At 44.8% G+C, this 72089-nt stretch overlaps 3 protein-coding genes across 3 annotated transcripts; 2 read left to right on the forward strand and 1 right to left on the reverse strand.

Annotated features, from left to right (window-relative positions):
• The first annotated feature begins 35668 nt into the window (after window positions 1-35668).
• LOC109735962 (cytochrome P450 CYP72A616) lies at window positions 35669-39537 on the forward strand. The gene is made up of 5 exons (XM_020295163.4): window positions 35669-36128; window positions 37834-38054; window positions 38135-38379; window positions 38489-38861; window positions 38939-39537. Exons 1-5 carry the CDS (start codon window positions 35825-35827, stop codon window positions 39365-39367), a joined length of 1572 nt encoding a protein of 523 aa, XP_020150752.1. The 5' UTR covers window positions 35669-35824; the 3' UTR covers window positions 39368-39537.
• Window positions 39538-41322: 1785 nt separating this feature from the next.
• Window positions 41323-44380, reverse strand: LOC109735971 (putrescine hydroxycinnamoyltransferase 1-like). The gene has a single exon (XM_073498344.1). It carries the CDS (start codon window positions 42787-42789, stop codon window positions 41440-41442), a length of 1350 nt encoding a protein of 449 aa, XP_073354445.1. The 5' UTR covers window positions 42790-44380; the 3' UTR covers window positions 41323-41439.
• A 2198-nt stretch (window positions 44381-46578) lies between these two features.
• LOC109735969 (putative serpin-Z8) lies at window positions 46579-48006 on the forward strand. The gene has a single exon (XM_073499423.1). The coding sequence runs from the start codon at window positions 46579-46581 to the stop codon at window positions 48004-48006; it is 1428 nt and encodes a 475-aa protein (XP_073355524.1).
• Window positions 48007-72089: the final 24083 nt, after the last annotated feature.

The following is a 72089-nucleotide window of genomic DNA, read 5'->3' on the forward strand; positions in this document are numbered from 1 at the left end:
TTCTGCCGTGGTCGGACATTGAGCCGTGCTCAACTGCACACCTTGCAATACAGGCAAGAACCCCTTCTTGGACTGATCCATATTGAACTTCTTCAATATCTTGTCAAGGTATGTACTCTGTGAAAGACCAATGAGGCGTCTCGATCTATCTCTATAGATCTTGATGCCTAATATATAAGCAGCTTCTCCAAGGTCCTTCATTGAAAAACACTTATTCAAATAGGCCTTTATACTTTCCAAGAATTCTATATCATTTCCCATCAATAGTATGTCATCCACATATAATATGAGAAATGCTACAGAGCTCCCACTCACTTTCTTGTAAACACAGGCTTCTCCATAAGTCTGTGTAAACCCAAACGCTTTGATCGTCTCATCAAAGCGAATGTTCCAACTCCGAGATGCTTGCACCAGCCCATAGATTGAGCGCTGGAGCTTGCATACTCTGTTAGCATTCTTAGGATCGACAAAACCTTCCGGCTGCATCATATACAACTCTTCCTTAAGGAAGCCGTTAAGGAATGCCGTTTTGACGTCCATCTGCCATATCTCATAATCATAGTATGCGGCAATTGCTAACATGATTCGGACGGACTTCAGCTTCGCTACGGGTGAGAAAGTCTCATCGTAGTCAACGCCTTGAACTTGTCGATAACCCTTAGCGACAAGTCGAGCTTTGTAGATGGTCACATTACCATCCGCGTCCGTCTTCTTCTTAAAGATCCATTTGTTTTCTATGGCTCGCCGCTCATCGGGCAAGTCAGTCAAAGTCCATACTTTGTTTTCATACATGGATTCTATCTCGGATTTCATGGCTTCTAGCCATTTGTCGGAATCCGGGCCCGCCATCGCTTCTTCATAGTTCGAAGGTTCACCGTTGTCTAACAACATGATTTCCAGGACAGGGTTGCCGTACCACTCTGGTGCGGAACGTGTCCTTGTGGACCTACGAAGTTCAGTAACTTGATCTGAAGCTTCATGATCATCATCATTAACTTCCTCTCCAGTCGGTGTAGGCACCACAGGAACATTTTCCCGCGCTGCGCTACTTTCCGGTTCGGAAGGGGTGACTATCACCTCATCAAGTTCCACTTTCCTCCCACTCAATTCTTTCGAGAGAAACTCCTTCTCCAGAAAGGACCCGTTCTTGGCAACGAAGATCTTGCCTTCGGATCTGAGGTAGAAGGTATACCCAATAGTTTCCTTAGGGTATCCTATGAAGACGCATTTTTCCGACTTGGGTTCGAGCTTTTCAGGTTGTAGTTTCTTGACATAAGCATCGCATCCCCAAACTTTTAGAAACGACAGCTTAGGTTTCTTCCCAAACCATAATTCATACGGTGTCGTCTCAACGGATTTCGACGGAGCCCTATTTAAAGTGAATGCGGCAGTCTCTAAAGCATAACCCCAACATGAGAGCGGTAAATCGGTAAGAGACATCATAGATCGCACCATATCCAATAGAGTGCGATTACGACGTTCGGACACACCATTTCTCTGAGGTGTTCCAGGCGGCGTGAGTTGTGAAACTATTCCACATTTCCTTAAGTGTGCACCAAACTCGTGACTTAAATATTCTCCACCACGATCTGATCGTAAGAATTTTATTTTTCTGTCACATTGATTCTCAACTTCACTCTGAAATTCCTTGAACTTTTCAAAGGTTTCAGACTTGTGTTTCATTAGGTAAACATACCCATATCTACTTAAGTCATCAGTGAGAGTGAGAACATAACGATATCCTCCGCGAGCCTCAACACTCATTGGACCACACACATCGGTATGTATGATTTCCAATAAGTTGGTTGCTCGCTCCATTGTTCCGAAGAACGGAGTCTTGGTCATCTTACCCATGAGGCATGGTTCGCACGTGTCAAATGATTCGTAATCGAGAGACTCCAAAAGTCCATCTGCATGGAGCTTCTTCATGCGCTTGACACCAATGTGACCAAGGCGGCAGTGCCACAAGTATGTGGGACTATCGTTATCAACTTTACATCTTTTGGTATTCACACTATGAACATGTGTAACATCACGTTCGAGATCCATCAAAAATAAACCATTGACCAGCGGGGCATGACCATAAAACATATCTCTCAAATAAATAGAACAACCATTATTCTCGGATTTAAATGAGTAGCCATCTTGAATTAAACGAGATCCAGATACAATGTTCATGCTCAAAGCTGGCACTAAATAACAATTATTGAGGTTTAAAACTAATCCCGTGGGTAGATGCAGAGGTAGCGTGCCGACGGCGATCACATCGACCTTGGAACCATTCCCGACGCGCATCGTCACCTCGTCCTTCGCCAGTCTCCGTTTATTCCGTAGTTCCTGTTTTGAGTTACAAATATGAGCAACCGCACCGGTATCAAATACCCAGGAGCTACTACGAGTACTGGTAAGGTACACATCAATTACATGTATATCACATATACCTTTGGTGTTGCCGGCCTTCTTCTTGTCCGCTAAGTATTTGGGGCAGTTCCGCTTCCAGTGACCACTTCCCTTGCAATAAAAGCACTCAGTTTCAGGCTTGGGTCCATTCTTTGACTTCTTCCCGATAACTGGTTTACCGGGCGCGGCAACTCCCTTTCCGTCCTTCTTGAAGTTCTTCCTACCCCTGCCCTTCTTGAACTTAGTGGTTTTATTCACCATCAACACTTGATGTTCTTTTCTGATCTCCCCTTCCGCTGATTTCAGCATTGAATATACCTCAGGAATGGTCTTTTCCATCCCCTGCATATTGTAGTTCATCACAAAGCTCTTGTAGCTTGGTGGAAGCGACTGGAGGATTCTGTCAATGACCGCGTCATCCGGGAGATTAACTCCCAGCTGAGACAAGCGGTTGTGCAACCCAGACATTCTGAGTATTTGCTCACTAACAGAACTGTTCTCCTCCATTTTACAGCTGAAAAACTTGTCGGAGACATCATATCTCTTGACCCGGGCATGAGCTTGGAAAACTAGTTTCAGCTCCTCGAACATCTCATATGCTCCATGTTTCTCAAAACGCTTTTGGAGACCCGGTTCTAGGCTGTAAAGCATGCCGCACTGAACGAGGGAGTAATCATCAGCACGCTGCTGCCAAGCGTTCATAACGTCTTGGTTTTGTGGGATTGGTGCTTCACCTAGCGGTGCTTCTAGGACATAATCTTTCTTGGCTACTATGAGGATGATCCTCAGGTTTCGGACCCAGTCCGTATAGTTGCTGCCATCATCTTTCAGCTTGGTTTTCTCTAGGAACGCGTTGAAATTGAGGACAACGTTGGCCATTTGATCTACAATACATAGTGTAAAGATTTTTAGACTAAGTTCATCTAATAAAATTATTTAATGAACTCCCACTCAGATAGACATCCCTCTCGTCATCTAAGTGAAACATGATCCGAGTTAACTAGGCCGTGTCCGATCATCACGTGAGACGGACTAGTCAAGATCGGTGAACATCTCCATGTTGATCGTATCTTCTATACGACTCATGCTCGACCTTTCGGTCCTCCGTGTTCCGAGGCCATGTCTGTACATGCTAGGCTCGTCAAGTCAACCTAAGTGTATTGCGTGTGTTCCGAGGCCATGTCTGTACATGCTAGGCTCGTCAACACCCGTTGTATTCGAACGTTAGAATCTATCACACCCGATCATCACGTGGTGCTTCAAAACAACGAACCTTCGCAACGGTGCACAGTTAGGGTGAACACTTTCTTGAAATTATTAAAAGGGATCATCTTACTTACTACCGTCGTTCTAAGCAAATAAGATGCAAAAACATGATAAACATCACATGCAATCAAATAGTGACATGATATGGCCAATATCATTATGCTCCTTTGATCTCCATCTTCGGGGCACCATGATCATCTTCGTCACCGGCATGACACCATGATCTCCACCATTGTGTCTTCATGAAGTCGTCACGCCAACGATTACTTCTACTTCTATGGCTAACGCGTTTAGCAACAAAGTAAAGTAATTTACATGGCGTTATTCAATGACACGCAGGTCATGCAAAATAATAAAGACAACTCCTATGGCTCCTGCCGGTTGTCATACTCATCGACATGCAAGTCGTGATTCCTATTACAAGAATATGATCAATCTCATACATCACATATATCATTCATCACATCTTCTGGCCATATCACATCACATAGCACTTGCTGCAAAAACAAGTTAGACGTCCTCTAATTGTTGTTGCAAGTTTTTACGTGGTTAGTAGGTTTCTAGCAAGAACGTTTCTTACCTACGTATGACCACAACGTGATTTGCCAATTTCTATTTACCCTTCATAAGGACCCTTTTCATCGAATCCGTTCCGACTAAAGTAGGAGAGACAGACACCCGCTAGCCACCTTATGCAACTAGTGCATGTTAGTCGGTGGAACCTGTCTCACGTAAGCGTACGTGTAAGGTCGGTCCGGGCCGCTTCATCCCACAATGCCGCCGAAACAAGATAAGACTAGTAGCGGCAAGAAGAATTGGCAAACTCAACGACCACAACTGCTTTGTGTTCTACTCGTGCATAGTACCTACGCATAGGCCTGGCTCATGATGCCACTGTTGGGAACCGTAGCATAATTTTAAAATTTTCCTACTCTCACCAAGATGCATCCATGGAGTGTACTAGCAACGAGGGGAAAGGAGTGCATCTACATACCCTTGTAGATTGCGAGCGGAAGCGTTCCAATGAACGTGGATGACGGAGTCGTACTCGCCGTGATCCAAATCATCGATGACCGAGTGCCGAACGGACGGCACCTCCGCGTTCAACACACGTACGGTGCAGCGACGTCTCCTCCTTCTTGATCCAGCAAGGGGGAAGGAGAGGTTGATGGAGATCCAGCAGCACGACGGCGTGGTGGTGGATGTAGCGGGTCTCCGGCAGGGCTTCGCCGAGCTTCTGCGAGAGAGAGAGAGAGAGGTGTTGCAGGGGAGGAGGGAGGCGCCCAAGGCTGTAGTTTGCTGCCCTCCCTCCCCCCCTTTATATAGGCCCCCCTGGGGGGGCGCCGGCCCTGGAGATGAGATCCAGGGGGGCGGCGGCCAAAGGGGGGGAAGGGGTTGCCTTGCCCCCCAAGGCAAGGGGGAACTCCCCCACCCTAGGGTTCCCAACCCTAGGCGCATGGGGGGAGGCCCAAGGGGGGCGCCCCAGCCCACTAAGGGCTGGTTGCCTTCCACTTTCAGCCCACGGGGCCCTCCGGGATAGGTGGCCCCACCCGGTGGACCCCTGGGACCCTTCCGGTGGTCCCGGTACAATACCGGTAACCCCCGAAACTTTCCCGGTGGCCGAAACTTGACTTCCTATATATAATTCTTCACCTCCGGACCATTCCGGAACCTCTCGTGACGTCCGAGATCTCATCCGGGACTCCGAACAACTTTCGGATTTCCGCATACACATATCTCTACAACCCTAGCGTCACCGAACCTTAAGTGTGTAGACCCTACGGGTTCGGGAGACATGCAGACATGACCGAGACGCCTCTCCGGTCAATAACCAACAGCGGGATCTGGATACCCATGTTGGCTCCCACATGCTCCACGATGATCTCATCGGATGAACCACGGTGTCGAGGATTCAATCAATCCCGTATGCAATTCCCTTTGTCAATCGGTATGTTACTTGCCCGAGATTCGATCGTCGGTATCCCAATACCTTGTTCAATCTCGTTACCGGCAAGTCTCTTTACTCGTACCGCAATGCATGATCCCGTGACTAACGCCTTAGTCACATTGAGCTCATTATGATGATGCATTACCGAGTGGGCCCAGAGATACCTCTCCGTCACACGGAGTGACAAATCCCAGTCTCGATCCGTGCCAACCCAACAGACACTTTCGGAGATACCCGTAGTGCACCTTTATAGTCACCCAGTTACGTTGTGACGTTTGGCACACCCAAAGCACTCCTACGGTATCCGGGAGTTGCACGATCTCATGGTCTAAGGAAAAGATACTTGACATTGGAAAAGCTCTAGCAAACGAAAATACACGATCTTTTATGCTATGCTTAGGATTGGGTCCTGTCCATCACATCATTCTCCTAATGATGTGATCCCGTTATCAATGACATCCAATGTCCATAGTCAGGAAACCATGACTATCTGTTGATCAACGAGCTAGTCAACTAGAGGCTTACTAGGGACACGTTGTGGTCTATGTATTCACACATGTATTACGATTTCCGGACAATACAATTATAGCATGAATAATAGACAATTACCATGAACAAAGAAATATAATAATAACCATTTATTATTGCCTCTAGGGCATATTTCCAACAGTCTCCCACTTGCACTAGAGTCAATAATCTAGTTACATTGTGATGAATCGAACACCCATTGCGTCCTGGTGTTGATCATGTTTTGCCCTAGGGAGAGGTTTAGTCAACGGATCTGCTACATTCAGGTCCGTATGTACTTTACAAATATCTATGTCTCCATTTTGAACACTTTCACGAATGGAGTTGAAGCGACGCTTGATATGCCTGGTCTTCCTGTGAAACCTGGGCTCCTTCGCAAGGGCAATAGCTCCAGTGTTGTCACAGAAGAGAGTCACCGGGCCCGTCGCATTGGGAATCACCCCTAGGTCGGTAATGAACTCCTTCATCCAGACTGCTTCCTGTGCTGCCTCCGAGGCTGCCATGTACTCCGCTTCACATGTAGATCCCGCCACGACGCTTTGCTTGCAACTGCACCAGCTTACTGCTCCTCCATTCAAAATATACACATATCCGGTCTGTGACTTCGAGTCATCCAGATCTGTGTCGAAGCTAGCGTCGACGTAACCCTTTACGACGAGCTCTTCGTCACCTCCATAAACGAGAAACATATCCTTAGTCCTTTTCAGGTACTTCAGGATATTCTTGACCGCTGTCCAGTGTTCCATGCCGGGATTACTTTGGTACCTTCCTACCAAACTTACGGCAAGGTTTACATCAGGTCTGGTACACAGCATGGCATACATAATAGACCCTATGGCCGAGGCATAGGGGATGACACTCATCTTTTCTCTATCTTCTGCCGTGGTCGGACATTGAGCCGTGCTCAACTGCACACCTTGCAATACAGGCAAGAACCCCTTCTTGGACTGATCCATATTGAACTTCTTCAATATCTTGTCAAGGTATGTACTCTGTGAAAGACCAATGAGGCGTCTCGATCTATCTCTATAGATCTTGATGCCTAATATATAAGCAGCTTCTCCAAGGTCCTTCATTGAAAAACACTTATTCAAATAGGCCTTTATACTTTCCAAGAATTCTATATCATTTCCCATCAATAGTATGTCATCCACATATAATATGAGAAATGCTACAGAGCTCCCACTCACTTTCTTGTAAACACAGGCTTCTCCATAAGTCTGTGTAAACCCAAACGCTTTGATCATCTCATCAAAGCGAATGTTCCAACTCCGAGATGCTTGCACCAGCCCATAGATTGAGCGCTGGAGCTTGCATACTCTGTTAGCATTCTTAGGATCGACAAAACCTTCCGGCTGCATCATATACAACTCTTCCTTAAGGAAGCCGTTAAGGAATGCCGTTTTGACGTCCATCTGCCATATCTCATAATCATAGTATGCGGCAATTGCTAACATGATTCGGACGGACTTCAGCTTCGCTACGGGTGAGAAAGTCTCATCGTAGTCAACGCCTTGAACTTGTCGATAACCCTTAGCGACAAGTCGAGCTTTGTAGATGGTCACATTACCATCCGCGTCCGTCTTCTTCTTAAAGATCCATTTGTTTTCTATGGCTCGCCGCTCATCGGGCAAGTCAGTCAAAGTCCATACTTTGTTTTCATACATGGATTCTATCTCGGATTTCATGGCTTCTAGCCATTTGTCGGAATCCGGGCCCGCCATCGCTTCTTCATAGTTCGAAGGTTCACCGTTGTCTAACAACATGATTTCCAGGACAGGGTTGCCGTACCACTCTGGTGCGGAACGTGTCCTTGTGGACCTACGAAGTTCAGTAACTTGATCTGAAGCTTCATGATCATCATCATTAACTTCCTCTCCAGTCGGTGTAGGCACCACAGGAACATTTTCCCGCGCTGCGCTACTTTCCGGTTCGGAAGGGGTGACTATCACCTCATCAAGTTCCACTTTCCTCCCACTCAATTCTTTCGAGAGAAACTCCTTCTCCAGAAAGGACCCGTTCTTGGCAACGAAGATCTTGCCTTCGGATCTGAGGTAGAAGGTATACCCAATAGTTTCCTTAGGGTATCCTATGAAGACGCATTTTTCCGACTTGGGTTCGAGCTTTTCAGGTTGTAGTTTCTTGACATAAGCATCGCATCCCCAAACTTTTAGAAACGACAGCTTAGGTTTCTTCCCAAACCATAATTCATACGGTGTCGTCTCAACGGATTTCGACGGAGCCCTATTTAAAGTGAATGCGGCAGTCTCTAAAGCATAACCCCAACATGAGAGCGGTAAATCGGTAAGAGACATCATAGATCGCACCATATCCAATAGAGTGAGATTACGACGTTCGGACACACCATTTCTCTGAGGTGTTCCAGGCGGCGTGAGTTGTGAAACTATTCCACATTTCCTTAAGTGTGCACCAAACTCGTGACTTAAATATTCTCCGCCACGATCTGATCGTAAGAATTTTATTTTTCTGTCACGTTGATTCTCAACTTCACTCTGAAATTCCTTGAACTTTTCAAAGGTTTCAGACTTGTGTTTCATTAGGTAAACATACCCATATCTACTTAAGTCATCAGTGAGAGTGAGAACATAACGATATCCTCCGCGAGCCTCAACACTCATTGGACCACACACATCGGTATGTATGATTTCCAATAAGTTGGTTGCTCGCTCCATTGTTCCGAAGAACGGAGTCTTGGTCATCTTACCCATGAGGCATGGTTCGCACGTGTCAAATGATTCGTAATCGAGAGACTCCAAAAGTCCATCTGCATGGAGCTTCTTCATGCGCTTGACACCAATGTGACCAAGGCGGCAGTGCCACAAGTATGTGGGACTATCGTTATCAACTTTACATCTTTTGGTATTCACACTATCAACATGTGTAACATCACGTTCGAGATCCATAAAAAATAAACCATTGACCAGCGGGGCATGACCATAAAACATATCTCTCAAATAAATAGAACAACCATTATTCTCGGATTTAAATGAGTAGCCATCTTGAATTAAACGAGATCCAGATACAATGTTCATGCTCAAAGCTGGCACTAAATAACAATTATTGAGGTTTAAAACTAATCCCGTGGGTAGATGCAGAGGTAGCGTGCCGACGGCGATCACATCGACCTTGGAACCATTCCCGACGCGCATCGTCACCTCGTCCTTCGCCAGTCTCCGTTTATTCCGTAGTTCCTGTTTTGAGTTACAAATATGAGCAACCGCACCGGTATCAAATACCCAGGAGCTACTACGAGTACTGGTAAGGTACACATCAATTACATGTATATCACATATACCTTTGGTGTTGCCGGCCTTCTTCTTGTCCGCTAAGTATTTGGGGCAGTTCCGCTTCCAGTGACCAGTTCCCTTGCAATAAAAGCACTCAGTTTCAGGCTTGGGTCCATTCTTTGACTTCTTCCCGGTAACTGGTTTACCGGGCGCGGCAACTCCCTTTCCGTCCTTCTTGAAGTTCTTCCTACCCTTGCCCTTCTTGAACTTAGTGGTTTTATTCACCATCTACGGGCATCTTTGTAGAGAGTAGGCCAATAAAAACCGGATTGCAATACCTTATGTGCAGTTCTATCTCCAGCGTGGTGTCCTCCATAAGCTTCGGAGTGACACTTGCGTAGGATCTGTTCCTGTTCATGCTCAGGTATACAACGTCTAATAACACCATCTACCGCTTCTTTATAAAGGTGTGGGTTATCCCAGAAGTAATGTCTCAAATCATAGAAAATCTTTTTCTTTTGCTGGTATGTGAAACTAGGTGGTATAAATTTAGCAACAATATAATTAGCATAATCAGCATACCATGGAGCAGTACGAGAAGCATTAATGACATTTAATTGTTCATCAGAAAAGTTATCATCAATAGGTAGTGGGTCATCAAGAACATTCTCTAACCTAGACAAATTGTCTGCAACGGGGTTCTCAGCTCCCTTACTGTCAATAATATGCAAATAAAATTCTTGTAGCAAGAGAACCCATCTAATAAGCCTAGGTTTAGCATCTTTCTTTTCCATAAGATATTTAATAGCAGCATGATCAGTGTGAACAGTTACATTAGAGTCTACAATATAAGGTCTGAACTTATCACAAGCAAATACAACTGCTAAAAATTCTTTTTCAGTAGTAGCATAATTTCTCTGGGCACTGTCTAGAGTTTTACTAGCATATTGGATAACATTTAATTTCTTATCAACTCTTTGTCCTAGAACAGCACCTACAGCATAATCACTAGCATCACACATAATTTCAAAGGGTAGATTCCAATCAGGCGGCTGAACAATAGGTGCAGAAATTAATGCTTTCTTAAGTATTTCAAATGCTTCTACACAATCATCATCAAAGACAAAAGGAATATCTTTTTGTAAGAGATTAGTCAGAGGCCTAGAAATTTTTGAGAAGTCCTTAATGAACCTCCTATAAAAACCGGCATGACCAAGGAAACTTCTTTTACCTTTAATGTCCTTGGGACACGACATCTTTTCAATAGCATCAACTTTAGCTTTGTCAACTTCAATACCCTTTTCAGAAATTTTATGCCCCAATACAATACCTTCATTAACCATAAAGTGGCACTTCTCCCAATTCAAGACAAGATTAGTTTCTTCACATCTCTGCAAAACTCGATCAAGGTTGCTCAAGCAATCATCAAAAGAAGTTCCATATACGGAGAAATCATCCATGAAAACCTCAACAATCTTTTCACAAAAATCAGAGAATATAGCCATCATGCATCTTTGAAAGGTAGCAGGTGCATTACATAAACCAAAAGGCATACATCTATAAGCAAAGGTACCGAAAGGACAAGTAAAAGTGGTCTTTTCTTGATCCTCTTGCTGAAGGAAATATGCCCTAGAGGCAATAATAAAGTTATTATTTATTTCCTCATATCATGATAAATGTTTATTATTCATGCTAGAATTGTATTAACTAGAAACATAATACATGTGTGAATACATAGACAAACATAGTGTCACTAGTATGCCTCTACTTGACTAGCTCGTTGATCAAAGATGGTTGAGTTTCCTAGCCATAGACATGAGTTGTCATTTGATTAACGGGATCACATCATTAGGAGAATGATGTGATTGACTTGACCATTCCGTTAGCTTAGCACTTGATCGTTTAGTATGTTGCTATTGCTTTCTTCATGACTTATACATGTTCCTATGACTATGAGATTATGCAACTTCCGTTTACCGGAGGAACACTTTGTGTGCTACCAAACGTCACAACGTAACTGGGTGATTATAAAGATGCTCTACAGGTGTCTCCGAAGGTACTTGTTGAGTTGGCGTATTTCGAGATTAGGATTTGTCACTCCGATTATCGAAGAGGTATCTCTGGGCCCTCTCGGTAATGCACATCACTATAAGCCTTGCAAGCAATGTGACTAATGAGTTAGTTGCGGGATGATGCATTACGTAACGAGTAAAGAGACTTGCCGGTAATGAGATTGAACTAGGTATTGAGATACCGACGATCGAATCTCGGGCAAGTAACATACCGATGACAAAGGGAACAACGTATATTGTTATGCGGTTTGACCGATAAAGATCTTCGTAGAATATGTGGAAGCCAATATGAGCATCCAGGTTCCGCTATTGGTTATTGACCGGAGACGTGTCTTGGTCATGTCTACATAGTTCTCGAACCCGTAGGGTCCGCACGCTTAAAGTTCAGTGACGATTGGTATTATGAGTTTTTGTGTTTTGATGTACCGAAGGTAGTTCGGAGTCCCGGATATGATCACGGACATGACGAGGAGTCTCGAAATGGTCGAGACGTAAAGATCGATATATTGGACGACTATGTTCGGACACTGGAAGTGTTTCGGGAGGTTTCGGACATTTACCGGAGTACCGGGGGGTTACCGGAACCCCCCGGCGAGTATATTGGGCCCAATGGGCCTTAGTGGAGAAGAGGAGGGGTGGCCAGGGCAGGCTGCGCGCCCCCTCCCCCTCTAGTCCGAATTGGACAAGGAGGGGTGGCGGCCCCCCTTTCCTTCCCCTCTCTCTCCTCCTTCCCCCTTCTCCTACTCCTACTAGGAAAGGAGGAGTCCTACTCCCGATGGGAGTAGGACTTCCCCCTTGGCGCGCCCTCCTTGGCCGGCCGCCTCTCCCCCCTTGCTCCTTTATATACGGGGGCAGGGGGCACCTCTAGACACACAGGTTGATCTGTTGATCTCTCCCAGCCGTGTGTGATGCCCCCCTCCACCATAATCCACCTCAGTCATATCGTAGCGGTGCTTAGGCGAAGCCCGGCATCGGTAGCAACATCATCACCGTCATCACGCCGTCGTGCTGACGGAACTCTCCCGTGAAGCTCTGCTGGATCGGAGTTCGCGGGACGTCATCGAGCTGAACGTGTGCTGAACTCGGAGGTGCCGTACGTTCGGTACTTGGATCGGTCGGATCGTGAAGACGTACGACTACATCAACCGCGTTGTGCTAACGCTTCCGCTTTCAGTCTACGAGGGTACGTGGACAACACTCTCCCCTCTCGTTGCTATGCATCACCATGATCTTGCGTGTGCGTAGGATTTTTTTTGAAATTACTACGTTCCCCAACAGTGGCATCCGAGCCAGGTTTATGCGTAGATGTTATATGCACGAGTAGAACACAAGTGAGTTGTGGACGATACAAGTCATACTGCTTACCAACATGTCATACTTTGGTTCGACGGTATTGTTGGATGAAGCGGCCCGTACCAACATTACGCGTACACTTACGCGAGGCTGGTTCTACCGATGTGCTTTGCACACAGGTGGCTGGCGGGTGTCTGTTTCTCCAACTTTAGTTGAACCGAGTGTGGCTACGCCCGGTCCTTGTGAAGATTAAAACAACACTAACTTGACGAAATATCGTTGTGGTTTTGATGCGTAGGTAAGAACGGTTCTTGCTCAGCCCGTAGCAGCCACGTAAAACTTGCAACAACAAAGTAGAGGGCGTCTAACTTGTTTTTGCAGGGCATGTTGTGATGTGATATGGTCAAGGCATGATGCTATATTTTGTTGTATGAGATGATCATGTTTTGTAACCGAGTTATCGGCAACCGGTAGGAGCCATATGGTTGTCGCTTTATTGTATGCAATGCAATCGCCCTGTAATTGCTTTACTTTATCACTAAGCGGTAGCGGTAGTCGTAGAAGCAATAGGTGGTGAGACGACAACGATGCTACGATGGAGATCAAGGTGTCGCGCCGGTGACGATGGTGATCATGACGGTGCTTCGGAGATGGAGATCACAAGCACAAGATGATAATGGCCATATCATATCACTTATATTGATTGCATGTAATGTTTATCCTTTATGCATCTTATTCTGCTTTGATTGACGGTAGCATTATAAGATGATCTCTCACTAAATTTCAAGGTAATAGTGTTCTCCCTGAGTATGCACCGTTGCCAAAGTTCGTCATGCCGAGACACCACGTGATGATCGGGTGTGATAAGCTCAACGTTCATCTACAACGGGTGCAAGCCAGTTTTGCACACGCAGAATACTCGGGTTAAACTTGACGAGCCTAGCATATGCAGATATGGCCTCGGAACACTGAGACCGAAAGGTCGAGCGTGAATCATATAGTAGATATGATCAACATAGTGATGTTCACCATTGAAAACTACTCCATTTCACGTGATGATCTGTTATGGTTTAGTTGATTTGGATCACGTGATCACTTAGATGATTAGAGAGATGTCTATCTAAGTGGGAGTTCTTAAGTAATATGATTAATTGAACTTAAATTTATCATGAACTTAGTACCTGATAGTATTTTTCTTGTCTATGTTGTTGTAGATAGATGACCCGTGTTGTTGTTCCGTTGAATTTTAATGCGTTCCTTGAGAAAGCAAAGTTGAAAGATGATGATAGCAATTACACGGACTGGGTCCGTAACTTGAGGATTATCCTCATTGCTGCACAGAAGAATTACGTCCTGGAAGCACCGCTGGGTGCCAGGCCTGCTGCAGATGCAACTGACGACGTTAAGAACGTTTGGCAGAGCAAAGCTGATGACTACTCGATAGTTCAGGGTGCCATGCTTTACGGCTTAGAACCGGGACTTCAACGACGTTTTGAACGTCATGGAGCATATGAGATGTTCCGGGAGTTGAAGTTAATATTTCAAGCAAATGCCTGGATTGAGAGATATGAAGTCTCCAATAAGTTCTATAGCTGCAAGATGGAGGAGAATAGTTCTGTCAGTGAACATATACTCAAAATGTCTGGGTATAACAATCACTTGATTTAACTGGGAGTTAATCTTCCGGATGATAGTGTCATTGACAGAATTCTTCAATCACTGCCACCAAGCTACAAGAGCTTCGTGATGAACTATAATATGCAAGGGATGGATAAGATAATTCCCGAGCTCTTCGCGATGCTAAAAGCTGCGGAGGTAGAAATCAAGAAGGAGCATCAAGTGTTGATGGTCAACAAGACCACCAGTTTCAAGAAAAAGGGTAAAGGGAAGAAGAAGGGGAACTTCAAGAAGAACGGCAAACAAGTTGCTGCTCAAGAGAAGAAACCCAAGTCTGTACCTAAGCTTGAGACTGAGTGTTTCTACTGCAAACAGACTGGTCACTGGAAGTGGAACTGCCCCAAGTATTTGGCGGATAAGAAGGATGGCAAGGTGAACAAAGGTATATGTGATATACATGTTATTGATGTGTACCTTACTAGAGCTCGCAGTAGCACCTGGGTATTTCATACTGGTTCTGTTGCTAATATTTGCAACTCGAAACAGGGACTACGGATTAAGCGAAGACTGGCTAAGGACGAGGTGACGATGCGCGTGGGAAATGGTTCCAAAGTCGATGTGATCGCCATCGGCACGCTACCTCTACATCTACCTTCGGGATTAGTTTTACACCTGAATAATTGTTATTTGGTGCCAGCGTTAAGCATGAACATTATATCTGGATCTTGTTTGATGCGAGACGGTTATTCATTTAAATCTGAGAAGAATGGTTGTTCTATTTATATGAGTAATATCTTTTATGATCATGCACCATTGAAGAGTGGTCTATTTGTGTTAAATCTCGATAGTAGTGATACACATATTCATAATGTTGAAGCCAAAAGATGCAGAGTTGATAATGAGTGGCACTGCCGTTTGGGTCATATTGGTGTAAAGCGCATGAAGAAACTCCATATTGATGGACTTTTGGAATCACTTGGTACTTGCGAACCATGTCTCATGGGCAAGATGACTAAAACTCCGTTGTCCGGAACAATGGAGCAAGCAATAGATTTGTTGGAAATCATACATACTGATGTATGTGGTCCGATGAATATTGAGGCTCGCGGCGGGTATCGTTATTTTCTCACCTTCACAGATGATTTGAGCAGATATGGGTATATCTACTTAATGAAACATAAGTCTGAAACATTTGAAAAGTTCAAAGAATTTCAGAGTGAAGTGGAAAAATCATTGTAACTAGAAAATAAAGTTTCTACGATCTGATCGTGGAGGAGAATATTTGAGTTACGAGTTTGGTCTACATTTGAAACAATGCAGAATAGTTTCGCAACTCACGCCACCCGGAACACCACAGTGTAATAGTGTGTCCAAACGTCGTAATCGTACTTTACTAGATACGGTGCGATCTATGATGTCTCTTACTGATTTACCGCTATCGTTTTGGGGTTATGCTTTAGAGACGGCTGCATTCACGTTAAATAGGGCACCATCAAAGTTGTCGTTTCTTAAAGTTTGGGGCTGCGATGCTTATATGAAAAAGCTTCAACCTGATAAGCTCGAACCCAAATCGGAGAAATGTGTCTTCATAGGATACCCAAAGGAAACTGTTGGGTACACCTTCTATCATAGATCCGAAGGTAAGACATATTCGTTGCTAAGAATGGACCCTTTCTATAGAAGGAGTTTCTCCCGAAAGAAGTGAGTGGGAGGAAAGTAGAACTTGATGAGGTAACTGTACCTGCTCCCTTATTGGAAAGTAGTTCATCACAGAAATATGTTTCTGTGACTCCTACACCAATTAGTGAGGAAGCTAATGATGATGATCATATTCAAATCAAGTTACTACCGAACCTCATAGGTCAACCAGAGTAAGATCCGCACCAGAGTGGTACGGTAATCCTATTCAGGAGGTCATGTTACTTGACCAAGGCGAACCTACGAACTATGAAGAAGCGATGGTGAGCCCAGATTCCGCAAAATGGCTAGAGGCCATGAAATCTGAGATGGGATCCATGTATGAGAACAAAGTGTGGACTTTGGTTGACTTGCCCAATGATCGGCAAGCCATAGAGAATAAATGGATCTTCAAGAAGAAGACTGACGCTGACGGTAATGTTACTGTCTACAAAGCTCGACTTGTTGCAAAAGGTTTTCGACAAGTTCAAGGAGTTGAGTACGATGAGACTTTCTCACCCGTAGCGATGCTTAAGTCTGTCCGAATCATGTTAGCAATTGCCGCATTTTATGATTATGAAATTTGGCAAATGGATGTCAAAACTGCATTCCTGAATGGATTTCTGGAAGAAGAGTTGTATATGATGCAACCGGAAGGTATTGTCGATCCAAAGGGAGCTAACAAAGTGTGCATGCTCCAGCGATCCATTTATGGACTGGTGATAGAGCATTTCTTCATATAATCTTTTTAGCCTTTTTGCATCACATTGTAATAATATTTTCACATTATTTACTTAAGAAATATTCAAATACCCCCATTATGCTACATTTACAACACTCCTCCATGTTTTGCAGAAAAGGGCGAAAAGGCCCAAAATCCTTCTATAATGGAGAGTGTCAAGAAACTGTAGTTGTTGTAATTTACGGAGGGACCCGACCGTGAAGAAAAGAAGTAACCAGAGGGGTCAAGCTAAAGTTGGAGGGATCATCTTGCGAAGAAAGAAGAGAAGTGGAAGGGCAAAAGGGCAAAAGTGGCAGACCAGGGAGGGGATCAAAATCCCTAGCGCTCTCAATACCCAAATCGGGCCTGGCATCTCCATCTCTCTTTCCCTCACCCTCCTTCTCCACCTCCGGCCGTCGCCGCGGCCAGGCCGGCGTGGCGGCGCGCCACCGCGCCACCAGCACACTCACCACACGCCACCAAATCCATCCACCATCTCCAGCCACCTCCACACCTCGCGCGCCCGACCAGACAAGAGGGTCACGGGCGTCTGGTCCTCCGCGTGAGCGCCCCCGTGCTGCTGATCTTCTTCTCCAACTGCCGCTGCTCCTCCCCTCGCGCCTTCTGCTGCTGCTCTTCCCTGCTTCTGCTTCCTACGCCTTGCTGCTGCTCCTAACTTGCTGCTCGCTGCTGCTTCTTCTTCATCCTCAAATCTGCTGCTGCACTTCTCTGAATCTGAATCTTGCTGCTCTCTCTCTCTCTCTCTCTGATCTCAACTGCTGCTCCTTGCTAGCTCCAGGACGCCTACCTTGCTGTCCCTCGCCTCCTCTCTGAATCCCTACTGCTGCTGCTCTTCTACTTTCACCTACAACGCTGCTGTTCTGCTCCTTCTCCATCTCCAAACTCCAAGTCGTTGCTGCTACTCCATCTTCCTTTGCCCCGCTGCTCCTCCTCCCTCCTCTCAACGCCCCCTGCTGCTGCTGCTTCTCTCTCAACCTCCTGCTGTTGCCTTCTCTCTCTCTCTCTCTGAAATTAGTATTGAGAGATGTTTAAGACTTGTAAGGTTCAGATTTGAAACTGCTGTTTGCTCTGTTTAGTACTTGTATAATATAGTGTATGTGTTCTGGGATCTGACTAGTTGATGCATCTATATAAAATAAGTTCATGAATGTTATATTTGTCACCTGTGTGGTACATGTATGCTTGTCACTTGCACTGAATTTACGTAATTCCAGTTCATGTATGTGTTGTCACAGTGTCTTCCCTTTTCTGCAGAAATATATTCAGTTTTGTAGTCCATGTATTAGCTCAAGTTCTTGTTTCTTCCCTCTGTTCATGTTAGATAGTTATATATATGTTCTTGTCTTTTTAATTTCCTAGCCGTATGTTTTCTTGTGTTAGCATTAAATTCTTTGAGTAATATGGAAATTGCCAAAAAGACAGTATAGAAAATCTGAATCTCCCTTTGCTTATTTTGCATTTTCTTTGGCGATGATCTTCGGGAACTACCTTGTTTAGTTTAGGTTTAGAGAAAATGGCTTCTATACCACTGAGACAAGCATCAACTGCTCATTTGCCATCGAACAAAGCTTCAGTGCTCATATACCAGTAACAAACGAATTCTAGTGCTCGTATGCCACTGGCTGTTAGAACAACGTTACCTCACAGTTTTCATATGCCAAAATGACTTGTTTGCCCTCAGTGGCAAATAAGCAACAATGAGAGAACATATCTAGGAAAAAACTGACAGCATTTTGCCTGTAATTACATCATTTCAGCAAAACAACAGTGCACAGATAACAGTATCAGCATATATCTACTTCAGCTACAGAATAATACTCATCAAAGTTCACATCATTTAGAAACCATTCAGCAAACACCAAATTCAGTCATGCATAAGTAAACTCAAGTTTCCATTCCTACCAAAAGACCACAACCGAGAGTAGGTTGTTCACATAAGCAAAGTCTATAGATAAATTAGACATGAAGAGTTGCGATATGTAAATAATATGTGAAATTTTGCTGAATATCACAGTTTCAGCTTCTTCTTGCTTCGAGTGCTCATTGCAGGGCTGTCAGGTGCAACACTCCTCTTGCTTCGAGTGCCCATTGCAGGGCTATCAGGCGCAACAGATATGGCCTTTGATCTACATTAAAACAACAGATTACATACTATGATGATCCTCGCAGAATATACGTTGCTAACTTACACATTGTCAAAGAAACATTTCATTGAAGATTGTGCAGCTTTCATACCTTGTAGATTTAGAGGTGGTCTTTGATGATTTCGACTTGGCGACATTGTCTTCAATTGCATCACTCGGACATAGAAGTAGAGGCAGTGTAGTTTCAGTTTCGATTGAACATGGAAGAACAGCCTTTGTAATGGGTTTTTTCTTTCTTTTGTCCCTGCATTAGTTTCACATATTAGCATCATTAGGACAAGATTATGATAAAAACAGTAATATTGAAGCAAGCACTACCTTTTTTGCTTTGCTACTTCAGCATAGGCAGCTAGTGCTTCCGGAGCAGCATCTTTACAGCTTTGCCATCTATGTCCATAGGCCTTGCAAATTGGACATTGGTGCTGGCCTTTATTTCCCTTGCCCTTGCTATTCTTGGCACCACTTTTATGCCTCTGTACTTTTGGCCTCCCAGTGGCCCTCCTAAGGATTGGGGGATTCAAAATGAAATCTTTGTTCACACTTGGCCATTGAGACATGTCGGTCAGGCCAGGAAGAACATGGGCATAAGCTGCAGTGAACTTGGCAACGCTGTAATAGTCATCAACAAAATCTGCTATGGTGACTCCCCTAATTCTAGTAATAAAGTTGATTGCATGTTTGCAAGGCTTCCCAGAGACTTGAAACGCCCGGCATGTGCATGTCCTATTCGCTAGATCAGTAATGTGGCGCTTGCCACCCAGCGCAGCACACTCGGTAACCTCTGCAATCATGTCATCTATTCTCTCATATTCAATGTCTAGCCCCCTACTTTTTTCATTCAGCTCATTCATGACACTTGGAAGTATACGTCAACCTTGCAATTTCCTAGCAACCCTTCTCCTCTTCTCATGCTTAATGGTAATCTTCCTCCTGATCTTGTCCATGAGCTGAAACAACATTAAACCTTTGTGCTTGTGGATCCAGTTGTTGAAACACTCGGCCAAATTATTTGTCACATAATCCACTTTTGAGGAACATGAATATTTGCTCCTTGACCATAGCCTGCTGTGGTACTTCTTTAAGTATGTAATCGCAGCAGCCCTTTTCTGCTCTATGGCTGCCATGTGATAGTCAAAAGCGCGAGGAGTCCATGAATAAGCAGCTGGCCACAAATGATCATCAAAAACTTTGCCATGAAACTTTTTTTTGAAGTTCACAACCAAGTGTCGCATGCATTCCCTATGTTCTGCATACTCAAACACCTTTTCAATTGCAGTGTCAATCCCTTTACTTGCATCTAAACATATGGCTAGGCCAGGGGGAGAGCCAATAGCCTCACAAAGCTTCTCCATAAACCACACCCAACTTTCAGTAGTTTCCGCATCAATAACTCCATATGCTACAGGGTATAGCCAATTGTGCCCATCAATAGCACAAGCAGTAGCTAACTGGCCTCTATACTTGCCTGTCAAATGAGTGCTGTCTATCGCCAAGTAAGGTCTGCATCCAGCCAAGAATCCATCGCAAAGAGGCTTCAATCCAACAAACATCTGTATAAAATACTTTTTCTGATCATACTCCATGTGGTCAATCGCAACTATGCTTCCAGGAGACCTCTTCTCAACCTCCGCTTTCCAGGCATACAGCTTGTCAAAAGACTCATCCCAATCACCAAACAACTTAGCCATTGCTAGCCCTTTGCCCCTGAATACTTTTGTATAATTGATCTCGATCTTGTACTTGTCATGTAGCCTCCTCTGTAACTCCTTTGGGCGAACACTAGGATCTTCTTTAACCCAGTCCATGACTTTCTCACACACCCATGCCTTTGAAGCATTATGTTGCTCCTTTTTTTTCTTTGTACTAGCACATGTGTGCTTCTCCAAATGAACCTTGACCTGCAGTAAATTGTAATGGGTAAGAAAATAGAGTCAACTCCATCTAATAACAGCTAGAGTATGCAACTAACTAAAATATATACCTCCATAGTTTCTCCATCATCCAACCTCCCAGCATGAATTCTCCATGTGCAATCTTTAGACTCGCGACAATGAGCCCTGAATCGTGTAGGCTCACTTTCGTCAACTTGAAAATCAAACTCTCTCTTTATGGCATACGTAGCAATTGCCAACCTAAACTCTTCAATATTAGGATACTTTGCACCAACATGCATTGGTGGGTTTTCTTTATCATACACTATTTCTGGAATAACATCTGGTCTAGCATCTTCCGTAACCCACTCCTCGTCATCGCTGCTATCCTCTACATGCTCACTATTTGGTATATCTTTTTTTTTCTCCGAGCTCATCATCACTATCTGAACCAGCACTATCAATTGAGTATTGGTCCTCCTCATCTACACCAACATGTTCATATTCTTCATGTGGATTTGCAAGATATGTATCTATAAGGCATACTTTAGCTTCATCATTTACATTGCTTGCTTGACTAGGCAGTGCTACTGATGGTGTTTGATTCAATGGAGAAAAATGCACATCAACACTATCACTTGGGTCAGATTGTTTGATGATCAGATTACCGCTTCTATTTTGATGAAAAGACTCATACATTTTCAGGCATTCTTCATCATTTAACACACAAATATTGTTGCCACTAATAGAGTCAACGTACTCAAGAATTATATTCTCCACTGAAAATAGTGGAAAAGTTCCAGCAATGGAAGCCACTAGATCCTTCAAGCTTGAACTACTACCCTCAACAATATCCCAAGTAAATGTAGAATCCCCACAGATTTCTGTTCCACCGCCACAAATCTTCACCTCTACTGTGTAAGTACATGATTGGATCATCCTGTGGATGATGAAACCATGTCAATATTTGTATGCTCCTATCTAAAACTTTAGCAAAAATAGACAGACTGAAAAATTACCTAGCACAAATATCAGAGAGAGAGAGGTGTAGCCGCATTCGTCGGCCACGCCGTCCTCCTCATGGAGCTTGGAAATTTGGGGCAGAGGAGCTGCAGCGAGTGTGCCCACGTACGGGATGATCTCTTCGAGGGCCTCGACCGTGGACATCCCTGACCCGCTCTCCACATCGCCGGAATCCCCGATTCTAGGGTTCGGCGTGACATGGTCGGCGGGAGAGGTCGGCGCTGCGAGTTGGGCTAAGGCAGTTGAAGCCGCGGAGGACGGGAGGGAGGGAAGCAGGGTCGCGACGGGAGGCGGCGGAGGCCGGGGTTGGGGGAGCGGCGCCGTCGGCGGTGCCTCCATTCGCTGGGGCTCGGGGAGCGGCGGAACCTTCGGCCTCGGCAAAGGCTGGGGGAGCGGCAGAACCTTCAACGAGTAGTTAGCCTGAGGGAGCGGGAGAGGGAGGAGGGGCATGTGCTGGGGGAGCGGCGGCGGCGGCGGTTCCGCCATGGCCGCTGCTGTGTGCGTGCGTGAACTGGTCGGGTGGTGTGGTGTGCGTTGATTTTTCTGTTTTTTTTCTATTCCAAGAGAAGAGATGAGACGAGGGTAAAACTGGAATTCTCAGATTGACTGACAGGAAAACGTAGAGATTCTGACGATGGACTAACGGCGATGGCAAATAAGCACTAGAATTCGTTTGTGTCTGGTATATGAGCACTAGAGCTTTGTTCGATGGCAAATGAGCAATTGATGCTTGTCTCAGTGGTATAGAAGCCATTTTCTCTTAGGTTTATTTCCTTGCAATCATCATCTGTATTCTGTCACCTAGCTTTAGTCGAACGTAGTTGCCGTCGCCTAGTCCCTGTGGAGAACACGACACTCGCAGTTTGGGCGTAAAAACCCCACTGTACTTTCAATTGATCAACTGGTGCAAGCCTCTCGGAGTTGGAATAAACGTTTTGATAGTGTGATCAAAGCATATGGTTTTATACAGACTTTTGGAGAAGCCTGTATTTACAAGAAAGTGAGTGGAAGCCTATAGCATTTCTAATATTATATGTGGATGACATATTACTGATTGGAAATGATATAGAATTTCTGGATAGCATAAAAGGATACTTGAATAAGAGTTTTTCAATGAAAGACCTCGGTGAAGCTGCTTACATATTGGGCATCAAGATCTATAGAGATAGATCAAGACGCTTGATTGGACTTTCACAAAGCACATACCTTGACAAAGTTTTGAAAAAGTTTAAAATGGATCAAGCAAAGAAAGGGTTCTTGCCTGTGTTACAAGGTGTGAAGTTGAGTCAGACTCAATGCCCGACCACTGCAGAAGATAGAGAGAAAATGAAAGATGTTCCCTATGCTTCAGCCATAGGCTCTATCATGTATGCAATGCTGTGTACCAGACCTGATGTGTGCCTTGCTATTAGCTTAGCAGGGAGGTCCCAAAGTAATCCAGGAGTGGATCACTGGACAGCGGTCAAGAACATCCTGAAATACCTGAAAAGGACTAAGGATATGTTCCTCGTTTATGGAGGTGACAAAGAGCTAGTCGTAAATGGTTACGTCGATGCAAGCTTTGACACTGATCCAGACGATTCTTAATCGCAAACCGATACATGTTTATATTAAACGGTGGAGCTGTCAGTTGGCGCGGTTCTAAACAAAGCGTCGTGGCGGGATCTACGTGTGAAGCGGAGTACATAGCTGCTTCGGAAGCAGCAAATGAAGGAGTCTGGATGAAGGAGTTCATATCCGATCTAGGTGTCATACCTAGTGCATCGGGTCCAATGAATTCTTTTGTGACAATACTGGTGCAATTGCCTTGGCAAAGGAATCTAGATTTCACAAGAGGACCAAACACATCAAAAGACGCTTCAATTCCATCCGGGATCAAGTCCAGGTGGGAGACATAGAGATTTGCAAGATACATCCAGACCTGAATGTTGCAGACCCGTTGACTAAGCCTCTTCCACGAGCAAAACATGATCATCACCAAGACTCCATGGGTGTTAGAATCATTACTGTGTAGTCTAGATTATTGACTCTAATGCAAGTGTGAGACTGAAGGAAATATGTTCTAGAGGCAATAATAAAGTTATTATTTATTTCCTCATATCATGATAAATGTTTATTATTCATGCTAGAATTGTATTAACTAGAAACATAATACATGTGTGAATACATAGACAAACATAGTGTCACTAGTATGCCTCTACTTGACTAGCTCGTTGATCAAAGATGGTTGAGTTTCCTAGCCATAGACATGAGTTGTCATTTGATTAACGGGATCACATCATTAGGAGAATGATGTGATTGACTTGACCATTCCGTTAGCTTAGCACTTGATCGTTTAGTATGTTGCTATTGCTTTCTTCATGACTTATACATGTTCCTATGACTATGAGATTATGCAACTTCCGTTTACCGGAGGAACACTTTGTGTGCTACCAAACGTCACAACGTAACTGGGTGATTATAAAGGTGCTCTACAGGTGTCTCCGAAGGTACTTGTTGAGTTGGCGTATTTTGAGATTAGGATTTGTCACTCCGATTGTCGGAGAGGTATCTCTGGGCCCTCTCGGTAATGCACATCACTAGAAGCCTTGCAAGAAATGTAACTAATGAGTTAGTTGCGGGATGATGCATTACGTAACGAGTAAAGAGACTTACCGGTAACGAGATTGAACTAGGTATTGAGATACCGACGATCGAATCTCCGGCAAGTAACATTCTGATGACAAAGGGAACAACGTATATTGTTATGCGGTTTGACCGATAAAGATCTTCGTAGAATATGTGGGAGCCAATATGAGCATCCAGGTTCCGCTATTGGTTATTGACCGGAGACATGTCTCGGTCATGTCTACATAGTTCTCGAACACGTAGGGTCCGCACGCTTAAAGTTCGGTGACGATCGGTATTATGAGTTTTTGTGTTTTGATGTACCGAAGGTAGTTCGGAGTCCCGGATATGATCACGAACATGATGAGGAGTCTCGAAATGGTCGAGACGTAAAGATAGATATATTGGACGACTATGTTCGGACACCAGAAGTGTTTCGGGAGGTTTCAGACATTTATCGGAGTACCCGGGGGTTACCGGAACCCCCCGGGGAGTATATTGGGCCTAATGGGTCTTAGTGGAGAAGAGGAGGGGCGGCCAGGGCAGGCCGCGCGCCCCTCCCCCTCTAGTCCGAATTGGACAAGGAGGGGGGCGCCCCCCTTTCCTTCCCCTCTCTCTCCTCCTTCCCCCTTCTCCTACTCCTACTAGGAAAGGAGGAGTCCTACTCCCGACTCCCCCTTGTCGCGCCCTCCTTGGCCGGCCGCCTCTCCCCCCTTGCTCTTTTATATACGGGGGCAGGGGGCACCTCTAGACACACAAGTTGATCTGTTGATCTCTCCCAGCCGTATGCGGTGCCCCCTCCACCATAATCCACCTCAGTCATATCGTAGCGGTGCTTAGGCGAAGCCCTGCGTCGGTAGCAACATCATCACGGTCATCACGCCGTCGTGCTGACGGAACTCTCTCGTGAAGCTCTGCTGGATCGGAGTTTGCGGGACGTCATCGAGCTGAATGTGTGCTGAACTCGGAGGTGCCGTACGTTCGGTACTTGGATCGGTCGGATCATGAAGACGTACGACTACATCAAACGCGTTGTGCTAAGGCTTCCACTTTCGTTCTACGAGGGTACGTGGACAACACTCTCCCCTCTCGTTGCTATGCATCACCATGATCTTGCGTGTGCGTAGGATTTTTTTTGAAATTACTACGTTCCCCAACACTTGCGACAGGTATTTGAGAGAAACCAGAATAACCATCTAGAAAGCAAAAATGTGTATGTTTGGATAGTCTTTCTAGCATTTGATCAATAAAAGGTAAAGGGTAATGATCCTTTTTAGTAGCTTTATTTAATTTGCGGAAATCAATTACCATTCTATAAACTGTAATAATTCTTTGTGGGATCAATTCATCTTTATCATTAGGAACAATAGTAATACCTCCCTTCTTAGGGACACAATGGACAGGACTTTCCCACTGACTATTAGCAACGGGATAAATTATACCTGCCTCCAGAAGCTTTAGTATTTGTTTCCTTAGCACTTCTTTCATCTTAGGATTTAACCGTCGTTGGTGATCAACAACTGGTTTAACGTCTTTCTCCAATTTTATTTTGTGCTGGCATAAAGTGAGACTAATGCCCTTAAGATCATCAAGAGTATATCCAATAGCAGCACGGTGCTTCTTCAGAGTTTTCAATAATTTCTTTTCTTCATGCTCTGAAAGGTTAGCACTAATAATAACAGGATATATCTTCTTCTCATCAAGATAAGCATATTTAAGAGTATCAGGTAATGGTTTAAGCTCAAACACGGGATCACCCTTGGGTGGAGGAGGATCCCCTAGGATTTCTACAGGCAAGTTGTGTTTCAAGATAGGTCCTTGTTTAAGGAATACCTCATCTATTTCCCTCCTTTCATTCATAAACATATCATTTTCATGGTCTAGCAAATATTGTTCTAAAGGATCACTAGGAGGCACGACAATAGAAGCAAGACCAATTATTTCATCTTTACTAGGCAATTCCTCATCACGGGGTTGTCTACGAAATTTAGCAAAGTTAAACTCATGAGAAATATCTCCCAGACCAATAGTAAGAACATCCTTTTCACAGTCTATCCTAGCATTAACAGTATTCAAGAAGGGTCTACCAAATATGATGAGACAAAAGCTATCTTGTGGGGAACCAAGAACAACAAAATCAGCAGGATATTTAACTTTCCCACACAAGACTTCAACATCTCTAACAATCCCAACTGGTGAAATAGTATCTCTATTGGCAAGCTTAATTGTAACATCAATTTCTTCTATCTCAGCAGGTGCAATATCATGCATAATTTCTATATATAAAGTGTAAGGTATTGCACTGACACTGGCACCCATATCACACAAACCATGATAACAATGATCTCCTATCTTAACAGATATAACAGGCATGCCTACCACAGGTCTATATTTATTTTTAGTATCCGTTCTAACAATTCTAGCAGCTCTTCACAGAAGTAAATAACATGCCCATCAATATTATCATCCAAGAGATCTTTAACCATAGCAATACTAGGTTCAACTTTAATTTGCTCACGGGGTATGGGTGTCTTAATGTTACTTTTATTGACCACAGTTGAAGCTTTAGCATGATCCTTTATTCAACCCGGCAATCCGACCCATGGGCGGCCGCGCCCATGGGCACCCGGCCCGAATGGGTAGGGTATGGGTCGCCATTTTCACCCGTAGGTAAGCCCGATGGGTAACCCGATTAGTCGTGGGTAGGGTATGGGCATAAGGTCTTGCCCGTGGGTCGCCTGATTATCTGACATGTGGGTCCTTGAGTGCACAAAATACACTAACCCCTAGCGTCCAATAGCCATCTATGGTGAGAAAATACTAATCAGAAGCACAACGCCACAGCACAGCACAACCACAAAGACCACATCCACCAATATGAAAATCCCACTCCCGCTCAAAGCCTTTGCTTCAATTGCTTGTTTGGCCCAAGGCCTCGCGCAGCTAAAAGTCTGCTCCCTCATGTCCATATATTGTGTTAAATTTCTGGCCCAACTTGCAACCATGCAGCTAAAGGCTGGTGCTCAGGCAAAGGAACAGACTAGTTTAGTCCCACCTCGCGCAGGGAACGAGAAGGAACCAGCTTGCTAGCTATATAAGAAGGACCTATCCAACTCTTCCTCACATGTCGCCGCTGCCACATGGGCGCCCGTATGGCAAGGCTTGTACTCTTTTTGAAGTATAAAAATAAAAATAAACATTTATTCAAACCCGATGGGTGCCCTAATGGGTCTGGTTACCCATCGGGTTCGGGCATGGGTCTGTTTGTATGCCCATGGGCAGGGTCATGGGCAAAGGGTTAGACCCATTTACTTATTGGGCATGGGTCTGGTAGAGGTCGACCCGATGAAACCCGACCCGACTGCCAAGTTGATCCTTTATTATAACAGGGAAAGGTGATCCTTTATTATAACAGGGAAAGGTGGTTTTTCAGTATAAGCAGTAGGAACGACAGGATCATTATAAGTGATAGTATTTTCTTCAACTTTAATAGGTGCAACTACTTTTACTTCAATGGGAGGATTATATTTAAACCACTTCTCCTTAGGGAGATCAACATGAGTAGCAAAGGATTCATAGAAAGAAGCTACTATCTCAGAGTCAAGTCCATATTTAGTGCTAAATTCACGGAAAACATCGGTATCCATAAAAGATTTAACACAATCGAACTTAGGTGTTATACCTGACTCCTTACCTTCGTCAAGATCCCAATCTTCAGAGTTGCGTTTAATTCTTTCCAATAAATCCCATTTAAATTCAATAGTCTTAATCATAAAAGATCTAGTACAAGAAGTATCGAGCATGGAGCGATTATTGAGAGAAAGCCGAGCATAAATTTTTTGAATAATCATTTCTCTAGAGAGCTCATGATTGGGGCATGAATATAACATTGACTTAAGCCTCCCCCAAGCTTGAGCGATGCTTTCTCCTTCGCGAGGCCAAAAATTATATATATAATTACAATCACGATGAACAAGATGCATAGGATAAAACTTCTGATAAGTTCCAATTTCAATCGCTAGTAGTTCCATGATCCCATATCATCACATAGCCTAAACCATGTCAATGCCTCTCCCTTTAAAGATAAAGGGAAGACCTTCTTCTTGATAACATCCTCGGGCATACCTGCAAGCTTAAATAATCCACAAACTTCATCCACATAGATTAGGTGCAAATCGGGATGTAATGTTCCATCTCCTGTAAAAGGATTAGCTAGCAGTTTCTCTATCATACCCGAAGGAATTTCAAAGTAAACATTTTCAGTAGGTTCAGTAGGTTGAGGAGCAACTCTTTGCTCTATTGGTCTGGGTGAAGATACCCCGAACAAGCCCCTCAGAGGATTACTATCCATAGTAACAAGTGACAGTAAATTTCAGCACACTATATAAAATTTTCCTTACCAAATTCCACCTACCAAAGGCGCTTCACTCCCCGGAAACGGCACCAGAAAAGAGTCTTGATGACCCACAAGTATAGGGGATCTATCATAGTCCTTTCTGTTGGGGAACGTAGTAATTTCAAAAAATTTCCTACGCACACACAAGATGATGGTGATGCATAGCAACGAGAGGGGAGAGTGTTGTCCACGTACCCTCGTAGACCGACAGCGGAAGCGTTATCACAATGTGGTTGATGTAGTCGTACGTCTTCACGATCCGACCGATCAAGTACCGAACGTACGACACCTCCGAGTTCTACACACGTTCAGCTCGATGACGTCCCTCGAACTCCGATCCAGCCGAGTGTTGAGGGAGAGTTTCGTCAGCACGACGGCGTGGTGACGATGATGATGTTTCACCGACGCAGGGCTTCGCCTAAGCTCCGCAACGGTATTATCGAGGTGTAATATGGTGGAGGGGGGCACCGCACACGGCTAAGAGATCTCAAGGATCAATTGTTGTGTCTCTGGGGTGCCCCCCTGCCCCCGTATATAAAGGAGCAAGGGGGAGGCAGCCGGCCAAGGGGAGAGGCGCGCCATAGGGGGGAGTCCTACTCCCACCGGGAGTAGGACTCCTCCTTTCCTTGTGGGAGTAGGAGAAGGGAAGGGGGAAGGAGAAAGAAGGAAGGGTGCGCCCCCCTTCCCTAGTCCAATTCGGACCAGACCATGGGGAGGGGTGCAGCCACCTTTTAAGGCCTTTCTCTCCTTTCCCGTATGGCCCATTAAGGCCCAATACGAATTCCCGTAACTCTCCGGTACTCCGAAAAATACCCGAATCACTCGGAACCTTTCCGAAGTCCGAATATAGACGTCCAATATATCGATTTTTACGTCTCGACCATTTCGAGACTCCTCGTCATATCCCCGATCTCATCCGGGACTCCGAACTCCTTCGGTACATGAAAACTCAATAAAACTGTCATCGTAACGTTAAGCGTGCGGACCCTACGGGTTCGAGAACTATGTAGACATGACCGAGACACGTCTCCGGTCAATAACCAATAGCGGGACCTGGATGCCCATATTGGCTCCCACATATTCTACGAAGATCTTTATCGGTCAGACCGCATAACAACATACGTTGTTCCCTTTGTCACCGGTATGTTACTTGCCCGAGATTTGATCGTCGGTATCTCGATACCTAGTTCAATCTCGTTACCGGCAAGTCTCTTTACTCGTTCCGTAACACATCATCCTGCAACTAACTCATTAGTCACAATGCTTGAAAGGCTTATAGTGATGTGCATTACTGAGTGGGCCCAGAGATACCTCTCCGACAATCGGAGTGACAAATCCTAATCTCGAAATACGCCAACCCAACAAGTACCTTTGGAGACACCTGTAGAGTACCTTTATAATCACCCATTTACGTTGTGACGTTTGGTAGCACACAAAGTGTTCCTCCGGTAAACGGGAGTTGCATAATCTCATAGTCATAGGAACATGTATAAGTCATGAAGAAAGCAAGAGCAACATACTAAACGATCGAGTGCTAAGCTAACGGAATGGGTCAAGTCAATCACGTCATTCTCCTAATGAGGTGATCTCGTTAATCAAATGACAACTTATGTCTATGGCTAGGAAACATAACCATCTTTGATTAACGAGCTAGTCAAGTAGAGGCATACTAGTGACACTCTGTTTGTCTATATATTCACACATGTATTATGTTTCCAGTTAATACAATTCTAGCATGAATAATAAACATTTATCATGATATAAGGAAATATATAATACTTTATTATTGCCTCTAGGGCATATTTCCTTCACTTTCGATAAGTAAGAGTGTTGAACCCAACGAGGAGCAGAAGGAAATGATAAGCGGTTTTCAACAAGGTATTCTCCGCAAGCACTGAAATTATCGGTAACAGGTAGTTTTGTGATAAGGTAATTTGTAACGGGTAACAAGTAATGAAAGTAAATAAGGTGCAGCAAGATGGCCCAATCCTTTTTGTAGCAAAGGACAAGCCTGGACAAACTCTTATATAGAGAAAAGCGCTCCCGAGGACATCTGGGAATTATCGTCAAGCTAGTTTTCATCACGCTCATATGATTCGCGTTCGTTATTTTGATAATTTGGTATGTGGGTGGACCGGTGCTTGGGTGCTGCCCTTTCTTGGACAAGCATCCCACTTATGATTAACCCATATTGCAAGCATCCGCAACTACAAAAGAAGTATTAAGGTAAACCTAACCATAGCATGAAACATATGGATCCAAATCAGCCCCTTACGAAGCAACTCATAAACTAGGGTTTAAGCTTCTGTCACTCTAGCAACCCATCATCTACTTATTACTTCCGAATGCCTTCCTCTAGGCCCAAATAATGGTGAAGTGTCATGTAGTCGACATTCACATAACACCACTAGAGGAGAGACAACATACATCTCATCAAAATATCGAACGAATACCAAATTCACATGACTACTTATAGCAAGACTTCTCCCATGTCCTCAAGAACAAACGTAACTAATCACAAATCATATTCATGTTCATAATCAGAGGGGTATTAATATGCATAAAGGATCTGAACATATGATCTTCCACCAAATAAACCAACTAGCATCAACTACAAGGAGTAATCAACACTACTAGCAACCCACAGGTACCAATCTGAGGTTTTGGGACAAAGATTGGATACAAGAGATGAACTAGGGTTTTAGAGGAGATGGTGCTGGTGAAGATGTTGATGGATATTGACCCCCTCCCGATGAGAGGATCGTTGGTGATGACGATGGCGATGGTTTCCCCCTCCCGGAGGGAAGTTTCCCTGGCAGAACAGCTTTGCCGGAGCCCTATATTGGTTACGCCAAGGTTCCGCCTCGTGGCGGCGGAGTTTCTTCCCGAAAGCTTGCTTATGATTTTTTCTCGGACGAAAGACTTCATATAGCAGAAGATGGGCACTGGAGGCCTGCCAGGGGGCCCACGAGGCAGGGGGCGCGCCCAGGGGCGGTAGGACGCACCCCCACCCTCGTAGCCAGGGTGTGGGCCCCCTCTGGTGGATTGTTTCGCCATTATTTTTTATTAATTTCAAAAATAACTTCCGTGAAGATTCAGGACTTTTGGAGCTGTGCATGATAGGTCTCTAATATTTGCTCCTTTTCCAGCCCAGAATTCCAGCTACCGGCATTCTCCCTCTTCATGTAAACCTTATAAAATAAGAGAGAATAGGCATAAGTATTGTGACATAACGTGTAATAACATCCCATAATGCAATAAATATCGATATAAAAGCATGATGCAAAATGGACGTATCAACGTGCACGAAGATTTTTCGACTGTCATTGACAATGTCAAGCCGGCTCCGGTAGGGGAGCGGCGACAACGGCGGTTTGTTCTAGCGGCGGTAGTGGTCATTCGATGGTGCATGATCGTGGATGCAATTTTTATTATGTTTTGTTCTTCTTATGAATGTTTATAATAGATCAGAGTGTTTTCTTTTTTGCAAAAAGAAATATTGATCATGTGCGGAACGACTATGAACAACGCTAATGAGATTAGATATTATGCGGCCAAGCGTTGATCTCCCCTTTCAAATTCAGGACAGAAACAATCAATTTCCATATTTGTTTTTGACAACTGAAACAATCAATTTCCTCACTTGCTTTGCGGCATCTTACATCATTTGGTGATGCATATACAAACTTGTGAACCAATGTATATGAATATTCGGATATGATGAAAAAGAATATTAGGTTTCTTAGTAGGCAAAGAAGTACATTGTAGTAAAGGATTTGTGTCTACAAAGCAAACAAAATAATGATAATGTAAAGGAGAAGTGTCTGTGAAGCAATAAATAAATAAATCATATATGTCTTCTTTCTGGTTTCTAATATACATGTATAATTATTTTTTTAACAATCTCAAGTTTTCAATGCGAGAAGAAGCGAGTTTCTGTCTGTGTTGTAGATAGGAGAAAAAAAATCAGTATACTATAAAAAGGCAAGATATTTTGTCCCAACAATTATCTTTCTTTATGCACAAAAAAATAATTATCTTTTTTAGGCATCTTTCTTTGCACGTGCTATAAAGCTTATTGTTTTTGCATGAACATCTACAACATCTACCTGCAGTTAGATGACTCAAAAAAATCTTGACATATTTACACGATGGAAATTGTTGACACTGCAAAATGTGTTCTCCTTTTCACATTAGAATTTCCGACCCGTAGGAGGAAAATTACATTTTTGTTTTCGAAATATGTATTTGGCAACCCTGTGCCCGATTGCAAAACTGCTACACACATCCAACGCACGTCCTTCCCGACCGACCTCCCCCGATTTCTTTCCTTTCCCGCACGCCTTCCCGATTTTCAGGCAAAAATAATGCTTTGACTAGGATTTGATCTCTGGTCTACAAGTAATCAACAAAGGGAGCTAACCACCTCACCTATGACACTCATTGTTGAATAAGCTAAGGGAAATGCTCTTTTTGACATGTTTTTGCCTTTAATATGTTAGCACTGAAAAACTTTTTGTTTCACCTATCAAACCTGGCACATAAACTTTTCCCGTGGTAAATTCTCCATCACCACCACGATAAATGATGCACCACCAACATGATAACTTTTGTATACCACGCGGTACATTATGTGTAAGTAGCATGGTCATAAGCACTGAAGGCGTGATAACTTTGGCGAAAGCATCGTGGTAACTTTGATCATTGGGAATAAATTTGTTGAACCCGCCCCCCGGTAATTTCTGTAAATAGCACGATAACATTCACGCCATAGACCTGATAATTTAGATACAAACATCATGGTAACTTTAACCATTGGGGAAGACAAATGTGAAAAGATACCCGATAATTTATGTGTAAATAGATGGTAATATACGCAACGCACATCTGATAACTGAGGTAGAAACACCATGGTAACTTTGACCGTAGGGATTTTTTTTGAAAAGATACTCCGGTATCTTCTGTGTAAATAGCACGGTAGTATACCTCCCTCCCCTAGCATTTTTATGCGTAAATAGCATGAAAACATATGCACTGCGATAACTAAACACCATGATAAGTTTTTGACCCGTGGGGGGGGGGGGGGGGGGGATTTGCTGAAACATACCCTGATAAGTTTTGTGTAAATAGCATGATATTTTAAGCACTACGGGCTTGATAGGTTACCTAGAATCACCATGATAACTTTTTGTCCCGGGAAAAAGTTGTTCAAAACATCCCCAATAATTTTTGTCTAAATAACATGATAATATAAGCACCGCATAACCGATAACTTGCAATATAAACATGATGGCAATTTTTTTACCAAAGGAAAATAAGTTGTTTAAAACATACACTCGCCTCGCGCGTGGGCCTCTTGGATAAACACAACACATGGCGTGCCAAAGGAAAGTCACATAATGTTTAGTGTCATGAGGGGCACACGTGCTATAGGCGTGATAAGTTATGCAAAAACATCGTGATAATTTTTGACCTATGAAAAAAGCTCTACCGAAACACACCCAGGTTTTTAGGTGCAAGTACCATGATAATATACGAACTGTAGACCCGGTAACTCATGTACAATCCCCCATGATAACTTTGACCGGGGGGAGGTTGATGTACATATACCCAGATAACTTATGTGTAAGTACCACGGTATTTTACACATCGAAGACCTTATAACTTGTGTACAAAACACAGTGGTAACTTTGAAGGGGTGTAGTTGTTGAAGCATAGTACCTGGTACATTCTATGTAAATAGCACGGTAAGTTACGCAACACAGGCTTGATAACTTGCCTACGAATACCATGGTAACTTTGTCCTGAGGAGAAATCATGTGGTAGACGTGAAGAAGTGACAGTTTTCTCGAGGGTGAGCGCGCGAGATGTGCGGGAGAAGCAGGTTTCTCGGGCGAGCCTGCAGGGTCGTTTGGGAGGAGGCGAGGTCAAAGGACGAGGGATCGTATGGTACTTTAAAATGAAAGAAGTAGAGGTGTGGCAGTTTTGCTTATATGGCACACGTGTGCCAAATATCACAGTCCTTTTGTTTTATCTGTAGACTGTAAGAGCGTCTACAACCGGACCCCCCTTATCTGCCCCAAACGCCCGGGCGGGTTGCTCGGTCACTGACCGGATACGAAATTGCCAGCCAACCGCGGCATGCAAATCCGGCCCAAACGCCCGTACTGACCAGCACTCCCCATACGAAAGCGCCCGCCACGTAGGACTGACAGCAAAGACGTGCGTCAATTTGCCCATATCTACCCCCTCCCCCCCAATCCTCGCTCGACCAGCCCTCTCCTCTTCTCTTTTGGCCTTGTCCGCACAGCCGTCACCGGAGTTCCGCCATCATCATTGCTCCACCGTCATTCCCAACCAGGGTTTTGCCACTGGAGGCCCCAACCCACACCGCCGCCGACCGTGCTGCTACCAGTCAAGGTCACCGCCACCATACGCCGCCTCAGTACGTCCCACTCACCCGTATATACACCTCACGCTCTACGTATGAAATGTTCAAGCCAGTTTTTTTTTTTGTCATTACTTCCAGGTCACCGCAAACGTAGAGGATCTGGATTAGACAATTCCGGTTGTAGATGCACTAAGGAATCCAAGGATGATTGAGTCATGACTACACGAGCTAGATGATGTGATGGCGGGGGACTTGAATTAGCCCGGGCCTGTGACGATGGCGACGGTCCATATGATGCTTTGGGTCTTGGGAGTATCCAGGGCATACAGAACCATCGCGGAAACATAGGCCAAAAATGTGGAGAGAACGAAACTACAACTGCACGAAAGCACGGGGAAGGGGGAACGAAAAGGTCACCACGATCTTTTACATGTACTAGCACTGAGCGGCGAGCAGGCGGAGCAGCCACCACTCGTACACAGAGTCACACACCCACTTGATCAGGGCGAGAGTGGAGAAACGTCAACCCCGTCCCCATCCGGCTGCTTGACTCCCGCCCGTTGCCCGCTTGCCCCCCGAACAGCGCCGCCGGCGGTCGAGCATGGCGACGAGCGTGACGGGATCGCCGGTTCCTTCTCCACGGGAGGTACTGTACGCGGTCGCGGCCGCGGCCATCGCGTGGTGCGCCGTGCGGGCGCTGGAGTGGGCGTGGTGGAGGCCCCGCCGCCTGGACCGGGCGCTGCGGTCGCAGGGCCTCCGCGGCACGGCGTACCGGCCGGTGGCCGGCGACGTGCAGCTGAGCCAGCGGCTCAACAAGGAGGCGAGGTCCCGGACCATGCCGCAGGGCTGCCACGACGTCGTGCCGCGGGCGATGCCGCTCCTCCACCAGGCCGCCAAGGAGCACGGTACGTGCTTCTTTACCTTCGAAACTTCTCTGGTCTCGTCACACGCTCGTCTTTGACTGGATTCATTTTGTTTGGGGTGCACGATGGTATTTAAGAGTTCAACTCAACTGTACTGCAAGCTCGCGTAACCGAATTAGAACAGCCAGAATTGCAGAGTACCTGGACATGCACGTGTAGATGATGTTTCTCTAAACACTTTTATATCTTATTAGCATTTTCTAGGTTCATATGATTTTGTTATGAATTTTTAAAGTAATGGTCTAACTACTTTCACCAAACAAAAGGGCATTCTTGCGACCTAAAATGCTTTTTAGAGGCAAATTTGAGCATAGTGAAAAATTAGAGGTAAATTTAAGAGTGGATGCAAATTAAGCGCAAAAATGTAATTGTCTCAACTTTTTACACTGCACGAACATTTTGAAATGTGTGGTTAATATTTTTGAAGTTTTAAATAAAGTACAACTTGAAACACACACACACACACACACACACACACACACACACACACACACACACACACATATATATATATATATATATATATATACATATACATATATCCAAAATTTAGGAAAAAAACTAAAAAAACCAAAACAAAAATAAAGTAATTTTTTCTCATGTGTGTCACATATACGAGGAGAGCAACCAACGCTAGTTTCCTTCTAGAGTACTTCGGCTGGAGCACCCCTATTTGAATTTTCTTTTTGAACAAATAGTACCCCTATTTGATGCACTGAGGTTGGGGCACATCTATTTCCCGCTAGTGGCAAGCACTTCTGAGTCTCACTCTCTAACGCTGTAACTGGGTCAGCCCAGTAAAACTGAAGCCACCTCATCGGCAAGCTATGTACTTCGTATCATGGAATCCAAACTCTTAGTTTTCAAACTAAATTATTATCTCTTTGAAGAACAATATTAGTTACAACTATTCATTACACGATACCATGACACTTATGTGTGGAACAAATGAGATAGTTTAATGTTCATGTATTTGTAAACAAAGATGTTCACGCATATAAGACAAATGCTCATGTACTTCTATAAAATGTATTGTGCACGAAAACAAGTGTTCATGTGTTGTAGAAAATGTTCACATATACAAAATTAATTTTTTTTCATGTTGAAAAGTAAAACGGCCACGTGTTAAAAAAAGTGTTCATGTAGCTTGTAAACAATAAAGTGAATTTGAAAAAGTTTGTTGTGTGTTTAAGAAAGAAAAAAATAAAATGCAAATAAATATGCAAGGTAAACGAAAAATAAAAATTAGTAAGTAAATGTTCATTATTTGGAAAAAAATCACACATTTTAAATATGTCAGTGTATTTTTAAAACAAAAAAAAATGAAAATAGGAACTTTTTTTGTTCAATGTGTATTTGAAAAATGTAACCAGGAATTTTTTAGCACTTATACATTAGTCTCCTGCACTCAACTAACGGATTGATGTACTCTCATATCCCCACTTAAAAAACAATAATCCTAGACGCACGGAGCAATACGGGCATCTCACGGGCATCTCAGCGCTAATCAATCTCTGCCCCCCCCCCCCCCCCCCCCCCCTTTTCATGAAGGTGGGCCCCGCCTCACTCCTAATCTCCAATAAAAAACTGCCAACCAAGCACAGTCCGTAACTAAAAATGGAATTGTGCATCCTTACAAAAAAAAATGCTAACCAGCTTCCCAGTGGTTGCCCAAATCATTTGACAGGTAAAATGTCCTTCACCTGGCTTGGACCGGTGCCTAGAGTGACCATCACCAAGCCTGAGCTGGTGCGCGAAGTTCTGTCCAACAAGTCCGGCCACTCAGAGAAGCTCAACCTCGGCCGACTCCAGAGGATGCTTCACAACGGCGTGGGTGGCCACGAGGGCGAGAAGTGGGCAAAGCACAGGAGGATCATCAACCCCGCCTTCCATCTGGAAAAGCTCAAGGTGATCTTATCGCTCTGTCTCTGAACTAGCAGACTGGTTCAGGGCTTCAGGCTGTAACAAATTTCGTGTTAAACTTTCAGCGCATGCTGCCGGCTTTCGCCGCGTGTAGCACGGAGCTGGTATGCCGATGGGAAGGTTTAGCCGCAGGGGATGCCCCGTGCGAGGTGGATGTTTGGCCCGAGATGCAGAGCCTGACGGGAGACGTCATCTCCCGCGCCGCGTTCGGCAGCAGCTACCTCGAAGGAAGGAGGATCTTCCAGCTTCAGCGGGAGCAGATCGAGCTCGCCATGTTTGCCATGAGCAAGATGCACATTCCTGGTTACTTGTGTGTTCCCTGTCGATTGCTCGCTCCTTTGAGTCTATACTTCCTAATTTACATTGCTCCAACAACTGCAGAGTGCAGACTGTACTGATGCATTTTTAATTTCGTGCAGGTTCTTGCCTACCAAAGCCAACCGAAGGATGAGGCAGATCGCCGCGGAGATCGGGAGGATCCTGAAAGGCATCATCGTCAAGAGGGAGAACGCCCTGAGAGCCGGCGAAGCCACGAGCGACGACCTTCTCGGGCTGCTGCTGGAGTCGAACATGGTGCACGGCAGGGGAGATGGCATCACGACCGACGACGTGGTCGGGGAGTGCAAGCTGTTCTACTTTGCTGGCATGGAGACCACGGCGGTGCTGCTCACGTGGACGATGGTCGTGCTCTGCATGCACCCGGAGTGGCAGGACCGTGCTAGGGAGGAGGTCACGCAGGTCTTCTCCGCCGGCACTACTCCAGATTACGATGGCTTAGGGCGCCTGAAAACCGTAAGTAGCAGCACCATCTTCGTCTTACCATGGTGCTAATGCTGCCTGCATCCCGTAAGCTGTGATCGCATTTGCAGGTGACCATGGTGCTTTACGAGGTGCTGCGGTTGTACACGCCGCTGACGGCGCTCCAGCGCAAGACGTGCAAGCCGATGGACCTCGGGGGCGTCAGGTACCCGGCGGGCGTGGTTCTCATGCTGCCGCTGCTGTGCGTCCACCACGACAAGGAGGTCTGGGGCGCGGATGCCGACGAGTTCAGGCCCGAGAGGTTCGCCGAGGGGATCTCCAAGGCGTCGGCGGATGCGCCGGCGTTCTTCCCGTTCGGGTGGGGCCCGCGGACTTGCGTCGGCCAGAGCTTCGCGCTGCTCGAGGCCAAGATGGGGCTCGCCATGATCCTGCGGCGCTTCTCCTTGGAGCTCTCGCCGTCCTACGCGCACGCGCCCTTCCCCGTCGGCATGCTGCAGCCAGAGCACGGCGCGCAAATCAGGCTCAAGAGGCTCCACTGAGATGCATATTACAAAATCGATAGGCTGTTCATTGTCAAAAATAAATCGGATTAGTTAAAACACATCTATATTTCGTCTATATACATCCGTATGTGATAGTCTATTTGAAATCTTTAAAAAAACTTTTATTTAAAAAAAGGAGGGAGTATAACATTGATTTTACACGAAAATTCTTGTGGGTATTTTTTTAATACTTGATTGTGTTATTTAAATGTGCAATAGTTAGGGCACATATAACTGAACTGTGTGGTTTTAACTCGTACTACCACATCTGGGTTTTCGTTTGTTTGAATTATTTAAATCGCTTACCATATGATGTGGTTACTATCTTCGTCCGGGTTTATAGAACCGTTTAGCAACAAAGCCATACGCTCTCTTATTAGGCCGCTTCCCTCGGTTGTCGTTCTATTTTTTTTTGAGCTACCTTGGTCCAGTGGATTCGGTCGGCCGGCCTATAATCCCGGACGGAGATAGTAACCTGTAACATCTTTTTTTTTTGCAACATCCCCTGTTTTCTGTAGATACAAAGGTCAATCAAAATAGATTTTTTTTGGAAAAAAGATTACCCTGGTCTCTGCATCTGGGCGATGCATGCGGCTATTTTATTGATTATTCACAGAGACCTTACAAAGTAGTATATCAGATGGTCTGAAACCATCATCTTAGCAACATCTGTCGCTACCTCTATCCATATAATGAAAGGGTGCCGATAGTACGAGCCTAATATCAAACAGACATCGCATAAATACCTAACATCTAAATCTAGAGGCCCCAACCAAGCCACATACTGGGTTTGGGGCACAAAACTGATCCGATGCACTCTCATGTATCGTCGCCGTCATCTTCCACCAATCCATTTTCAGAGCAAACTAACGCACCAACCTTGCCAGGCTTCTCTGCCATCGACGCCACCATGACGTCAGACAGCATCCTCCTCCTGCCTGAGTCCATCTCCAAATATCGAACGCCGAGTCTCCACAGCACCACGCCGCCGAGATCCGTCGCCAACATGTGTAAGATGAAGCACCGCTCCACCAAAGAAGCCGTCCTCCGGTCCCTCGAGCCAGTGTGCACCTCCGAAAATGACGTCCCCAAGGGGGAAAGGACACCAGAGAGCCGTCATCATCCGACCTACTGGTCTAGAGTTTTCCCCGGAGGTAGCAGAGAGTGGCCTTGAACTTCTCCACGACGATGCCTTCAGGAAGGGAACGACGCAGACAGCGCCGCCCCCGCCGGCCTTGGCAATAGTTGATGGCAGGTTTTCACCCAGATCTGTTCGAAGAACCTCCATCTCTCGTGCACGGACCGCCGCCATCCCTGTCGGGATCAGGACGATCCAGGCCGCCGCTGCCAGATCCCAACAACGAGAAGCCCCCATCAAGACCCGCCGGCTGAACCCGGGGAGGCCAAGCCCGCGCCCGCAGGACCAGATCCGCGCTGGATCCGTGCCCGCGCCGCCGCCCCGGAACCAACCCCACGCGCGCAGCCGCCATAGCCTGGTCGTCCGCCCGCATCGCCGTCTGGGCGCCGAGCCGCCCGACTCGTCTGCCCTGCATGAACGCCACTCCTCCGCCATGCCGCCGCATCTCGCGCTGCAGCCATGCGCTGGAAGGAGAGAGAGGCCCCGCCTCCACCGCCGCGCACCGGGCTTTTCCCAGCGGTTCTGACGACGGCGAGAGGAAGGGAGGTCGTAGGAGGCGGCCGCGGGATGTAGGTTAAGGGTTCCCCGACGCCGCCCGCGAGAGCGACGCGCCTCCTACGACCAGGCAGAGAAACAAAAATAAGTTGCATGATCACAAGAGTTTCTATACCTGCAAGCAAAAAGGAATCGTTAAGATAAACGGAATACAACACGCTTTCAACAGGCTGAAAGACAATTTCTATTCTTGTTGCATGCTACTTTTGCCGTATTCTCCTGTAATGGCCGTATGGTTACGCTAATGAAACCAGGAATCTTTTGCTAATGTCAAAATTAATTATTTGTATAATTACAGTACAATTTCGCATGTAATCTCTCTGTTGAACACCTCAGCGTCACGACCGGCGCCATTCATGTCAGGCGCTGCCTAGAGCTAGAACTTGGCATATAGCAGGCGTTGGAAGTCGCTGAGGATCGCGGCCTCCGTACAGATGACGACGTGCACGCTGCCGGCGCCCTGCCCGCCGTCCATCAGGTAGACGAACCCGGCGCGCTCTGCCTCGGCGCGCAGCATCGCCAGCGGCTTCCCCCACCCGAAGTCCGCGTCGTACACCGGCATGCCCAGCCAGCTGATTACCCTCAGCTCCGTCTCCGCCATGCGGCCCGGCGCTGGCTTGCTGTCCGCCTCCGCGGTCAGCTCGAAGTAGTCGATCGCCGAGCGCACCAGCTCGTCGTCCATCCGGCGGACGGCGCCCCTGATGCGGCTGGCCGTGGAGGCGAGGCCATCCGAGGAGGCGACGTCCCGGACCTGGCCCGCGGCGCCCAGCCAGATGATCCCGTTGCCGAAGTAGCCTGCAGGGAGCGGCGGCCTCAGGCTGCGCCGGACGCTGGCCGGGAAGGTGAGGCGGGTCGTGGCTTCCGGCGGCAGCCTGCGCGCGACGCACACGCACCGCCACACGTGGGCGCTCACGGCGCAGAACGTGCTGACGCGCCCGCCGTCGCCGCTGATGCACGCACTCTTGAGAGCGGCGACCTGGTCCTTGGAGATGTCGAAAGCCTCGCTGACGACGGGCCCCGCCGACGGCTCGGTGGAGAGGTTCAGCTTGGGGCAGAAGACGGTGAGCGCGTCCGGGTGGACGAAGGGCGGGGAGCGCGCGCGGAGGAGGGTGCGGTCGTGGAACTGGGGCTCTAGCGCCGCCACTGCCGCGTCATCGTCCCGGGAGAAGGCGGACCAAGTCTGGAAGAAGTGGAAGGCGCTGATGGCGTCGGCGGCGACGTGGTGCAGCGCGGTCCCTAGTGCCACCCCGCCGCACTTCAAGAAGCTGACCTGGACGGCGCACATGACGGGAGGCGAGTAATCGTCGACGCGGGGAACAAAGAGCCTCCTTAGCTCCGGCGACGGCTTGAAGGTGCTGAAGTCGTCGACGGCGAGGTCCGAGCGCGCGACGACAAAGAGCGCGCCCTGACCGGCGCAGTCTATGACCAACCTGCCGTCACGGCTGCCGACGCCGAGACGGCCGGCCAGGGGGTAGAAGGCCACCAGAGCCTTGGCCATCGCCGCCTTGAGCCTCGCCACGTCAAAGAAGTCGCCGGACTCGGAGCGGTAGAAGTAGACGGTGGGGGTGTGGCCTCTGTTGACGAGCATGAGGTCGAGCGGGGAGAGCCAGAGGCCGTGCCTAGGCGTCTGCTCGCTGGGTGCCACCATGCACGACTCCACCACCTTCACCTCCTGCACCACGGCACCACTTCTCCTTTTCTTTTCCTTTGATAGCACCGCACCCATTTTAATTTCTCCTGCTGATTGAGCTGAGGTGAGGTCGAGCGAAGAGGAGATGTGGAGCTTCTTCCCTTTTGTAGTCTACTAGGAACAGCGCACACAGTCCAGTGATCACTTCCATTAATCAAAGGATTAGCCAGCCCATGGAGTGCAGTATCGAGCTTCAAATTCCTGAAGTTCTTGCAAAGAGAATCCGATGCTCGATTGAAATATTTCTAGAGAAAGGAGCATCGCTTGCTTGCCGGAGAATCAGATGCTCGAATTGAATGCTAGTAATGGAACTAAAGCAGGGGTATCCTCTGCAATTGCAAGAAGAGGGTCCATTGACTATCATGATATATACAAGAAATGCTTATTATTACAGCAATTTTTTTCTGGGAACAAAACGAAATTATATAGCCAATTTGGGCCAGTCAATTTGTTGCCCGTTGATTCTCGCTATGAGATTCGTGCTATGTAATTTTTTTCCTGGGCTGTTCTATGAGCTGGTTTGGGCTATTTGTTTGGGTTAGTCGAATTGCTATTGGACTGAAGCCCATTACCTGTACCTCTCAGCCCCCTTTTTTCCCTTTGTTTTTTTCTTTCTGTTTTCTTTTTGTTTTTGTGTGTTTCTCCTTTTCTTTTTCATTATTAGTTGGTTTTTTGGTAATTTTTATTATATGTTCGGTGAGTATAAATGTATACACACAAATACTATGCAATATGTGCAAAGTTAAATTATTATATGATTGTATTTGCATACTACAAAAGTGTAATTTCAGTGCAAAGTTGTGTGCAAGACTTTTTAAAAATTTTCAATATCTTTATTCTTAAAGAGTAATAATACCTATGGCACAAATTCATTGTTTCTTATACAACTTACTTTATTATTTTAATTTTGATTTAGCTATTATTTTGTTTTATTCCTTCTTTAAGGGTAATATCCATGCCACTAATTCGTTCATTCTTAAAAATAATTATTTTTGTAAAAAATTTCACTATTATTTGCTTATTCTTGCATATTTTTGAAAAAAAACCCGTAACTTTTGTGTATATCATGTGCACATTTTGTCATTGTTTGTTTTAGTTATCTTTTCATTTCCTTTATTCTTAAAGTGCAATACCAATGCCACCAATTCATTCATCCTTAGAAAAACTCATTATTTGGATTTTTAGTTTTTATTTTATTTCTTTCTTCCTAAAGGATAATACTCGCAACTGGGCGATGATGACCTTCTGATCATACCCGGCACGCATGCGAGTGTCCTCGAGGTCGAACCCAACCACCTCGTAGTTGTCCTCACTTAGAAACCGCTCAAACATGGTGATGATGCGGTTCACCGACCATGGCTCGTTGGTGTACACCACTGTGAGGCCGGTGGTGCTGTAGGACCTCATGGTGAACTGTGCGTATGTCTTTACGAATATTTCAACTTGTTTTGACTTTCTGGCCAACTTATTATGGTTGTGTGTGCAACTTTCTAGTACTACATGGTGGAGGATGAGAACAAAGGGGACCACCGCCTCACTGACATGGCTCAAAGCCAAAAAAAAGTGCAACTTCGGCTTATTTCTCAACCAACACTAGCATTGGTTGTTAGGAACTCCTACTATTCCAGAAAAAAAGTGAGCCATCATATCACTTTCTGTGCAACTCTAACTACTGCAGTTGCCAATAAATGTGACTATGAATGAATCAACTTGTGCATACCTTCTCTAGCCAACTTTGTATAACCATGTGTGCAACGTTCCGGTACAACTTCAACATGTGCTAGTTCTATGACCATTTTTAGTATGACTGTGTGCACAATAAACATGCTTGTATTTTGCTGAGGAGAGTGTGGTCACCTCGACCACCCACTTTAATTTCTCCAAGGAGAGAGTGCTGCCTTGACCGTCATCTTGGATCAAGCCCCCGATGACCAACGCCTCTTGCCGACTTGTGGGCCTATGTGCGTCGCCCCGGCCAGATGCCACCTGACGTCCCAAATGCAATGCAGGAGATTGTGTGGCCAGGAGGTCATGCGTTGGACACGCCTGAATTGTGTAGTTGCACGGATTAGAATTTGGAAAAAGAAAAATTACATGGGTTTTGCTTGTCACGTTGATGATCGGATGCTAAGGGAGGTGGACTCTATCACAAGCTCAACATTTTGTGAATGATATCGTAAATTTTGCATAGATGAAACTGGACAATATATTAACGATGGCCATATAATACTTTGGTTGTGAATATAATATAATATGTATAAAGGTTTATCCAAAAAATCAGTATAGGCGAGGGAGCTTTGAGTGGCACCAAATAGAATCAAAGGTACGTAATATTAATTCGGAAATACTAACGCCCACACGTATGGGCGTTTGCATCTCGTCCACACGCATGGATCAACGTCGGTTTGAGTTTGCACGAATCTTGGCATGTTTTGCCAGAGCTTTTATGCCACGTAGGATTGGGCTGGTGTGTGGCATTCATCCGGTCGCCCACACGTCCGTTTTCACACGCGAAGGTGCTGGTGTGTGGGTGTTTAGCAGTTCACCCACACACCAGTTTTCAACGCACGCAGAGGGGCTGGTGTGTGGGCGTTTATCAGTTCGCCCACACGCCCGTCTCCTCTCCCACACCCAAAGCTATCAGTTGCCATGTCTTTTGCAGGGTACATGGCAACTGCCCTAATATGCTTAAGCAGATAACAACTCTCTCTTTACCCAAACGTGTTATTTTACCATGTCTTTTTGTAGTGCTACATGGCAACTGCCTAGTGTTTAGTAGAGGCAACTCCTAAAGATACCACCGCGCCCACACGCCCGTCTCCTCTCCCACACCCAAAGCTGTCAATTGCCATGTGTTTTTGCAGGGTACATGGCAACTGCCCCTAGTGTGCTTGTAAGCAGATGGTAACTCTCTCTTTACCCGAACATATTATTTTGCCATGTCTTTTTGTAGTGCTACATGGCAACTGTCTAGTGTTAGTAGGTGACAACTCTTAAGTTTTCAAATCATGGCAACTGTAGTAGACCAGACCACACATGGCAACAGCTGCATCTGGCACTTGACCTGAGATGGCAACTGCAGTTGAGCAACCATGACAACTGTAGTTGTCCGACATGGCAACTGTAGTTCAGCAACATGGCAACTGCAGTTAAACGAATATGGAAGAGGGTCCGGACCATGGCAACTGCGGGGACGCGTGGTAGCGTGCGGGACCATGAGGTAGGAGGCCTGACGTACGGGCGTGTGGGCGTTATCCATTTTGCCCACACGTAGCGTGTGGAAGGGATCGCGAGGCAAAAAAAGAGGCGTGTAGACATTACTTGTTTTGCCCACACATAGGCGTGTGGGCTGGTTCTCTTAGAGACCATACAAAACGTGTGGCCAAACCTCTTAACACCCACACATGTGGGCGTTATAGGGAAATGCGATGGTGTTTTTTTAAAGAAATTACAAAGATAATAAATGAAGGAAGTTACAAAACTGGGCCGTAGAGGAGATCGAGGGAGGCCGAATAAGCCCAAACTGGCTAACTCAAACTAGCTCATTATTGGCAATAAAGAAGGATTTTTTTCAAAAAAAATCCAATAAAAAAGGAATGTCTAAAAAAAAGCAATGAAATAGGAAACCGGCGTTTGCTCCTAAAAAAACGAAACCGACGTTATAACTCCAAATCCAAATCCAAATCAGATCGGAGGCCGGTGGGCCTCCATATATAGGAGTATACGAGATCAATCAAAAAGCAAGCAAGAAAAGTCGCCACGAAGGCACCAACGATGAAACCACGAAGCAAAAAAAGCGCGGCTTTGATGGATCCAGCGACGACGATGGCCCGGCCGCGCCAGAAGTCGCGGCAGTCCGGCTCTGGCCTGGCTCGTCCGCGCAAGAAGTCGCGGCAGTCCGGCTCTGCTCGTGTTGGGCAACCGAAACAGAGGGATGCACTCAAGGAGCAGATGTTACCTGCTAGAGGATATGAGTTGCCGGTGACCAAAAACCCGTCGGTGCAGTTCGATGTAGTAGGGCCGACGGGACATCCTGGCTCCAGCAGCCTGGCAGCGCTCGCCGTCGGGCTCGCGAGGCGCCTTGCCGATGGGAGCGCGGACGACAACCTAGTCTTCTCGCCGCTGTCCATCTACACCGCTCTGGCGCTCCTGGCCGCGGGCGCCCGGGATGCCACACTGGACGAGATCCTCGGCGTGCTCGGCGCACGGTCGCGCAGCGAGCTCGAGAACTTCGTGTCACACATGGCGGCGGACGCACTCCAAGACAGGTCCGCCTCGGGCGGCCCCTGCATAGCATTCGCGTGTGGCATCTGGAGCGACCTGACGCGGCGTCTGAAGCCGGCCTTCCGTGAGGCCGTCGTGGGCACGTACAAGGCCGAGGCCAGCACCGTCGACTTCCGCGGCGCTCCGGAGGCGTCACGGAAGCAGATCAACGCGTGGGCGGCTCAGGTGACGAGGAACCTCATCGACTCGGTCCTCCCGGCGGGGTCGATAAGCCGGGCGACCCAGGTCGTGCTCGGCAACGCCATGTACTTCAAGGGCAAGTGGCAGGACCAGCCGTTCGACAAGAGGTACACCGCACACAAGCCCTTCCACCGGCTCGACCACAGCCAGGTCGACGTGCCCTTCATGCAGAGCTGGAAGTCACAGTTCGTCGCCGTGCACGACGGGTTCAAGGTACTCATGCTCCAGTACAAGATGGCGGCGCCAAATTACCAGGAACAGGCGCCCTCTAACTCTGATCGTTGCGGGTATACGCAGTTCTCGATGTGCATCTTCCTCCCGGACGCTCACGATGGCCTGCTGGGGCTTCTGGACACGATAGCGTCCCGGCCTGGGTTCTTGCAGGACCACCTGCCGCGGCAGCGGATCGCCCTCGGCGAGTTTCGGGTGCCAAAGTTCAAGCTGTCCTTCCACAGCAGCGTCGTCGCCATCCTCAAGAAGCTGGGGCTCGCGCTGCCATTCTGCCTGGAAGGCGACCTATCTGACATGGTGGAGGACGACGGCTCTGGCTTGCCGATTGTAGTGGAGGATGTCATCCACAAGGCCGTCGTCGAGGTAAACGAGGAAGGTACTGAAGCCGCCGCCGCTACTATGGTCAGGAAGGGTATTGGATGCGCACCAAGGGGGAGGAGGCCGCCGCCTCCAGAAGTGGATTTCATTGCCGATCATCCGTTTGCTTACTACATGGTGGAGGAGGCGACCGGCGCAGTTGTCTTTGCGGGGCATGTCCTCGACCCCTCCAAGGAGTAATAAATAGCTAGCTGTTGGGTTCAACGAATACATTCTATTTTCCTAATTTTGATTTCAGAACTGCTTTTTATACGAGCGCTACTTGTGCTATGATGAATTTATACGGATGAATATTTATCACCTCATGAAAATCTGCTTTGTGCTTTCTTGAAGTGTAATTGTTCGTGTGAGTTTTATTGGTTTGTTAAGCTGTTTAGCAACTAGTAATATTTTAGCTAAAATTACCATAGTTTCAGTTTTCTTTAGCTCTGTCCTCCTACAGATTTATGGTTACTGTCCAGAGTCCAGATGCAGAATTTTTCGTGCGTAGCCGTAGCTGACTTGTGAGATTAACCAAAACAAAGAACTGCTCATAGAAACCTGCAAACGATCCTGGAAAATAGCAATGAGATGTGCAGTTTTTGTTTAGCCACTTCACATTTTATATTTTCAGTAGGCGGCTCGTGATTGTATTATTACTTGGTTGAGAGCAATTTTTCGTGTGAGATCCGGATTGTTTAGTAGAGTAATTACTTCCGCCTTTTTTTGGCGTAAATATATTTTTTGCTTGAAGTGTGAGATCAGTTATGCAAGTGAGTTATAGTTCAACGATTTTGTCAGAATTGACGCCTGCAGGGGGCAGCATGTGTGTCGTTAGAGAGTTTGTTTTCACCTGCTCATTTTTGTGAAGGTTCAGTCATTGATGTGTACGGATGTTTTTGTTGAGGTAGCACTGGGAGGGGGCCGTGTTCTTCTCCCAGGAATGTTTATGTTTCTTACACTTATTTTACGCTCGAGGCAATTACTGTTGTTTTCGTATGTGAGTGCACACAGATCATTTTTTTTTCTGCAGCTACTCGAACACAAAACCTTTTTTTTTTCATTTTCATCTTTTGAGGCTGAAGATGAATGAAAGCTAATGACCATAAGCCTGAAACTCTAATTCCTGTTGAGACAAGCTACAGGCTTTTATGAATTGGTCAGGTCTGAAATTTTTAGTTGGGTAGACATAGCTATCTTCAGTTTTTTTTTCATCTTTCTTTCTTCGGTAGGTCTAAGCCGTTGTCTTTTTCGATCTTTCTTAAGTCTATATTAACTCAGTCTTTAAGTTTGCACCATTCTTCAGTCTATCAATCCTCGGAGTTTAGTTATCTATTAGTCTTTAGACCTTCAGTTTTATTTTCCTCTATGTTCTCACTCTGTGTTTTTCTTTGTTCCTCGGTCTACCAATTTTATTAAATTCTCTTCATTTATTTAGTTCATCATCAGTCAATCAAAAGTAATGTTTGTCCGTTTTACCTTGTGTTGACTTTCTTACCAACTTAGTATGGTTGTGTGTGCAACTTTATAGTACTACATGGTGGAGAATGAGAACAAAGGGGCGTGCAACACCACCACCTCGCTGACATGGCTCAAAGGCAAAAAAAAGTTATGTAACTTCTGCTTATTTCTCAGCCAACACTAGCAGTGGTTGTTTGAAACTCCTACTACTATTCCATACAAATACAACAAAAAGAGTGGGCCATCATACCACTCTCTGTGCAACTCTAACTACTGCAGTTGCCAACAAATGTGACTACGAATGAATCAGCTTGTGCATACCTTCTCTTGCCAACTTTGTATAACCATGGGTGGTGCATCTTTCCGGTACAACTTCAACATGTGCTAAATTATACGACCAACTTATTATGACTATGTGCACAATAAACATGCTTGTATTTCGCTGAGGAGAGTGTTGTCGCCTCGACCACCCACTTCAATTTCGCCGAGAGAGTACTACCTCGACTGTCAGTTTGGATTTTGCCGGGAAAGAGAGCGGCTGCTTCCAACTTCGTTTGGATTTCGCTGAAGCGAGCATCACCTCCATTGCCCGTGGATGGAGGGAGAGAAAAGAGGACGACCTCCGCGACATAAATATATTGGTGGAAACATATAGTGAGATTTGCTAACGAACATGTTGATGCTGCAAGGACCATATTTCATTATCCCTTCTCGGACTGAATCGTGGCTGGTGCATCCACCTCCCGCATCGAATGCTCATAGGACCACATGTGCCATCATAAACCTCTTTTTCTTTTAGTTATGTTTAATCAAGGTAGTAAAAAATAGAGGGGAGGAAAACACGGCGGGGTACAATGTTCATATGATTGTGAGCAAATATGATTGCTTGGCTGGATTGACGCCGCCGCCACCATCTTTCACGATGCCTCCACCAAATCTGCCAAGTCTGACATCTATCGAGTTGTGAAACCCTCGCCCTGAAATATACCGTTATATCGTAGTTGTCACTTTTAAAGGTTACATTGACCTTATCCATGCTACCTAATCGTCTGTTTGTTTCATGTACATGCATTGCCACCGGTAGCAACGCACGGGTATTTTCCTAGTTGATGCAAAGATACGTAATAATTTTTTATTTAATTGGGAAATGCGAAGATATTTTTTAAAGAAATTGCAAAGATAATAAATGAAAGAAGTTAGGAAACTGGACCGTAGAGGAGATCGAGGGAGGCCGAATTAGCCCAAACTGGCTAACTCAAACTAATTTCACCTAAAAAAGGCTAACTCAAACTAACCCTTTATTAGCAATAAAAAAGGTGCCCCTAGAAAAGAGCAATAAAAAAGGAAACCCTAAAAAGAAGGACGCCGATAACTGCCACACGTGTGGCACAATGAACATCCGCCCACACGACCCTTTGTGGCATACCCAACAGGCAGCTCACACGATTGTGTGTGGGCGAATATTAAACTGCCCACACGTGTGGCAGGAGAAGCATCCTACCACACGACTCGTTCGGTACGAGGGGATTGATCCCCCGCAGAAATTTGTTCGGCAGGGGGAACCCATAGCCCGCACGCCTCCATCACACCAGGCCTTTTCCCTTGTGACAAAAAGGAACAAAAATCCCACTGACAACGAATTAAATGAAAAGGCCCAGATTTTTTTGTGACAAATAAAAGCTCAGGTTTTGCCCAGCTACTAAAGAAATGCCATCAACTTTGAAAATAGCAGAAAAATTGTCATTCGAGTTTGACCAAACTATTTGCCATTATATTGTTTTTAACAAATCATAAAGGTTTATAAACACATATTTAATACCCCCAATGAAATATGGCAAATCTGCCATGACAAAAAAAATCAATATTGCCATGTGAAAAAAACACAAATAGTTGAAAAATTCATGTGAACAAAAACAAAAAATTGACAGGACAATAAAAGGTAAAAATTAAAATGGCATTTTAAATTAAAATTGCCATAAATTTTTAATTAGAATTACCGTTTTTTGAAGGAGGATTTTGTGGTGTGTGAGAAAAAACACAAAAATATGAAAATCAAGTATGAACAAAGAGATTTGCCATGGCAAATTCGTACCAAGAATTTCCGCATGTTTGAATGATACATTTGCCGTCTGTGAAAAAACACAAAAAGTTAGAAATCAAGTATGAACAGAGACAAATGCCATGGCAGATTCGTATCAAAACTTGCCATGGCGAAATTCACGTAAACTAAAACTTGCCATGATTTGAAAACTAAATTTGCCATGAACCAAATAAACTAAATTTGACATGATCAAATAAAATCAGTTTGCCATGGTCAATAAACTAAATTTGCCATTATCAACAAACTAAATTTGCCGTATTTAAGTAAGAAACAAAAGCATAAAGATTGTGGTGGGCGTGTTAAAAAAAACCTAAATTTGCCATGGCAAATAAACATGACATTTTTGCCTTGGCAAACTTTGAAAAATAGGTCATAGGAACATTTTCTAAAGTTGTTATATGATCAAATCCAGAAAAATTGGCATGCTATGTACGCATATTAAGTTGACATGGCAAGTTTGCCATGTTTTTGAATGCCTATAACTTTGACATGTTTTTGAACATCTATAGCTTTGACATGTTTTGAACCAATAAACTAAAATTTGCCTTGGCATGGCAGATTTGTATCAAGAATTGTCGTGTTTTGGTATGATGAATTTGCCGTGTGTGTAAAAAACACAAAAAAGTTGAAAATCTAAAAATATGAACAAGAAATTTGTAAACTAAATTTGCCACAACAGGTTCGTACCAAAACTTGCCATGGCACATTCGTATCAAGAATTTCCTTGTGTTTGAATGATGAATTTGCTGTGTGTGTGAAAGAAACACAAAAAGTTGACAATCAAGTATGAACAAGAAAAAATGCCATGGCAGATTCGTATCAAGACTTACCATGGCAAAAATCACGTAAACTAAATTTGCCATGATTTGAAAACTAAATTTGCCATGACTAGTAAACTAAATTTACCATTGACCAAATAAACTAAATTTGACATGATCAAATAAAATCAGATTACCGTGATCAATAAACTAAATTTGCCATGACAATAAACTAAATTCACCATTATCAACAAACTAAATTTGCCGTGGTTAAGTAAGAAACATAAGCATAAAAGATCATCGTGGGCCTTGGCCAATAAACATGACATTTTTGCCATGGCAAACTTTGAAAAATAGGTCATAGGAACAATTTCTAAACTTGCTATGTGATCAAGTGTAGAAATTGGCATGCTATGTATACATAGTGCAACAACTTTTAAAAAATAAGCATGGCAAGAACATGAAAAAAGAATTGCCATGAATAGTTTACAGCTAACAGGAAAACCTACTTGCAATTGCCATAACAGAAACATAGCTAAAATAAGTTTGTACTAATTGAACACAAACTTAAGTAGTCAATTCAAATTTGCCATGGGTAGTACTACTCGCACGACAATTAGAAAATAGAATACAAAAGAATTTGCCATCGTCAATTTTCCATCTAAACATTTATAAATTTGGCATGGTCAGTAGAAAATAATTTGCCATGGTCAGTAGAGTAGAAGCGACCATCAATGCAATAAATTTGCCATGGCAAATTCAATAAAGTTCACCATGGTCAATGTAATAAAAATGCCATGTTTCGTAAGGTAATTCGCCATGCTAAAGGCAATAAAATTGCCATGTCAATGCATAATCCACAATGTGTAGCATTTCAGTTTTCACTGAAAAAAAGAGGCACTGAAAAACTACAAATGAATTTGGCATGGTCATTTTGCCGTCTGACCATTTGTGAATTTCTCATGGCCAGTGAAAAAATAATTTGCCATGGTCAGTACGAATAAAAGTGCCAAAAAAACAGTAGAGCTAGACATCATCTGAGCTTAACGATTGTAGCCATGGGAATTGACGAACAACATCTAAGCTTAATCATGGTTGCCACTCATACAAATCTTTTGTTGTGGGAGTAATTTCAAAAGGATAGTTATGATGAAACATGGCAAAAATGACATAAAAAGTAACCATGGCTCAGTCGATGTAAGTGCCACACAACATATGATAGAATTTGCCATGTTTGTGAGTCAGAGGACCTAGACATCTAGAAAGTGTGATTTATCAGAAAATGCCATGCTACTGCTCTACCACACACCCAAGGGTTGACTAACACAAAACAGTACGCTACCCATACTCTCCCTAGAGCCAGACCCGCAACCTCTGTCAGTCACCGGAAACAATTGACGGATGAAATAGGAACTCACTCACCTAGCAGCCCACCACTTATACGCCGCCGTGGAGCTGCACTAGATCTGTTTCGTCGCGCTGGTCGGAGCAGGAAAGGCATCGAGCGCGGGAGGCAGGAGCACCGACCTGCCACCACGACGCTCGCGACAGGCGTGTTGCAGGTCTCCATCGACAGGCTGTTGTGCCTAACGCTGGCGAGCCAGGATCCCTGCTCCTCACGTCGACGACGCGAGCGGCCGACAACAGGAGTGCTGACTGCTGAGTAGGAATCCAATGATGGACGGGTGAGGGTGGCGTTGCTTCAAGGCGGGCGAGCAGAGGCCGACGAGTACCTAGAGACACAGGCGAGGCGCGCGAGCTGCAGTTCCATGGCCATCGGATCCGGCGCGTGATGCAGATTGGCGGAGCTTCAGATGAGAGGTCGCCATGGGAAGCAGGCTGGGGCACGACGCATATCCCCATCATCAACGGCGGCCAGCTGGTCCCCGGCCTCCCCCACCAACCTCGGTGACATGGAGGTGGACGGGGAGGTGCCGACTCCCGCCCTGACGCGGCGCGCGCCCGACCAGCGCTCCAGCTCGACGGTTGGAGACCTCGTGGCGCAGCCTCTACTCCCTGATGCCGTCGTCTCCGGACCCTAACATCCGAACCGAGGCTCTTTCGTCTTGCTTTGTTTTTGGATCGGCAAGTACCCCTTGGAATCCTTCAAGATCGTCAAGTGAACGACTACCACACCGGAACGCCAACTACATGGATATGCCAGGTTCCTCTCCGAACGTGTACGAATACGCCCAGTGATGCGACAAGTACCTCTACCGACGACCCCGAACATCTACGAAAACGTGTACCACTACCGTCGCCGAAGACCCGTGTAACGGAACCGTCAAGTTCGACTACCTTCGTGTGTACCACTACTTCCCTCGACGATTTTGGACCGCCCGAAATGCACGCTTTGAAGGTATAACCCCGAGACGACGCCCGTGAATGAATGCATGTGTGATGTATGAGATGTCGTATTTGCACCGTGTCCGAGTTGTCCCTGCACGTTCCTCCTTGTTTGCCATGCCGTCGACCCGTGGGAACCCGGTAACCGGGATCACCCCACCATCCTTGCATGACTCGCTCCACACACTTGTTCTTTTGCACCGGTATCTCAATGAGTTGTCAGATCATCGGAATGTTGCCGTGGCACCATTTCCGTTGTCGTTGCCGTGGCACCCCTTTCGTTCCGCCACGGTGACAAATCCTTCATATCATGCTCATGCCAACATTTTCATAAAATTTCATAAAACTTGCATATGTCATCCGCATCATGATAACAACATTTCAAATGCTTAAAATTGTTGCTTGCATTAAAATTGCTAAATGACATATGGGGATTTTCTGGAATTGTTGTTTGTTATTTCCGGCCTCATTTAAACTTGCCTAAATAGTTAGTTTATGATGCTTCACCTCTTGCCATGTTTAACAACATTTAATATTGTTGGGTACATAAACGGGAGAGAACTAAATAAATGAATATGGTGTTTTGTCAATATGCAACTTGTTGCATATTGAGCTCCACTTAATTAGTATTGTTTGTTGCACTTTGCCATGCCATGCCTCTTAAACCGGACATGCATCATGCCATGTTTATATGATGGTTGTTTACCATGTTGTTTGCTTCTTTCTAGTTGTGCTTCTTCTTGATAGTTCCGGTCACGTTGCGATTGTGAGGACCCGTTCGACTACGTTAGTTCGCCTACTTCATGGATTTGGTCTTCTTCCTAGCGGGATTTCAGGCAAGATGACCGTCACCTTGGATCTCACTACTATCTTTGCTATGCTAGTTGTCTCGATGCTATCGCTATGTCGCGCTACCTACCACTTGTTTGTCGAGCCTCCCAAATTGCCATGATAGCCTCTAACCTTTTCACCCTTCCTAGCAAACCGTTGTTTGGCTATGTTACCGCTTTGCTCAGCCCCTCTTATAGCGTTGCTAGTTGCAGGTTGTTCCATGTTGGGACATGGATTTTCTTGGGATATCATAATATCTCTTATTTAATTAATGCACATATATACTTGACAAAGGGTGGAAGGTGATACGTCTCCAACGTATCTATAATTTTTGATTGTTCCATGCTATATTATATTCTGTTTTGGACATTGTTGGGCTTTATTATACACTTTTATATTATTTTTGGGACTAACCTATTAATCGGAGGCCCAACCCAGAATTGTTGTTTTTTTGCCTATTTCAGAGTTTCGCAGAAAAAGAATATCAAACGGAGTCCAAACGGAATCCAAAGTCTTAGAGTCTACGCAAAGCAATGAACGAGGAAGGCACGAGGTAGGGGGGCGCGCCTACCCCCCCAGGCGCGCCCTCCACCCTCGTGGGCCCCTCATTGCTCCACCGACGTACTTCTTCCTCCTATATATACCTACGTACCCCCAAACTACCAGATACAAAGCCAAAAACCTAATTCCACCGCCGCAACCTTATGTACCCGTGAGATCCCTTCTTGGGGCCTTTTCCGGAGCTCCGCCGGAGGGGGCATCGATCACGGAGGGCTTCTACATCAACACCATAGCCTCTCCGATGATGTGTGAGTAGTTTACCTCAGACCTTCGGGTCCATAGTTATTAGCTAGATGGCTTCTTCTCTCTCTTTTTGGATCTCAATACAATGTTCTCCCCCTCTCTTGTGGAGATCTATTCAATGTAATCTTCTTTTTGCGATGTGTTTGTTGAGACCGATGAATTGTGGGTTTATGATCAAGTTTATCTATGAACATATTTGAATCTTCTCTGAATTCTTTTATGTATGATTGGTTATCTTTGCAAGTCTCTTCGAATTATCAGTTTGGTTTGGCCTACTAGATTGATCTTTCTTGCAATGGGAGAAGTGCTTAGCTTTGGGTTCAATCTTGCGGTGTCCTTTCCCAGTGACAGTAGGGGCAGCAAGGCACGTATTGTATTGTTGCCATAGAGGATAACAAGATGGGGTTTATATCATATTGCATGAATTTATCCCTCTACATCATGTCATCTTACTTAAAGCGTTACTCTGTTCTTATGAACTTAATACTCTAGATGCATGCTGGATAGCGGTCGATGTGTGGAGTAATAGTAGTAGATGCAGGCAGGAGTCGGTCTACTTGTCTCGGACGTGATGCCTATATACATGATCATACCTAGATATTCTCATAACTATGCTCAATTCTGTCAATTGCTCAACAGTAATTTGTTCACCCACCGTAATACTTATGCTCTCGAGAGAAGCCTCTAGTGAAACCTATGGCCCCCGGGTCTATTTTCCATCATATTTAATCTCCCGACAACAAGTTATTTCTAGTGTCGTCTTTATTTTACTTTCTTTACTTTGCATCTTTATCATAAAAATACCAAAAATATTATCTTATCATATCTATCATATCTCACTCTCGTAAGTGACCGTGAAGGGATTGACAACCCCTTTATTGCGTTGGTTGCGAGGATTTATTTGTTTGTGTAGGTGCAAGGGACTCGTGCGTGGCCTTCTACTGGATTGATACCTTGGTTCTCAAAAACTGAGGGAAATACTTACGCTACTTCGCTGCATCACCCTTTCCTCTTCAAGGGAAAACCAACGCAGTGCTCAAGAGGTAGCAAGAAGGATTTCTGGCGCCGTTGCCGGGGAGGCTTACGCAAAGTCAAGTCAAGATTTGACTCCCAGCAACTAGCCATTTCTGGCGCCGTTGCTGGGGAGTCTATGCAAAAGTCAACATGCCAAGTACCCATCACAAACCCTTATCTCCCGCATTACATTATTTGCCATTTGCCTCTCGTTTTCCTCTCCCCCACTTCACCCTTGCCGTTTTATTCACCCTCTCTTTTTCGTTCGCTTTTTTTCGCTCGCTTCTTGTTTGCTCGTGTGTTGGATTGCTTGCTTGTCTCAATGGCCCTACCTAGATTTGGCGATCTTCACCTTAAAAGGTTAGAAGATCGAAAGCAACGTCAGGAGTTTTATGGTCTTACAATTTGAACATAATAATTTCTCTAGAAACGAGCTTAAGGAGCAAAAAAGATTTATGAGTTATATGAATAAAGAGCTCAAAGATATGTCCAAAGAATTTGATGGTTTGAAATCTCAGATTGCTCATCTTGAAAAGTTAATAGCTGAAGTTTCGGACAAGCAGGCCACCTTAGTTAATAAGATGGCCGCTAAGCCGGATTTTTTTTGGAAAATAAAGATGAAGATCTAAAAGTTATTGATGTGTCCCCAATTAAATCTTTATTTTGCAATATGAATCTTGATAATGATGGGACTGAATATGATCCACCTTTACCTAGAAGGCGTTCCAAAAATTTGGAGTTTTTAGATCTTGATGCTAAAATTGATAAAAGTGAGATTGAAGAAGTTAAAACTCTAGATCTCAATGAACCCACTATTTTGGATTTCAAGGAGTTTAATTATGATAATTGCTCTTTGATAGATTGTATTTCCTTGTTGCAATCCTTGCTAAATTCTCCACATGCTAATAGTCAACATAAAGCTTTTACTAAACATATCGTTGATGCTTTGATGCAATCTTATGAAGAAAAACTTGAGTTGGAAGTTTCTATCCCTAGAAAACTTTATGATGAGTGGGAACCTACTATTAAAATTAAAATTAAAGATCATGAATGCTATGCTTTGTGTGATTTGGGTGCTAGTGTTTCCACGATTCCAAAAACTTTGTGCTATTTGCTAGGTTTCCGTGATTTTGATGATTGCTCTTTAAACTTGCACCTTGCGGATTCCACCATTAAGAAACCTATGGGAAAAATTAATGATGTTCTTATTGTTGCAAATAGGAATTATGTGTCCGTAGATTTTATTGTTCTTGATATAGATTGCAATCCTTCATGTCCTATTATTCTTGGTAGACCTTCCCTTAGAACGATCAGTGCAATTATTGATATGAAGGAAGAAAATATTAGATTCCAATTTCCGTTAAGGAAAGGCATGGAACACTTCCCTAGAAAGAAAACAAAATTACCATATGAATCTATCATGAGAGCCACCTATGGATTTCCTACCAAAGATGGCAATACCTAGATCTATCCTCGCTATTATGCCTAGCTAGGGGCGTTAAACGATAGCGCTTGTTGGGAGGCAACCCAATTTTATTTTTAGTTTTTTTTGCTTTTTGCTTCTGTTTAGGAATAAATTTTTGTTCTAGCCTCTGGTTAGATGTGTTTTTATGTTTTAATTAGTGTTTGTGCCAAGTTTAACCTATAGGATCTTCTTGGATGATAGTTATTTGATCTTGCTGAAAATTCCAGAAACTTTCTGTTCACGAAAATAATTGTTAAAAATCACCAGAACGTGATAAAATATTGATTCCAATTGCTGCTGATCAATAAGAAAATTGTCTAGGTCGTCCTATTTTGGCTGAATCTTTGGAGTTCCAGAAGTTTGCGTTAGTTACAAATTACTACAGACTGTTCTGTTTTTCGTGTGTTGTTTGCTTATTTTGATGAATCTATGGCTAGTAAAATAGTTTATAAACCATAGAGAAGTTGGAATACATTAGGTTTAACACCAATATAAATAAAGAATGAGTTCATTACAGTACTTTAAAGTGGTGTTTTGTTTTCTTTCGCTAACGGAGCTCACGAGATTTTCTATTAAGTTTTGTGTGTTGTGAAGTTTTCAAGTTTTGGGTAAAAGATTTGATGGATTATGGAACAAGGAGTGGCAAGAGCCTAAGCTTGGGGATGCCCATGGCACCCCAAGATAATCTAAGGACACCAAAAAGCCAAAGCTTGGGGATGCCCCGGAAGGCATCCCCTCTTTCGTCTACTTCCATCGGTAACTTTACTTGGAGCTATATTTTTATTCACCACATGATATATGTTTTGCTTGGAGCGTCTTGTATTATTTGAGTCTTTGCTTTTTAGTTTACCACAATCATCTTTGCTGGACACACCTTTTGAGAGAGACACACATGATTCGGAAATTATTAGAATACTCTATGTGCTTCACTTATATCTTTTGAGCTATATAGTTTTTGCTCTAGTGCTTCACTTATATCTTTTAGAGCACGGTGGTGGTTTTGTTTTATAGAAACTATTATTCTCTCATACTTCACTTATATTATTTTGAGAGTCTTAAACAGCATGGTAATTTGCTTAGATAATCCTAATATGCTAGGTATTCAAGACTAGTAAAAAACTTTCTTATGAGTGTGCTGAATACTAAGAGAAGTTTGATGCTTGATGATTGTTTTGAGATATGGAGGTAGTGATATTAAAGTTGTGCTAGTTGAGTAGTTGTGAATTTGAGAAATACTTGTGTTGAAGTTTGCAAGTCCCGTAGCATGCACGTATGGTAAACGTTATGTAACAAATTTGAAACATGAGGTGTTCTTTGATTGTCCTCCTTATGAGGGGCGGTCGGGGACGAGCGATGGTCTTTTCCTACCAATCTATCCCCCTAGGAGCATGCGCGTAGTGCTTGGTTTTTGATGACTTGTAGATTTTTGCAATAAGTATGTGAGTTCTTTATGACTAATGTTGAGTCCATGGATTATACGCACTCTTACCCTTCCATCATTACTAGCCTCTTCGGTACTGTGCATTGCCCTTTCTCACATTGAGAGTTGGTGCAAACTTCGCCGGTGCATCCAAACCCCGTGATATGATACGCTCTTTCACACATAAACCTTCTTATATCTTCCTCAAAACAGCCACCATACCTACCTATTATGGCATTTCCATAGCCATTCCGAGATATATTGCCATGCAACTTTCCACCGTTCCGTTTATTATGACACGCTCATCATTGTCATATTGCTTTGCATGATCATGTAGTTGACATAGTATTTGTGGCAAAGCCGCCGTTCATAATTTTTCATACATGTCACTCTTGATTCATTGTTATCCTGGTATACCGCCGGAGGCATGCATATAGAGTCATACTTTGTTCTAGTATCGAGTTGTAATCATTGAGTTGTAAATGAATAGAAGTGTGATGATCATCATTCATAGAGCATTGTCCCAATAAAAAAAGGAGAGAAAGGCCAAATAAAAAAGGAAGGCCCAAAAAAAAGAGAAAATAAAAAGGGACAATGCTACTATCCTTTTCCATACTTGTGCTTCAAAGTAGCACCATGTTCTTCATGTTAGAGAGTCTCTTGTTTTGTCACTTTCATATACTAGTGGGAATTTTTCATTATAGAACTTGGCTTGTATATTCCAACAATGGGCTTCCTCAAATGCTCTAGGTCTTCGTGAGCAAGCAAGTTGGATGCACACCCACTTAGTTGCATTTTGTTGAGCTTTCATATATTTATAGCTCTAGTGCATCCGTTGCATGGCAATCCCTACTCCTTGCATTAACATCAATCGATGGACATCTCCATAGCTCATTGATTAGCCTCGTTGATGTGAGACTTTCTCCTTTTTTGTCTTCTCCACATAACCCCCATCATTATATTCTATTCCACCCATAGTGCTATATCCATGGCTCACGCTCATGTATTGCATGAAGGTTGAAAAAAGTTTGAGATTACTAAAGTATGAAACAATTGCTTGGCTTGTCATCGAGGTTGTGCATGATGAGAGCATTCTTGTGTGACGGAAATGGAGCATGACTAAACTATATGATTTTGTAGGGATGGACTTTCTTTGGCCATGTTATTTTGAGAGGACATAATTGCTTAGTTAGTATGCTTGAAGTATTATTACTTTTATGTCAATATTAAACCTTTATCTTGAATCTTTCGGATCTGAATATTCATACCACAATTAAGAGAATTACATTGAAAACCATGCCAAGTAGCATTCCACATCAAAAATTCTGTTTTTATCATTTACCTACTCGAGGACGAGTAGGAATTAAGCTTGGGGATGCTTGATACGTCTCCAACGTATCTATAATTTTTGATTGTTCCATGCTATATTATATTCTGTTTTGGACATTATTGGGCTTTATTATACACTTTTATATTATTTTTGGGACTATCCTATTAACCGGAGGCCCAGCCCAGAATTGCTGTTTTTTTGCCTATTTCAGAGTTTCACAGAAAAAGAATATCAAACGGAGTCCAAACGGAATGAAACCTTCGGGAACGTGATTTTCGGAACGAACGTGATCCAGAGGACTTGGAGTCTACGCAAAGCAACGAACGAGGAAGGCACGAGGTAGGGGGCGTGCCTACCCCCCCAGGCGCGCCCTCCACCCTCGTGGGCCCCTCGTTGCTCCACCGACGTACTTCTTCCTCCTATATATACCTATGTACCCCCAAACTACCAGATACGGAGCCAAAAACCTAATTCCACCGCCACAACCTTCTGTACCCATGAGATCCCATCTTGGTGCCTTTTCCGGAGCTCCGCCGGAGGGGGCATCGATCACGGAGGGCTTCTACATCAACACCATAGCCTCTCGATGATGTGTGAGGAGTTTACCTCAGACCTTCGGGTCCATAGTTATTAGCTAGATGGCTTCTTCTCTCTTTTTGGATCTCAATACAATGTTCTCCCCCTCTCTTGTGGAGATCTATTCGATGTAATCTTCTTTTTGCGGTGTGTTTGTTGAGACCGATGAATTGTGGGTTTATGATCAAGTTTATCTATGAACAATATTTGAATCTTCTCTGAATTCTTTTATGTATGATTGGTTATCTTTGCAAGTCTCTTCGAATTATCAGTTTGGTTTGGCCTACTAGATTGATCTTTCTTGCAATGGGAGAAGTGCTTAGCTTTGGGTTCAATCTTGCGGTGTCCTTTCCCAGTGACAGTAGGGGCAGCAAGGCACATATTGTATTGTTGCCATCGAGGATAACAAGATGGGGTTTATATCATATTGCATGAATTTATCCCTCTACATCATGTCATCTTACTTAAAGCGTTACCCTGTTCTTATGAACTTAATACTCTAGATGCATGCTGGATAGCGGTCGATGTGTGGAGTAATAGTAGTAGATGCAGGCAGGAGTCGGTCTACTTGTCTCGGACGTGATGCCTATATACATGATCATACCTAGATATTCTCATAACTATGCTCAATTCTGTCAATTGCTCAACAGTAATTTGTTCACCCACCGTAATACTTATGCTCTCGAGAGAAGCCTCTAGTGAAACCTATGGCTCCCGGGTCTATTTTCCATCATATTTAATCTCCCGACAACAAGTTATTTCTAGTGTCGTCTTTATTTTACTTTCTTTACTTTGCATATTTTTCATAAAAATACCAAAAATATTATCTTATCATATCTATCAGATCTCACTCTCGTAAGTGACCGTGAAGGGATTGACAACCCCTTTATTGCGTTGGTTGCGAGGATTTATTTGTTTGTGTAGGTGCAAGGGACTCGTGCGTGGCCTCCTACTGGATCGATACCTTGGTTCTCAAAAACTGAGGGAAATACTTACGCTACTTTGCTGCATCACCCTTTCCTCTTCAAGGGAAAACCAACGCAGTGCTCAAGAGGTAGCAGAAGGCTCGGCCTTTTGCCTGGTGTTTTGTTCCACTCTTGCCGCCCTAGTTTCCGTCATACCGGTGTTATGTTCCTTGATTTTGCGTCCCTAACACGGTGAGGGTTTATGGGCCCCTCTTGACAGTTCGCTTTGAATAAAACTCTTCCAGCAAGGCCCAACATTGGTTTTACCATTTTCTCAACATAATAACTAAACCTGATAATTAATTAATTAGCATAGGGGGTCGCGTCCCCGAGGATTCTTTTCTACATATAGGGGGGCCAGTGCTGATGGTGCTGGTCCAAACTAGAGTCATGTGCGGCTTCTCCTGGGGCAACTCGGGTCTCAGTTGCTGTACGCTGCGCTCATCCGGACGTGGCCTGAGACGAGATACGCGCGGCTACTTTCAGGGTGTCGGCACACCGGGAGGTCTTGCTGGATTAGTTTTACCATTGTCAAAATGTCTTGTGCACCGGGATCCCGAGTCTGATCGGATGTCCCGCGATGGAGGATTGTCTCCACGGATCATGAGCTTGTCATGGGCTAAGTTGGGACACCCCTGCAGGGTTTAATCTTTCGGAAGCCGTGCCCGCGGTTATGTGGCAGATGGGAATTTGTTAATATCTGGTTGTAGAGGACTTGAAGTGAACTCGATTAAAATACACCAACGCGTTGCGTAACCGTGATTGTCTCTTTTCGGGGAAGTTCGAGAGGAGAACACGGTTGGGTTATGTTTGAACGTAAGTAGTTCAGGATCACTTATAGATCATTACTAGTTTGCGACCGTTTGCGTAGATTCTCATCTTACTCTTGTACTCGTATGTTAGCCACCATATTTGCTTAGCCGCTTGCTGCAAGCTCACCACTTATGCTTTCCATACCCATTAAGCTTTGCTAGTCTTGATACCCATGGTAATGGGATTGTTGAGTCCTCGTGGCTCACAGATTACTACACCAACAGTTGCAGGTACAGGTTCTGCGATGATCATGACGTGAGAGCGATGTTTATTGTGTTGGAGTTCTTGTTCCGCTTCTTCTTTGTTGAGGGATAGGTTCCTGGTCGGCAACCTGGGCTAGCAGGGTGGATGTTGTTAGAGCTTTTGTTTGTGTTTCATCCGTAGTCGGATGTTGATCTATGTATGATGTATTGATGTATTCTTGTGGCATTGTATGCCTTTGGTATGTATCCTCATCTATCATGTAATGGTTTGATGTAATGATATCCACCTTGCAAAAGCGTGTCAATATGCGGTTCTATCCTTGGTGGGACCTTCGAGTCTCTTTAGGATAGTGTCGCATATTGGGCGTGACAATTTGGGTGGGCCAACTGTAGGAAGTAACTGTTGGGTTTGTGTTTCATGGCCCAAAAATACGTATACACTATAGGGACTCACATGGGCTGGGCGGGCCGCGGCCCATTCGGCCTTGTCGTAGCTCCACACTTCATCATACCACTCTCTGTGCAACTCTAACTACTGCAGTTGTCAACAAATGTGACTATGAATGAGTCAACTTGTGCATATCTTCTCTAGCCAGCTTTCTCTAGTCAGCTTTGTATAACCATGCGTGCAACTTTCCAGTACAACTTCAATATGTGCTAAGTTCTACGTCGAACTTAGTATGACTATGTCCACAATAAACATGCTTTTATTTCGTCGAGGAGAGTGTGGTCGCCTTGACCATCCACCTCAATTTCACTGAGGAGAGAGTGCTGCCTCGACCGTGAGCTTGGATTTTGCCGAGAAAGAGAGCGGTTGCTTCCAATGCCGTTTGGATTTCAGCGAAGCGAGTGTGGCCTTCATCACCCGTGGATGGAGGAGAGAAGAGAGGACGACCGCCGCGACATAAATTTTGAATCTAAGACCCCCACGACCAATGTCACTTGCCGACTTGTGGGCCTATGTGCATCGCCCCGGCCAGATGCCACCTAGGCGCCCCAAATGCAATGTGGGAGATGATACGTCTCCAACGTATCTATAATTTATGAAGTATTCATGCCATGTTTACAATAGTTTTATATGATTTTGGTATGATTTGATTAGAACTAACCCGGACTGACGTTGTTTTCAGCAGAACTACCATGGTGTTGTTTTTGTGCAGAAATAAAAGTTCTCGGAATGCGATGAAAAGCAACGGAGAATTTTTCTGGAAAATATAAAAAATACTGGAACGAAGAGTTATCGGAGGGGAGGCCCATGGGCCCCACGAGGGTGGAGGGCGCGCCCACCCCCCTAAGGCGCGCCCCTGTGCCTCGTGGACTTCCCGTGAGGCCCCCTGACTTGTTCTCGATTCCAACCTCTCCTATAAATACCCAAACCTCCAGAAAATAACCTAGATCGGAAGTTCCGCCGCTGCAAGCCTCTGTAGCCACGAGAAATCAATCTAGGCCCTCTCTGGCACCCTGCCGGAGGGGGCCATCATCACCGGAGGCCATGGAGGAGGATCCCGGAGGGCCATCATCGCCATGAAGGCCAAGATCCAGAGGGAGAACTGTTAGAAATATGCCCTAGAGGCAATAATAAATTGGTTATTATTATATTTCCTTGTTCATGATAATCGTTTATTATCCATGCTGAAATTGTATTGATAGGAAACTCAGATACATGTGTGGATACATAGACAACACCATGTCCCTAGTAGGCCTCTAGTTGACTAGCTCGTTGATCAATAGATGGTTACGGTTTCCTGACCATGGACATTGGATGTCGTTGATAACGGGATCACATCATTAGGAGAATGATGTGATGGACAAGACCCAATCCTAAGCCTAGCACAAGATCGTGTAGTTCGTTTGCTAAGAGCTTTTCTAATGTCAAGTATCATTTCCTTAGACCATGAGATTGTGCAACTCCCGGATACCGTAGGAATGCTTTGGGTGTACCAAACGTCACAACGTAACTGGGTGGCTATAAAGGTGCACTACAGGTATCTCCGAAAGTGTCTGTTGGGTTGGCACGAATCGAGACTGGGATTTGTCACTCCGTGTGAACGGAGAGGTATCTCTGGGCCCACTCGGTAGGACATCATCATATTGTGCACAATGTGACCAAGGAGTTGATCACGGGATGATGTGTTACGGAACGAGTAAAGAGACTTGCCGGTAACGAGATTGAACAAGGTATCGGAATACCGACGATCGAATCTCGGGCAAGTAACATACCGATTGACAAAGGGAATTGAATACGGGATTGATTGAATCCCCGACATCGTGGTTCATCCGATGAGATCATTGTGGAACATGTGGGAGCCAACATGGGTATCCAGATCCCGCTGTTGGTTATTGGCCGGAGAACGTCTCGGTCATGTCTGCATGGTTCCCGAACCCGTAGGGTCTACACACTTAAGGTTCGATGACGCTAGGGTTATAGGGAATAGGTATACGTGGTTACCGAATGTTGTTCGGAGTCCCGGATGAGATCCCGGACGTCACGAGGAGTTCCGGAATGGTCCGGAGGTAAAGATTTATATATGGGAAGTCCTGTTTTGCTCACCGGAAAAGTTTCGGGTGCTATCGGTAACGTACCGGGACCACCGGGAGGGTCCCGGGGGTCCACCAGGTGGGGCCACCAGCCCCAGAGGCCTACGTGGGCCAATAGTGGGAAGGGACCAGCCCCTAGGTGGGCTGGGGCGCCTCCCACCAAGGCCCAAGGCGCCCTCAAGAGGAGAGGGGGCAAACCCTAGGAGCAGATGGGCCCTAAGGCCCACCCTAGGTGCGCCCCCCCTTTCTCCCCCTTGGTCGCCACCCAGATGGGATCTGGGGGCTGCCGCCACCCCTGGGGAGGGAACCCTAGGTGGGGGCGCAGCCCCTCCTCTTCCCCTATATATACTTGAGGTATGGGGGCTGCCCAACATATGATTTGCTCTCCCTCTTGGCGCAGCCCTTCCCTCTTCCATGTCCTCCTCCTCTCCCGCGGTGCTTGGCGAAGCCCTGCAGGATTGCCACGCTCCTCCATCACCACCACGCCGTCGTGCTGCTGCTGGACGGAGTCTTCCGCAACCTCTCCCTCTCTCCTTGCTGGATCAAGGCGTGGGAGACGTCACCGGGCTGCACGTGTGTTGAACGCGGAGGCGCCGTGGTTCGGCGCTTAGATCGGAATCAACCGCGATCTGAATCGCTACGAGTACGACTCCTTCATCCGCGTTCTTGCAACGCTTCCGCATAGCGATCTACAAGGGTATGTAGATGCACTCCCCTTCCCCTCGTTGCTAGATTACTCCATAGATTGATCTTGGTGATGCGTAGAAAATTTTGAATTTCTGCTACGTTCCCCGACAGTGGCATCATGAGCTAGGTCTATGCGTAGTTTCTATGCACGAGTAGAACACAAAGTAGTTGTGGGCGTCGATTTTGTCAATTTACTTGCCGTTACTAGTCTTATCTTGATTCGGCGGCATCGTGGGATGAAGCGGCCCGGACCGACCTTACACGTACACTTATGTGAGACAGGTTCCACCGACTGACATGCACTAGTTGCATAAGGTGGCTAGCGGGTGTCTGTCTCTCCCACTTTAGTCGGATCGGATTCGATGAAAAGGGTCCTTATGAAGGGTAAATAGAAATTGGCATATCACGTTGTGGCTTTCGCGTAGGTAAGAAACGTTCTTGCTAGAATCCCATAGCAGCCACGTAAAACATGCAACAACAATTAGAGGACGTCTAACTTGTTTTTGCAGGGTATGCTATGTGATGTGATATGGCCAAAAGGATGTGATGAATGATATATGTGATGTATGAGATTGATCATGTTCTTGTAATAGGAATCACGACTTGCATGTCGATGAGTATGACAACCGGCAAGAGCCATAGGAGTTGTCTTAATTTATTGTATGACCTGCGTGTCAATGAAAACGCCATGTAATTACTTTACTTTATTGCTAACCGTTAGCTATAGTAGTAGAAGTAATAGTTGGCGAGACAACTTCATGAAGACACGATGATGGAGATCATGATGATGGAGATCATGGTGTCATGCCGGTGACAAAGGTGATCATGCCGCGCCTCGAAGATGGAGATCAAAAGGCGCAAGATGATATTGGCCATATCATGTCACTTTATGATTTGCGTGTGACGTTTGTCATGTTTACATCTTATTTGCTTAGAACGACGGTAGCATAAATAAGATGATCCCTCACTAAAATTTCAAGAGACGTGTTCCCCCTAACTGTGCACCGTTGTGAAGGTTCGTTGTTTCGAAGCACCACGTGATGATCGGGTGTGATAGATTCTAACGTTCGAATACAACGGGTGTTGACGAGCCTAGCATGTACAGACATGGCCTCGGAACACATGCGAAACACTTAGGTTGACTTGACGAGCCTAGCATGTACAGACATGGCCTCGGAACACAAGAGATCGAAAGGTCGAACATGAGTCGTATAGTAGATGCGATCAACATGGAGATGTTCACCGATGATGACTAGTCCGTCTCACGTGATGATCGGACACGACCTAGTTTGACTCGGATCATGTATCACTTAGATGACTAGAGGGATGTCTATCTGAGTGGGAGTTCATTGAATAATCAGATGAACTTAATTATCATGAACATAGTCAAAAGGTCTTTGCAAATTATGTCATAGCTTACGCTTTAGTTCTACTGGTTAAGATATGTTCCTAGAGAAAATTTAGTTGAAAGTTGACAGTAGCAATTATGCGGACTGGGTCCGTGAACTGAGGATTGTCCTCATTGCTGCACAGAAGGCTTATGCCCTTAATGCACCGCTCGGTGTGCTGAACCTCAGCGTCGTCTGTAGATGTTGCAAAACATCTGGCATACACGTTTTGATGACTACGTGATAGTTCAGTGCGTAATGCTAACGGTTTAGAATTGTGGCACCAAAGACGTTTTTGAAACGTCGCAGAACATATGAGATTTTCCGAAGACTGAAATTGGGATTTCAGACTAGTGCCCACGTCAAGAGGTATGAGACCTCTGACAAGTTTCTTAAGCCTGCAAACTAAGGGAGCAAAGCTCAATCATTGAGCATGTGCTCAGATTGTCTGAGTACTACAATCGCTTGAATCGAGTGGAAGTTAATCTTCCAGATGAGATAGTGATGGTTCTCCATAGTCACTGCCACCAAGCTATTAGAGCTTCGTGATGAACTATAACATATCAGGGATAGACATGATGATCCTTGAGCAACTCGCGATGTTTGACACCGCGAAAGTAGAAATCAAGAAGGAGCATCAATTGTTGATGGTTAGTAAAACCACTAGTTTCTAGAAGGGCAAGGGCAAGAAGGGATACTTCATGAAACGGCAAATCATTTGCTGCTCTAGTGGAGAATCCCAAGGTTGAACCCAAACCCGAGACTAAGTGCTTCTGTAATGAGGGGAACGATCACTGAAGCAGAACTACCCTAGATACTTGGTAGATGAGAAGGCAGGCAAGGTCGACAGAAGTATATTGGATATACATTATATGAATGTGTACTTTACTAGTACTCCTAGCAGCACCAGGGTATTAGATACCGGTTCGGTTGCTAAGTGTTAGTAACTCGAAATAAAAGCTGCGGAATAAACGGAGACTAGCTAAAGGTGAGATGACGATATGTCTTGGAAGTGTTTCCAAGGTTGATGTGATCAAGCATCGCATGCTCCCTCTACCATCGAGATTGGTGTTAAACCTAAATAATTGTTATTTGGTGTTTGCGTTGAGCATAAACATGATTGGATTATGTTTATCGCAATACGGTTATTCATTTAAGGAGAATAATGGTTACTCTGTTTATTTGAATAATACCTTCAATGGTCTTGCACCTAAAATGAATCTCGATCGCAGTGATACACATGTTCGTGCCAAAAGATATAAAATAGTAATGATAGTACCACATACTTGTGGCACTGCCATTTGAGTCATATTGGTATAGAACGCATGAAGAAGCTCCATGTAGATGGATCTTTGGACTCACTCGTTTTTGAAAGGATTGAGACATGCGAACCATGTCTATTGGTATATATGCATGAAGAAACTCCATGCAGATGGATCATTTGGACTCACTTGATTTTGAATCACTTGAGACATGCAAATCATACCACATGGGCAAGATGACTGAAAAGCCTCGTTTTCAGTAAAATGGAACAAGAGAGCAACTTGTTGGAAGTAATACATTTGATGTGTGCAGTCCAATGAGTGCTGAGGCACGCAGTGGATATCGATATGTTCTTACTTCACAGATGATTTGAGTAGATGCTGAGAATATTTACTTGATGAAACACAAGTCTGAATTATTGAAAGGTTCAAGTAATTTCAGAGTGAAGTTGAAGATCGTCGTGACAAGAGGATAAAATGTCTATGATATGATCATAGAGATATCTGAGTTACGAGTTTGGCACACAATTAAGACATTGTGGAAAGTGTTTCACAATTAATACCGCCTGGAACACCACAGTGTGATGGTGTGTCCGAACATCATAACTGCACCCTATTGGATATGGTGCATACCATGATGTCTCATATCGAATTACCACTATCGTTTATGGGTTAGGCATTAGAGACAACCGCATTCACTTTAAATAGGGCACCACGCAATTCCGTTGAGACGACACCGTTTAGAGAAACCTAAGTTGTCGTTTCTTAAAAGTTTGGGGCTGCGATGCTTATGTGAAAAAAGTTTCAGGATGATAAGCTCGAACCTAAAGCGGATAAATGCATCTTCATAGAATACCCAAAACAGTTGGGTATACCTCCTATTTCAGATCTGGAAGCAAAAGTAATTACTTCTAGAAACGGGTCCTTTCTCGAGGAAAAGTTTCTCTCGAAAGAATTGAGTGGGAGGATGGTGGAGACTTGATGAGGTTATTGAACCATAACTTCAACTAGTGTGTAGCAGGGCACATCAAGTTGTTCCTGTGGCACCTACACCAATTGAAGTGGAAGCTTATGATAGTGATCATGAAACTTCGGATCAAGTCACTACCAAACCTCGTAGGTCGATAAGGATGCATACTACTTCAGAGTGGTACGTAATCCTGTCTTGGAAGTCATGTTGCTAGACAACAATGAACCTACGAGCTATGGAGAAGCGATGGTGGGCCCGGATTCCGATGAATGGCTCGAGGCCATAAAATCCGAGAGAGGATCCATGTATAAAACGAGGTATAGACTTTGGAAGAACTACTTGATGGTCGTAAGGCTGTTGGGTGCAGATGGATTTTAAAAGGAAGACAGACAATAATGGTAAGTGTCACCATTAAGAAAGCTCGACTTGTCATTAAGATGTTTTCCGACAAGTTCAAGGAGTTGACTACGATGAGATTTTTCTCACTCGTAGCGATGCTAAGAGTCTGTTGGAATTGTATTAGCAGTTACTGCATTATTTATGAAATCTTGCAGATAGGATGTCAAAACATTGTTTCCTCGACGATTTTCTTGAGGAAAGGTTGTATGTGATACAACCAGAAGGTTTTGTCAATCCTGAAAGATGCTAACAAGTATGCAAAGCTCCAGCAATCCTTCTAAGGACTGGAGTAAGCATCTCGGAGTTGGAATGTACGCTTTGATGAGATGATCAAAGATTTTGGGTTTATACAAAGTTTATGAGAAACTTGTATTTCCAAAGAAGTGAGTGGGAGCACTATAAAATTTCTGATGAGTATATATTGTTGATCAGAGATGATGTAGAATTTCTGGAAAGCATAGAGGGTTATTTGAAAAGTGTTTTTCAATGGAAAACCTGATTAAGCTACTTGAACATTGAGCATCAAGATCTATAAGGATAGATCAAAAACGCTTAATAGTACTTTCAAATGAATACATTCCGTGACAAGATTTTCAAGGAGTTCAAAATAGACCAACAAAGAAGGAGTTCTTGGCTGTGTTACAAGGTGTGAGTATTGAGTAAGACTCAAGACCTGACCACAGCAGAAGAGAGAGAAAGGACGAAGGTCGTCCCCTATGCTTTAGACGTAGGCTCTACAGTATGCTATGCTGTGTACCGCACATGAAGTGTGCCTTGCCATGAGTTGGTCAAGGGGTACAATAGTGATCCGGGAATGGATCACATGACAGCGGTCGAACTTATCCTTAGTATCTAGTGGACTAAGGAATTTTCTCGATTATGGAGGTGAAAGGAGTTCGTCGTAAGGAGTTACGTCGATGCGAACTTTGACACTAATCCGGATGACTCTGAGT

This window comes from Aegilops tauschii, chromosome 5, assembly GCF_002575655.3.
Source record: "Aegilops tauschii subsp. strangulata cultivar AL8/78 chromosome 5, Aet v6.0, whole genome shotgun sequence".
In the NCBI taxonomy this organism is placed as follows: domain Eukaryota; kingdom Viridiplantae; phylum Streptophyta; class Magnoliopsida; order Poales; family Poaceae; genus Aegilops; species Aegilops tauschii.

Bases quoted from the DNA above. Each gene is read 5' to 3' on its own strand.
- LOC109735971 (XM_073498344.1), bottom strand. From the start codon at position 42,789: ATGGGTGCGGTGCTATCAAAGGAAAAGAAAAGGAGAAGTGGTGCCGTG.
- LOC109735962 (XM_020295163.4), top strand. From the start codon at position 35,825: ATGGCGACGAGCGTGACGGGATCGCCGGTTCCTTCTCCACGGGAGGTA. The intron at 36,129-37,833 runs GTACGTGCTTCT...ATCATTTGACAG, and splicing joins CCAGGCCGCCAAGGAGCACG to GTAAAATGTCCTTCACCTGG. The intron at 38,862-38,938 runs GTAAGTAGCAGC...TCGCATTTGCAG, and splicing joins GCTTAGGGCGCCTGAAAACC to GTGACCATGGTGCTTTACGA.
- LOC109735969 (XM_073499423.1), top strand. From the start codon at position 46,579: ATGGCCCGGCCGCGCCAGAAGTCGCGGCAGTCCGGCTCTGGCCTGGCT.